At 32.7% G+C, this 72,089-nt stretch overlaps 1 protein-coding gene and 1 pseudogene across 1 annotated transcript; both read left to right on the top strand.

Moving 5' to 3' along the window:
* The first annotated feature begins 18,274 nt into the window (after positions 1-18,274).
* LOC100853232 (F-box/kelch-repeat protein At1g55270-like) lies at positions 18,275-19,968 on the top strand (annotated as a pseudogene).
* Positions 19,969-27,452: 7,484 nt separating this feature from the next.
* On the top strand, positions 27,453-54,971 carry LOC104878930 (uncharacterized). The gene is made up of 13 exons (XM_010649903.3): positions 27,453-27,845; positions 28,099-29,258; positions 29,969-30,083; positions 30,172-30,264; positions 30,355-30,495; positions 32,218-32,303; positions 33,838-33,937; positions 42,258-42,306; positions 46,934-47,006; positions 51,194-51,268; positions 52,779-52,845; positions 52,980-53,096; positions 54,697-54,971. Exons 1-13 carry the CDS (start codon positions 27,819-27,821, stop codon positions 54,886-54,888), a joined length of 2,295 nt encoding a protein of 764 aa, XP_010648205.1. The 5' UTR covers positions 27,453-27,818; the 3' UTR covers positions 54,889-54,971.
* Positions 54,972-72,089: the final 17,118 nt, after the last annotated feature.

The raw sequence follows: 72,089 nt of genomic DNA, 5'->3' as shown, positions 1-72,089 counted from the left end.
CAACGTATAGGCAACACTACCAAAAACCTTTAAATGGCTTACCCAAGGTTTCCTCCCATACCAAGCTTCATATGGAGTTCTATTCAACACTGCCTTGGTTGGAGAAATATTCAGCAAGTATACAGCTGTAGCAACTCCTTCTGCCCAAAAATGGTTTGAAAGGTTCTTGGCCTTCATCATGCTTCTAGCCATCTCAACCACCGTTCTATTCTTCCTCTCAGCCACACCGTTTTGCTCTGGTGAATAAGGAGTAGTCAGTTCTCTATGCAAGCCTTCCTCTTCACAAAACACTTTAAAATCATTTGATAAGAACTCTCCACCTCTGTCAGTCCGCAGCACCTTAATGCACTTGCCACTCTGCTTCTCTACAAATGCTTTGAACTTCTTGAAGGTCTCAAAAGTCTCTGCCTTTGATTGAAGAAAATACACCCAACTCATCCTGCTATGATCATCTGTAAACAACAAAAAATATCTACTGCCACCAAATGAAGCAGTTTGCATAGGACCACATAGATCAGCATGTATAATCTCAAGACAACTAGATGCCCTCCTTGACCTTCCCTTAGAGAATGGTTTCTTGCTTTGTTTCCCATAAATACAGCCCTCACACACATTCACCGAGTCAATTTTAGGTAGTCCAAACACCATTTCCTTTTTACTTAGTAACTTCAACCCTTTGACATTTAGATGACCATACCTTAAGTGCCACAGATTAGACTCACTAGTCTCCTTAACAACAAGAGCATGCTTTTCTATACTTGACACTTCAAGAGGAAACAACTTGTTTGCAGCCATACGAACATCAACTATTATTTGATCAGACTTTTTATCTTTGATCACACAAGTAGCACCATCAAACAAAATGGAGTATCCACTAACCATAAGTTGCCCCACACTTAACAAGTTTTGAGTCAAACTAGGAATAAAGTACACATTGTAAAGGAGCTTTACATTGCCATGACCATTGTTTACTGCCACGGTCCCCTTGCCTTCCACTTGCACTTGTTTGTCATCACCAAGTTTCACCTTCAACTTGTGTGATTCATCCAGCTCCTTAAAGAGTGACTTTATCCCTGTCATGTGGTTAGAACATCCACTATCCAAAAACCAAATATTGTTGGAAGATACTACCTCTTCATTATAGGCCATGAACAACTTGACTTGATCTTCCTCTTGCTCGACATAGTTAGCTTGTTTTTCTTGCCTTTCTTTCTTCCAACATTCAGCTTGAACATGTCCAAACCGCTTGCAGTAGTAGCACTGGATATTACTCTTGTTTCTGCTCTTCTCAGTTGACTGCCTTTGGTCACCTTGTGCATCACCTCGGCCTCTGCCACGACCACCTCTTCCATGAGCACCTCCTCTGCCACGTCCTCTACCAGTAGCTTCTCTGCCTCCATTCTTCTGATCTGATGTCTCCCCCTTCGTGTAAAATGCCTTTTCTTCATTCTTCTCCTCTGTTCTGGACAGCCTCACTTCATGAGATTGTAAGGATCCCATGAGCTCATCAAATGAATAGGTTGACAGATCCTTAGACTCCTCAATGGCTGCAACTACATGATCAAACTTAGGCGTTAAACTCCTTAACACCTTTGCTACGACAGTTTGATCAAGAATATCTTCACCATACGACCTCATTTGATTAACTATAGCAGCAACTCTTGACAAAAAATCTTGCACTGACTCTCCATTTTTCATGTGCAAGGTTTCAAAGTCACGGCGCAAGGACTGGAGCTTCACCGTGATCACTTTAGAGGAACCCTGAAATGCAGTTTTCAAGGTTGTCCACGCCTCTTTTGCTGTGGTTGCTGCTGCAATCTTTGAGAAGATTGATTCATGTACAGCCTGTTGAATAAAGAACAATGCCTTGGAGTCCTTCTTCGTATTTTCTTTCAACCTAGCTTCTTCGTCCGGATAAGGATAGCCATTTTCAACCAAGTCCCACAGATCTTGAGACTTGAATAAAGTCTTCATTTTGATGCTCCAAAACTCATAGCACTCACCTTTGAAAATGGGAATTGTTGGTTGAGACACACTCACCATACTGCCGTTGGTTGTTGCCATTATTCGCCCAGTTCAGAAGGAACCTGGTTGCTCTGATACCAAAAATTGTTGGACAAAAACAAGACAAAACAATAGCAAGGAAAAAAATAGAGCTCTTTAACTCTAAAAAACAGAGCTTCACCAGACCAAAGAAAATGCTTCTGGATATTTTATTGTCTATTTATAAAAAAAAAACAAAGAGGACACAATCTGCCCCACTACACCACTAACACTTGATTTTAGCAACAAGCTCCTTATTTGACTAACTCAACCATAAGAATAGGAATATGCCAACAGCCACTTTGAATCAGTCTTCAACATTTTATCCCACCACCTTAGAAATCTTCGAACATTTATGTTTGATGACGTCCCACACTTATTATTGAAACATCTTTATTTCAATCACTGACAATTCCAACCACTTCTCTATCATGAATACAAAGTTCCGCCTATGAATACTTTGGCTGCTGGCGTACTTTCAAATGAGCCTTTTTCCAGTGCACTGAAGGCATAAGGTAAGCTGACGAACCTTTAACTGCAGCCACGATGACAAGACTCCATGTATGAGGTCTAGACGTGCCCTGGCAAGATGCTTTACTTTGAGATTTACACCTTGTAGTTGATACAACCCAACGAGCTTGGAGCGAGAAGCTTCTCTTGAGAACATCAAATCTCAGAGATGTACAACCCAGGGTGAATTACTACCCTGCACCTGACTGAAATCTGGGAGATAGTAGCTGGGAGTTGGGTTGTTCATGTCTCTATTGTGTTATTTGAAAATTTCTTTGTCTCCTTATAATGCACAAAGACAATATGTTCCAACTGCTCGTTAAGTGTCCAATAACCTCGTCACTGGAGGATCTTTTGGAGAGAAACTGGGAAACAGATGGTGGTAGCCGCATTGAGAAACACACCATAGGATTGGCCAGAATCAGTGTTCTTGTGAATTGTGACCTAGACTTCAACTTCATTCAGCCCAGAGAGTGCTGTCCATTGGAATACCTTCCTTCCCAGCCGCTAACTACCCCTGAAGTTCTTTTCCTTTTCTTATGAATACAGCGTGTTCTCCTGACAGAAATCCAAGTTCCTATGATGCAGGATAGAAGAAACTCTACATGCCACCATTGGCCCTTCTCCATGTCATTTCTCTGGTGGTCAATGAATGGGACGGAGGAGATGAGTGAGAGGTGAGCTATATAGTGTCGGATGTGATGAGTGAGGCGCGGATGACAGGATGGTGTACGCATGGGATGAGGGGTATGGAGTGATATAAACCAATGAGAAATCAAAGTGCATGGAGAGCATGAGACGTGAATTCAAGAGGATATGGATGTGAAGAATGGAAGCATGAGCATGAGTGTGAAAGGTGTAGAGAGAGAAAGATATGGATGGGTATGTGTATGGAGTTAATGAACGGTATAGGGCATTGGATATGTTGGAGTGGTAACTGTGGGTATGATATCAGCATGAAGAGATGGTCAGTGGGTATGAAGTAATGAAGATGGGGGTGGTGAGGAAAAGGATGAGTGAGTAACGTGTTAATGCACGGGCGTATGGGTGGTATAGGATATGATAAGTTGTCTGCACATGGTGAAACAGTGGGAGAAATGTGTAGGTGGGTATGCGATACAAAAGGAATGGGTATGGCAAGCATGAGGTGTGATAGTTGGTGCATGATGACAAGAGTGATGGTGAGCTTGAGATGAGTTTGATGGCCGTGGATGTATGCATGGGAGTGATGGTATGGGATGTTGGAAGTGGGCACGGGAATGGTGGTCAATGAGAAGGGTGATCACACAAATGATGGATACGAGTATGGGGTAACATGATGAGCATGCGGGCATAGAGAATGAAGATGAAGGGCCCAAACCATACTTCACCAGCTATCTTAAGATAATCCAAATCAACAGCACTAAGGGGTTGCCTTGAAGAGAGGAGTAAACTGTGAATCTGATCTTGACCTTTTGCCATAATCAACAGATGGTCGCGCCAACAAGAGAGACCCAAAGACAGAATCAATACCACTTCCAATATCATTGAAGACCTGAATAACTTGAAGATCCACATAGTTATTAGCCAGATTTCCGACGCGATTCAAACAGAGGTTGATATCCTCTTCCCCAATGATGTAATGGCTATATGCAAAACTGTTGATGGCGTCTTCCTTGACACCGATGAGTCGCCCTGAACGGAAAGAGTTGCCTGTATGCTCCCTAGCATCAGCTTCACCACGATCTCTTGTGAGTGACCATAATGGGTATCAAAGAAACCATAGTTGCTCAACCTGGTTTGAATCCTCCTGAAGTCGTAGACAACCAAAAATTGGCTGACTCCTTTTCTCTCTGTGACTGAAATCCCTCCTCCTCGTTTGCTCTCCCTGCTGAGAACCCTCTTCTCTCAAAGCTAAAAACTCTCTTTAACTCTCTTTCTCTCACTAACAGCTCTCCCTCAAAATATCCCCTCCACCTTCTTACGCTCCTCTTCTCTGCCTGAGATAGATGCTCCTCTCCTCAATGCAGCTGCCTCCTCTCTTCCCCCCTTTTGCTTGCAGCCTCAAACCTCTCTGCTCCCTCTCTCCAAAAATCCTCACCGGCAGAAAAGCACCTCGCCTCTCAAAATATCTCCAACGGCCAGGCAAAGAGACCAAGGAGCTCGCCCTCCGCTCCTCTAACCGTCTGCAGCTTTTTGCAGATTCTTTGGACACGTGTCGACCTCTGGTTGGCCATCAAAAACACCACTTTGGTGCCCTAACAGCCAACCAGAGATTGACACGTGGCCACCCTAGATGGCAACACCTGTCAAAAATGGCTGCATAAAAGCAAGCCCAGAATGGGGGTCTACAGAATGTTATGGACTTTCTTTGCATAAATGGAAAGAGAAATTCAAATAAAGAAAAAAAATTGTTACTTCCCCGTCCTTGCCTGCAAAGAAGAAAATAATCCAACTCTTAAACAATGTACAATAAAGAAAATCTACAAATTTAATAAATAAATAAAAAAAATCTACAAATTTAATAAATAAATAAATAAAAAGATTTTATCCGACTCTTAAACAATGTCCAATAAAAAAATCTACAAAATAAAAAAAAAATAGATTTTTTTTTCCTATAAAAGGAATTTGTATAATATATTTAACAAAATCATATATCTATTTAATTTCTAAATCTTCTTTTTAACTTTTGAATTTAATTTATCTTAGTTATTGCAAGAAAGAAAACTATAAATTTTTTAATTCAATTATTAGTTGTTTATTAAAAAGGTTTAAACATGTAAACACAAATTAATGAAATTATTGAATTTTATAATTATAAACTACTTTTTAAAACTTAAAAAAAAAAAACTTAATTTTTAAAAATTAGTGAAATCGGGACTGGCATGATAATTTTTTGTTACTAACATTATTCATTTGCTAATAAATTATTATTTTTAGAATATCTTTTAATTTTTTTAAAATTATCAAAATCAATAAGACTTATTGTAGACCCCTCTTTTCAAGCCATGGCTTGTTATTACTATTCTATTATTATTTTTTTTATGACTTAGGGACCCCTTTCTGGAGAAAGACCAGCTACATGGACACGGCAGGGAGCATGGCTGGCCATGGTGGTGGTTAGAGAGGATGACATGCCTTCTGAAGGAGGCACAGTGAAGCAGGTGAGGACAAGCTGGAGTCTAAGGGTGAGGAGATTCAGTGATTCAGGAGGGTGTTCTTCGAGGGGAGGATTGCTGATCATGAGAGCAAAGGACTAAATTCCTTTGTGGTGGTCGTTTTTGGAGGGTTGCCGAGAAGAAGAAGAACCAGTGGAGCAGTTTGTGATTTTTTTTTTGGAGAACTTCTGGAGCAAGAATCCATCACACTTTGCTGAAGAGAAGCATTTTCAGGTATCTTTATTGTGAATTCCTCATTAGCTTCTACTAGTATGTTTTTCTGCTCTGTTGTTGCTGATCCTTGGATGATGTTTGTTGGTTGGGAGTGAGCATATCCTTATTTTGCTAATGGTTTTATTGTGGATCGGTTTGCTCCTGTTTTGATTTCCTCATGAGATATTTTCGTAACCATGTTCTACCTTTTATTTGGTACTCATTTGGTTTCATCCATCCTCTTACGAGCTCATTGATTGTTATATGAAATGAGGCTTGTATGAGTTCATTTTGCTCCCATTATTTGTGCTCTGTTTTTGGTTATCTTCCCTTGTTCCTGGCACCCATCCATGGCGTACACCAGATTTCCTATCTTTACATGGAAAGGTAAGGCACCGTGTGAAACGTGTTCTCAGTCTGTTGGGTATGAAGATCTGCATTCATGAGTTGGTCACGTCGTGGTATCGAGTTCTCATTTATTGAGGGTAAATAGAGTGTTATATTTATATATATATATATATATATATATATATATATATATATATATATATATATATATATATATATATATATATATATTGTTGGTTAAAAATAAAGTGTAAGAAGAGTTACACTTTTGAAAAATAACTTTTGAAAATAAAGTATAAGAAGGGTTACACTTTTAATGTGTGAATTAAACACACGATTAAGTTTTGAAATGTTACAAAACTTGAAAGGTTAAGGAAGACAATGAGTCTTCTCATCTTTGTAACTTTATAAAACTTAAGAGGTTAGTGTAAGAGAGTTACACATTTGAGATTAAATCATATTTAATATGTGAATTAAACATATGATTTAATTTTTGAATGTTACAAAGATGAAGAGATTGAGGAAGACAATGAGTTTTTTCTCATCCTTATAACCATTTTTCAACCCTAAGAGTGCTATATATGACTTTTCTTCTTTTTGAAATCTTATGCAAAAAAGTGAAAAGGCTTGATCAATCCCAAGACTATTTCCATTAGTTCCCTAAAGATTTCTAGAAGTGGGAGGAAATAGAGTCTTTGGACAAAGTTCCAAGAACTTGTTTGAGCCTTTCTTGTGTTCTTCTTCTTCTTCTTCTTATTTTGTAACCACTACAACAAAAATAATTTATGGTGTCATTATTTATGGTGTCACTTTTATTATAATGACATCATATGACTTAAAATTCATAAAGGTGACACATCATATAAAAAATTTTAATTAGGATAGATGATATTAATTTTAAGTTTAGTGTCAGTTTTAAAAAAGTGACACCATATAAAATAAAAATTTTAAAATATTATAACTAAATGGGTCCACTTTGAGAATAATGATAGTATATATAAAAAAAACTCATTGTTTCCACATTCCCACAATCCAAAAAAATCTCATTCCATAACTCATAACCATAACTTTCTTCTACCTCTCTTCTCACACCCGTAGTTCACACACAACTTCTATTCTCTACTTCGTGGACTCTCAGGTAACCTAAAATCTCTTAGATCTATTTTTTTTTCTTTTTTTTTATTAATGTCAAAATCTTTATTAGCACAATTGATTTACATTCATTGATTTGGTATATTTGTAATGTAGATTGTGTAAATAGTGTTTTTTTATTGAGTTGTAGGAAAGTAAAAAATTAGGTTTAACATTCCACCATATCTTTTGTTTCATTATTTTTACCTTCTTTTCTTATTGTTTTTATATGCGTTCACCAAAATTTAGAGTAATTTGAGATTGATGATGAAATTTCTCTTTCAAGGTTAAAAAATTTCTATAAAATCCTTTTATTACATAAATTTTCCTTCCATAAAACTTTTTTTTTTTGAAAAAGATATTTTATAATTTTCTTTTGATTTTCTATGAAATTTCCTTTAATTTGTTTATTTTCTAAGAATATTATAATATGTTGTGATGAAGATATTGGTTGGTAATATTTGGAAAATAATTTTTGAGAAAATTATTCTCAATATTGTCATCTCCCTTAAAAGGATTCTAAAAATTTGTTTTATTTTTGTCTTCTTTTCTTATTTTTTTTATATGCATTGACCAAATTTTGGAGTAATTTGAGATTGATGATGAAATTTTCCTTTCAAGGTTAGGAAATTTCTATAAAATCCTTTTATTACAAAAAATTTTCCAATCCCTTCCATAAAACTCTTCATTTTCTTCATTTTTCTTTTTTCTGAAAAAGATATTTGATAATTTATTGATCTAAAGAATATCAAAAGTAAAATTTAAAATATTGAATATCTTTTCCTTTGATGTTTTTAATCTTTTATTATTTTTATTTGAACATATTTTTCATATCTAGATTTTTTATTAATTATTTTTAGAAAAAATAAATATTAATTGGAGTTATGACTAAAAAATTAATAATTTTTATGAAAGGTTCTTTAATTATTTCTCATACTAATTTTTCTCTTAACATTTTTTAATAATGAATTAGGTTTTTTGTCTTATGTACACAATCTTCAAGCTTGTTATAATATCATGTCCTCTCATATTAGTAGTTGAAAACATTTTTATATTTTGTTACTAAAATTTTATTTTATATAATTGAGATGAAATTTAATGGACATTGTTATTTCACAAAATGAACATTAAAAAAAATATTGAAATTAAAAAAATCCTTCCAAGAAATAAAAAAAATATATAAAAAGAATTAAATGTTAAAAATGATTTTTAAAAGCACAATGAATTATAAAAAAATAAATTTAAAAAGTGCAGATTTTAAGTGGAAGATTACTATTTTCTAAAATTTTAGATTTATTTTTTGATTTTCTAGTTTTGCTTTATTTTTTTATTTTCTTGAATTGTTTTTATTTGAGTTCAAATATGACTGCTTTGTTATGAGATTCATTAAAGAGATAATTGTTGATTCTACAATTATTGTATTAAAGGTTTTACTCATTTAATAAATTGTACTTAGTTTCATACTTCCAATTATTATGATATTAATGTTATTCTCATTTGATTTCAGTTTTATGATAAATAAATAAATAAAACATATTCTCAGGTAGAATTTGATGAAATTAGAGGAGAATTAACTTCTTTTGTGTTATAACTAATCATGAATCATATTGATAAATCATGATCATGCATGGTGAGTCCCTTAGTTGTTATATGAATTTTCCATTAGTATTGTATAACATTACTTATTCTTTACAAACTATTTTTATATCAAAATGGGAAAAAGAAAAAAGAAAACATTAGTACTTAGATTTGTTTATTTTTTATAACATCAATTAATTTTTATTTTCAATAAAACTCTAAATCTCATTAAACTATGAAATGCAGGTATACACTCTTGGGAAGACATTATGAAGAATAAAAAGAAAGGAGAAAGAAACAACCAACATTTTGGGTTTTTAGATGTGACTCTTATGCCATACATTATAGGTCATCAATGTTACTTTATTTGGTATTGAGAATTTTGGGTTTTTGGATGCAACTCTTGTGTCATTTTATGATTAGCCGGTTTTATGCATATGAAATGCAGGTATACATGAATGTTGGAATGCTTAACATTTCTAAATCATATTTTAATATGTATTCACTTTTCTTTTTTAATTAGTTTTGATGGGTTTGATGTACTATCATTTTGTAAACATTTGATATACAAATATCATTGGATGATGTAATGTATTACATGTTAATCCATAAGCATTACGAAAATATAAGTTAAATGTGATATGATTATTATATTTATGGACAAAATATACACAAGTTGATCTTATTTGTTAATAAGCATTACAAAAATCAACAGACTAATTAATAAAAAACAACCATATCTTCCATAATCATTTACAATGATGTGACACCATAACTCAAAGGTGATGCATTTAACATGACACCATAACTAAAAAATGATGCATTTAATATGACACCTTATATATCTCATGCAACTCTATATCAAATTAAGTATAACTAAAAATATATGGTGTCGCTTCTGAATGTGTCACCATTTATCTCCTTTGGTGTCGCTTCCAAATACGTCACCAATTGGTACCCTCTATGGTGTCAGTGGATAAGGTGACGCTATGTTGTAGTGACACCTTATGTTTATAGTGATTCATTATAAATGTCACCATATCTCTTTTTTCTTGTAGTGAACTTTGAGAGTTTTATTGTTTCAAAGTGAGTGTTTGAGAGTGGTTCTTTTCTCCATTGTATCCATATTCTTTTCTAACACAGAGTTAGTGTCACCAGGTGGGGATGAGAAGAATATGTTGCTGACAAAGCAGCCTAAGCTTTGCTAAGAGATGTGGGAGGATGACATGAGGGTTTGAAGTATTCGCTAGATGGGTGTTGTTACTGTCGAAGAATGGTATTCCATCATCCCATGGAAGAGGTCGTTTCATCCTAGATATGACATAAGTTCTATTTGTTGTGAAAATGGGCCAAAATGAATTGAATGTAAGATCGTCTTCAGGGGATGTTTGAGCTTCATCATTCCGATGGTGTAGTGGCAACTATAACAACTTCAGAAGGGATTAATGATGTAGTCCTCTCCTTTGTCTATAATGGTTACTTAGCAAGGACATCAACTGGAGAATGCCCAGTTCCTTTTGAGGACGGGGTGATTGTTTGACTGAGAGTGGCAACGTAGGAAGGAAATCTCTTCAGCCCTTTTAGTCCCACGAGATATTGGTTACCTGGAGAATGGCTTATGTCCTTGCTACTGATTACGTGGCAGCACAATGGCTAATGGAGTTGACTTCTGTGGTTTGTTTGGAGTTGGCTGCTATGAGTATATGAGTGGGTCTATCATCTGGCGTCCTTGTTATTCTGGCTAGACCAGGCTTTAAAGTTGGAGCTCTTTTGGAAAAGGAAATCCATCGTACATGACCGAGGTCATGCTCACTCACCCATTTCTATCACTAATGTTCTTCACCAGGCCCATTCACTTATTTTCATCCAATTCCTACGCAAATGACCCATGCATGCATGGTCATCCTAGCTCCTTCAGAAGCCTTCTGCCGACGTCTTTCATTTGCCAAACCCACTTTAGCTCCCCATCCTTCTACCCTTGCACTCTAAACTCACGGACCCATTGGACCCTGAAATCGGTTCTGCCTTAGAAACAGGGCCAGAGAGACTCCGTGGCTGCTCATCAATAATTCAAGCCAAAATGATCCGCAGGGGATGGACGTATTGTCAGCTGTTCTGATGAATGCTGATAAGAAACAAAGTTTACTAGTGGTGGGGCGTCACCTCTGGGGCAGCTATTAGAGATGGAGATTCGAAAGCCCAAGAAATGTTTCTTCATCTAAGAACGAAATCGTTCGCTGGAAACTGTATCAATGATCTCCACTGCTGTTTGTTTAGACACAATATGGAACGCCTGGTGGCGTTGATATTGACAAGGTGACCAAGCACCTATATGCAAATTACGAACGTACCAGATTTGAAGAATCCAGCATGGATTCCTCTAGAGAATGCATGATGCGCCTGTAGACATTTCTGGGAATTTCTGGCAGGTCCAAAGTCGATATTAACAACCCTCTGGCACTCTTAATTGGAGAACACTAAGGTATACGCAAGGTTTATAAAGGTTTTTTTTTGAAGAAGTATGATCCCAGGGTGGTTTTAGTTACTCCAATTATGGAGGCAACTGACCACATGACTAATGCTGTCATGGAATCAAATCATATGCCCGCTGGCGGCATTCCTGTTGGTGGTGAAATGGCTACCTTTGTCGCTTTGGAACCACAACTCTCTTCATGTTGCTTGCAACCGTCTCGGGTCCAATTCGGCTCTCCATGCAACAAGTAGCCTCTCTGGTGCTTATGAAGATCATCTTCTGGGTATCGAACTTGCTGAAACATGTTTCGGAGCTAGACGATGGTCCTTGCACAGGATCACACTTGAAGAATCTAAGTTCAGAGAGTCATTCCTCAAGATCAGCAGTAGTGATAATGGCGCTGCATGGGTACCATGATCATCAACAGAAATCATTCCATTGTTTGAATGTGGGAATATTTTTAACAAGATGACCATTTGCACTTTACACGACCACCTCCCTTTCATACCTATTTTCCTCATACTCCCATCACCCAACAAGCCATACCATTCCATCATTCCCCTCCGTACCTCCTTCATGCAAATCCATTGTTCCCAAACCCATTGCCCATAGCCGATACCTATCTCGCCATATTCTTCTCATTTTTTCTTCAAACCCACTGCTCATACTTCATGCAACCATACCCATTGCTATCACACCCACGCATATACCCACCTTTCATAATGCCCATGCATGTTGCCACCTTTTCTCTCTCTAACCCCCTTTTATCATCACCCATAATTCCACTCAAAGCCCAACCCTTCATAATCATCGCCGGTAGCCGATTTTATCATCGAACCCGCTTCCTCCACTGTCTACATCTTACCACTTCTCTCACCACACCTACCACCTCACTCATGGATCACTTTCCTCCCACTCTCTTTCATACGCATGCAGTCCGCATGCAAACTTATTCCTCATCTCGGCGTCTTCAACATTTGGTGGCTCTACACTGAAGGATGGATACTGGTGGAGCTTTCTCCTTTTTTTTTATGCTGCAAACCAAGATTTTGGTCTGGTTGTTGACAAGGACGGTTCCACAGATGCGTTGCACTACCGCTTCAGGACACGAGTGAGTGTGAAGATGGAGCCATTCTAGAAAAGTTTCTGCATGCAAGGTGTCATAGCGATTTTCTTGTGATTGAGGGCACTTTATTTTCCACCCTTGCTCCACTCACAGTCTCAATTTTCTCCTTTGTATCTGAGGAAGAAGTCAGGGACGAGAGTGAGAAGGATGCTGCCACAGTGTGTGAATAAGACCATCACCGAGAGTCCGAATAAGCTAGAAAATTTGCTTGACCTTGCAAATCCACCTTCAACACTCCGGGAATTTGTAGGTCAGCCACAGATATCATGTTCTACGGATGATTTCACTCGCGAACGAAGCCAAGATCTCCAAAGGGTATTTCGAAACTTTGATCCAAGCCTACTAAAGCAAGAAAAGGTGGTGGAATATGTACGCGTTCTTAATGCGGCTAAATTGGATAAGGTTTTTGCCGGGCCGTTTATTGGAGCAATGGATGGGCATATAGATTCCATTTCTTGTATGGTAAAGAATCCCAATTACTTGAAAAGGATATTTTCTGGTTCAATGGATGGAGATATTCGTCTTTGGGGATATAGCTTCCAGGCGAACAGTTTGTCAGTTTCCTGGTCACTAAGGTGCTGTACGGGGTTTGACTGGATCCACCGATGGACGTATTCTTGTATCATGTGGAACTGATTGCACCGTCAAGCTGTGGAATGTATCTGTTGCTACCATCAGCGATTTAGATGACTCCTCTGATAATTCTATGAAGCCATTGGCGGTTCACGTTTGTAAAATCGCATTCTGGGGTGCCGATCATCAGTGGGATGGTAATCTTTTTGCCACTGCTGGTGCCCAAGTAGATATCTGGAACCACAATAGGTCTCAACCTGACAAGCAAGCAAGCAATAGAATCGCGGAATAATGGAAGAAAACAATCACACAAGAACAAACACAAGATTTACGTGGTTCGATCAAAGTGATCTACGTCCACAGGCAAAGAGCGAGCAATTCTATTTCACTATTGAAAGACGGCTCATGCACCTTCCAGTCACTTTTTACGTTTTCCCAAGCCACCTATTTATAGAGTTTACAAGAGTTCTAGTTATCATATACCAACCCTAACCCTAAAACCCATTTAACAATAAGACTCGGCCCATTTAGCCTTAGCCCATGTTTTACAAGGATAGCTTCAACATATTACAAAGAAAAAATCAATTCAACTTAACAATTCTCCACCTTGAATTGAGTTTTCTTTCTTCTTTCAATTCAGAATATAGAACTACTCATCTGCTACGCCCCGAAGGGCCTCAAGCTCAAACTTTGCAAACATTCACCAAGTCCAAGCTATGCTTGAACTTTTCAGTAGTAATTGGCTTAGTCAACATATCTGCAGGATTAACTTCCATGGCAACCTTCTCAATGGAGAATAACTTTTCTTCGATCACATCACGAATAAAGTTCAACCTAACATCAATATGTTTTGTCCTCTCATGATAAACAGGATTCTTTGCCAAACACAAAGCACTTTGACTATCACAATAGATAATCGGCTTAGACAAATTCAAACCCAAGCTGCCAAGAAAACCATTTAACCACATACCTTCTTTCACCCCTTCTGTCAAGGACATGTATTCCGCTTCAGTTGTAGACAAAGCAACTGTTGGCTGCAAAGAAGCTCTCCAGCTAATAGCACACCCAAACAGAGTGAAAATATAACAGGTCAATGATCTTCTCTTCATGAGATCTCCTCCATGATCAGAATCAGTAAACCCAACCAATCCACTAGATACATCACCATTCCCATACACCAAGCATACACTACTTGAACCCTTCAAATATCGCATAATCCACTTGACGGCTTCCTAGTGAGCTTTACCAGGGTTACTCATGAATCTGCTTACAACACTAACAGCAAAAGCAAGATCTGGTCTAGTGCACACCATAGCATACATTAAACTACCAACCATACTAGAGTAAGGCACACTCTTCATGTACTCCACCTCCTCATCAGTGCTAGGCAATGTACTATGATCAAATTTAAAATGTTGAGCTAATGGAGTACTCACCGGTTTAGAGTGATCCATATGGAAAGCCTGCATTAACTTCTCAATGTATTTTTGCTGTGAGACATACAACAAGCCTACATCTCTGTCTCTCCAAATCTCCATCCCCAAGATTTTCTTAGCTGCACCCAAATCTTTCATCTCAAACTCACTACTCAACAACTGTTTCAGTTTGTTAATTTCAGCTCGATTCTTAGCTGCAATCAACATGTCATCCACATATAGCAACAGATAAATAAATGAACCATCAGGCAATGTTTTAAAGTAAACACAGCTATCATACTGATTTCGCATAAACTCATGAGAAACCATAAATGCATCAAACCTCTTGTACCATTGCCTAGGAGATTGCTTCAACCCATACAAGGACTTCTTCAAAAAAACACACATGATCAGACTTTTCAGAATCAACAAATCCCTCAGGTTGTTTCATATAAATTTCCTCTTCTAGATTTCCATGCAGAAAAGCAGTTTTAACATCAAGTTGATCAAGCTCCAAGTTAAAAACGCTTACCATCGCTAAGAGGACCCGAATAGATTTATGCTTCACAACAGGTGAGAACACTTCATTGTAGTCAATCCCCTCCTTTTGTGAAAAACCCTTCGCCACAAGCCTTGATTTGTACTTAGGTGGTTCATCCTCTGAAATCCCATCCTTTATTTTGAAAAGCCATTTACAATCAACAGGTTTCACTCCTTCAGGCAAAGGCACAAGCTCCCAAGTTTGATTCTTTCTCAATGATGCCATCTCGTCATTCATGGAACTTAGCCACTTTTTCGAGTCTTTACTTTCCATCGCCTCCTTATACGACCTTGGTTCCTCCCTTCCTATCTCTTCAGCCACTGCTAAAGCAAAAGCAACAGGATTAGTGATGTTAGCACTAACACAATCCACATACCTCATAGGTCTTCGGATTTCCCTTCTTGGTCTATGTGCTGCTATACTCTGTGAATCATTCTGGTCGATCACGGGCTGTTCTTCAGATGTGTCATCTACACCATTTTCCATTGGAGCATCGACCTCAAACTCCACCTTCTGGTTAGCACCCAGATCAGTTTTACTAGTACCTGCAAGATCACCAAACTCCTTCCTCTGGCCAAACATAGCAGATTCATCAAAGGTCACATCTCTGCTAATAATAAATTTTGGGGTTCTATCTTCAGTACACCACAGACGATAACCTTTCACCCCAGTCGCATACCCTAGAAATATGTATTTCATTGCCCTAGGCTCCAGCTTGCCATCACTAACATGAGCATATGCAGGACAACCAAATATTTTCAAGCCAGAATAATTAGAGGGTTTACCGGACCATACCTCTTGAGGAGTCTTAAAATCAATTGCAGTCGATGGCGATCTATTTACCAGATAAGCAGCAGTGTTAACTGCTTCAGCCCAGAACTTTTTCGACAACCCAGCGTCTATCCTCATGCATCTAGCACGTTGTACAAGTGTTTGGTTCATCCGTTCTGCAACTCCATTTTGCTGTGGCGTTTGTCGTACAGTGCGGTGCCTCACTATACCTTCTTTTCTGCAGAACTCGTCGAAATCCTTGTTACAGAATTCCAACCCATTATCTGTTCTGAGTGTCTTGACTACTTTTCCAGTCCGTTTCTCCACCATAGTCTTCCACTCCTTGAACTTCCCAAACACTTCATCCTTTGCTTTCAGAAAGTACACCCTCACCTTTCTAGAGAAGTCATCAATAAAAGTAACATAGTACCTGCATCCACTATGAGACTCCACCGGAGAAGGACCCCATAAATAAGAGTGAATATACTCAAGAACTCCATTAGTAGTGTGACTACCCATACTGAACTTCACCCTACGCTGTTTACCAATAACACAAGTTTCACAGAATTTCAGCTTCCCGGTCTCAGCACCACTTATCAACCCTTGCTTACTCAAGATAGAGAGCCCTTTCTCACTCATGTGTCCCAATCTTCGATGCCACAACTTAGTACAATTATCTTTCTTCTCTACAGAATCAATAGCCATGGAGCTTGACACAGCCGCCGTTCCCAACACTGAACTTCCCATCAATGTGTAAATCCCATGCTGTAATCTGCCTTTCATCACCACAAGAGCTCCTTTTGACACCCTAAGAACTCCACCACTCCTAGAGAATGTGTACCCATTTTTATCCAGTGTACCCACAGAGATCAAATTCTTTCGCAGTCCAGGAACATACCAAGCATTCAATGTCCTAACCAATCCATCATACATTTTAATCTGCACAAAACCACTACCTTTGACACCCAGCTCCCCATCATCTCCCAACTTTACACTTCCGTTCCACTCTTTAAAAGTAGTGAACAGATCTCGTGAATAAGCCATGTGATACGAAGCACCAATATCCAAGATCCATGATTCTGCAGAGCTAGATGTACTAACAGTTAAAACATCTCCTCCTTCTCCCTTGTCAGAACTATCCTGTTTTTCAGAATCTTTCTGAGCTACTACAACCTACGCATTTCCATTCGACCCCTGACCAATTCCCTTCTGCCTTTGTGGACAGTTCTTTCTAAAGTGCCCTTTCTCTTTACAGTGAAAGCATCTCATTGCAGCCTTCGATTTAGAACGCGACTTACTACGTCCTCCACCATTTCGTTCCATGCTCTTGCCCCTACTCACAGTTAACCCAGTCTCCACACTGCCTTCCCCAGAACCAGAAACTAATTTCTGCAATTCTTTAGACTGTAGAGCATCCTTAACATCATTTATCGAGATACTATCCCTACCATACATCATAGTATCTACAAAATTTTCATAAGAGCTAGGCAAAGAACATAACAAAATCATGGCTTGATCCTCTTCCTCAACTTTAACACCAACTCCATTCAAGTCTAAAATAATTCTGTTAAAGTTGTCAAGGTGATCTCTTACCTGCATACCTTCTGACATCTTCAAAGTATGCAATCGCCTTTTCTGATAAAGCCTGTTGGTCAGTGACTTTTTCTGGTACTTGCTTTCAAGCTTCCTCCACAAGCCAACTGTAGTAGTTTCATCAGCTACTTCCCTCAGAACTTCATCTGCTAGACTCAACAGAATCGCACTATGTGCCTTAGACACAACTTCCTCCTTCTCTGCTGCTGTCAATCCTACAGGTAATGTTTCTTCCCCTTCTATTGCTTGTGCACACTTCTGCTGAACCAGAAGCGCCTTCATCTTCAGCTTCCACAAGGTGAAATCATTCGACCCATTGAACTTCTCAACTTCGAATTTCTGTGAAGACATCTTCCTTCTGCAGATCTGAACCCAGGTGTTTGTGGGCTCTGATACCACTTGACAAGCAAGCAAGCAATAGAATCGCGGAATAATGGAAGAAAACAATCACACAAGAACAAACACAAGATTTACGTGGTTCGATCAAAGTGATCTACGTCCACGGGCAGAGAGCGAGCAATTCTATTTCACTATTGAAAGACGGCTCATGCACCTTCCAGTCACTTTTTACGTTTTCCCAAGCCACCTATTTATAGAGTTTACAAGAGTTCTAGTTATCATATACCAACCCTAACCCTAAAACCCATTTAACAATAAGACTCAGCCCATTTAGCCTTAGCCCATGTTTTGCAAGGATAGCTTCAACATATTACAAAGAAAAAATCAATTCAACTCAACACAACCTGTCAGCACTTTTCACTGGGTGTGTTTATAATCTTTTTTACATTGTATGAAGCGGTTGTCTGCACCATCATTGTCGCCATGTCTCTTACTGTCAAACGCTTACTGCACTTTCTCGGCAAACATTGGAAGAAGAAGAATCAGAAGCCTCGGTTCTGGGATTCGCGGAAGGTTAAAGAAGAGTCGATGCTCTTGGGGTCCTTTTCCCTACTGCTGACTGTGTTCCAGAACTTAATCACTGAATTTTGTGTGCCAAAGCGTGTCGTGAACCTCCTGTTGCCTTGTAAGCTTTCGAAAGAAAAGCATGTCACTTCGAGTCTCTCGCAATGGGCACTTGCGAGGCATCTATTCTCCTCCGCACCATGCTCCACTCCGCGGCCTTTACCCAGGTAGCCTCATTTTTTCGGCGTAGTAGGATGTTGCCATGGAAATTACCGCCTCAAACTTCTGCATCCTTATCGCGAGCATGTCTGGCATTGGCGTCCAGAGTGTGGCAGCTTTCATTTTTTTCTCCCCAGGAGAGTTTTGGGTCCACTGATGGGCAGAAATTAGAGAGACAAAGCTTTTCTTTTATTGCTGGATCAGATTTGATTGCTCGAAGCTTATACAGTGCTGATCTGAGCCGCTCTTAAGCTTTACTCAACCTTATTTCTCAATTCCAAGTTTGACCCACGATTTCTTTTGAGCCTCACTCATGAGGACGGACTAAAGAGTTGGGCAATCTCCTAATGCATAAAGAGGATTTCGAGTTCAAGCTCCTCTGGGTAATTCTGCATTATGCCGGTGCAAAATGGGTTCAAGCTTAAAAATAGTAGCAGGGGCAAGAAAATTTGTACCTGGGACAAAACTTTGCATCCAGCCAGGTATCAATCCTCATGCACACAAAAGCAAAGAATCTCAGAGGAAAAAGCCCAGGTTCCAGCCACCTCTTCTACCTGGTCTCCTTGAAGGTCTTGTCATTGATTACCTGGTTCGAGTCCTTCGTATTGAGCATTGAAAACTCCGTCTGATTTGCAAGAGATGGCACCTGTGTTTGTCCGGGGACTTTTTTTATTCTCTTAGTAAAAGTTTTGGAATGACAGAATAGTGGGTTTGTATCTTCGAAATAGATTGTGATGGAAGGATATCATGGCATGCTTCTGATCCCACCTATCCGTTTTGACAGCCACTTCCACTAGTTCCCGTGAAATATTCTGAAGCTCTGGGTTTTGGCTCTACTGTTCTGAATGATTGTCACCTGTATCTATTTGGAGGAGAGGATCCACTGAAGGAATCTTTGAGATGGATCATTTTCTATAGGGCTCGAACAAATAAATGGTTTAAAGGCTAATGCAAAAGAATGCAGATGATTCTCCACTCAGCTGAAATCTATGATCTTATCAGGAATAGGTGGAACTTCATTGAGCACGACCATAATGCCCTTTATTGGGATAATCTATAATGGACAATGGTTCTTAAAAGGATTTGGATCCCATCGTGAGGCCAAGAATGAAGCTTATGTTCTTGAAACCTATACCTGGATCTCAATCATTGACGGAATGGTTGCTGATTGGTGCAACCCTAGCATCTCTTTTAATGGACAAATTTATGCATGGGACTACCAGGATGGGTGCGATCTCAGGGTTTATGACAGAGGCACAGGTTCATGGAACAAATTCATAGATAGCAAGCTCCATCCGGGGAGTTCCTGAACTCTGGAGACTGATGCTCCTGTCCCCCTTGGCGGACAGCTATGCAAAATACGTGACAACATGAGCATTAAGTTTTGTGAATGATTTTGTATATACGGATTCTCTTATGGGAGAGATATCTCACCTCTGCCGGCCCCACATGCTGACGGTACATTCAACAGTTTGGGTTTGAAGCAAGGTCTTCTGAATTTAATGATCCCAATCCAGAGGTTGATCGAGCAAACACAGACACGACTAGTATTTCATCCCTGCGTGGTCATTCTTCACCAATTCCCCCACTCAAGCGTTTTTTTTTTTTTTAAATTTTATTTTATTATTTATTTATTTATTTCTTTTTTTTTTTGGTGGCCACTCTTATGCCACGTGCCATCTCCCATCACATCATTTTTTTTTTATATTTTGAAAATGGTTTTCCTAAATCTCATTTCTTAAATAATTTCTTCAATTTTGATTTTTAATTAATTTCAAATCCCCAAATTTCTCTATCCTTAGTATTTCTCTTAGGATCCAAGAATCCGCTTTTCAATAAAATTGGTTACCATTTTTTCTTGGGCAAACCATTTTTACATTTTCCATGATTTTTATTTTAATGTAAAATAAGAATGAATTTATTTTCGCAATTCCAAGTGATAGAATTTACGATATTAATTCACTCAAAAATAAATTGGGTTTTGGTGGGGACCCAACATCAGTGAATGTTTTCTCTGCGAATAAATTTGATTGAATTGTGATATTAGATGATTTATTACATGGTTTAGTGGTATGTGCGTTATATCTTATATTTATTAATTGTGCGATAACCCCATTTCTTGATAGCGCATTGTGACTCGTGGTCCAGGTATGCATCCACTTCCACTTTGGTCATTTTTTATTGAGTGTTTTGATTCTCACATGTGCATGATCGTCTCGGGTATCCATCGATTTCCTTACCAATTGCCACAATTGTTTCATTTTATTAGTAGAGACCCAACTTTACGGACTTAGAGGAGTGCTACGGTTTTTACTGTACCTTCCCAATAAGTAACTTGACCCCCGACCTCGATCCAGTTTTTCACAGACCACCTTTTCCAAAATAAGGAGTCACACTTAGGGTTTTCTTTCTTATTTTATTTACCCTTTTAAAAATAAAACAAAAATAAGTGGTGACTACAAGTCATTTTTTTAATAAATAAAATCATTTTCAAATCAAAATCGAGCTCGCCATCGAGTGAAAAATGCATGAACCGAAATACGGGGTCCACACTTATATTTATAATTTATCATTTCATAAAATTTCAAATTTTGTTTGATTGAAATTTTTTAGAACCTTTATTATTTGAAAACACACGTTTTGTTTATCAGTTAAATTTTTGCCTTCAATTTTTTTTTTTTTTTTTTGTTAACTTTTTCTTATTCATTTTTAACTAACATTTATGTAATTTTTATTTTTAAGAGTTATTTGTGGGTCAAATTTAACCTTTGAGGGAAAAATTTTCATGAAGAAATTTATTTTTAATTAATACTTTATCAAAATATAATTAGAATTCTTTGCTTGAGCAAAGAGTTATATACAAAAGAATTTTCCTTTCCCTATCGTTTGTCCTTTCCCCCCTCCTTCACACAAGAAATTTCTTGGAGAAAAAAGCAATAGACAAGTTAGAAAGTTAAATGAAAAATATAAAAACTTTATTTCAACAAGTGTAGTACTCAACTAAGAGGACAAAAATAGAGTGATGTTAGTTATTTTTCCTTTTGTCAATAAATATTTTATTTTATAATTTATTTATTTTTTATGGGCCATCACATGTTCATTTTATTTTTTTTAGTGGTGCATCCACTTTCTCTCCCTTGTATTGGAAATGAATAAATTAAAATAGAATTTGTACAGTCTTTTGTCTTTTTCTTCTACATCTCATTTATATATATATATATATAAGGTTTCATTAGTGTAAATGCATTGAACTACATATGGTTTTTAATTTTGTCAATTAATACCTTTATATGCCTAAAATCTTTTTATCTCAAATTTCTTTTAAAAATTGAATTTTATATATGAAATACACCTAGAAGGGTGCTAACTCATAAAGTTAAATTAATTGTAATTAAGAGCCCATTTAACATTACTGCTAGTGGAACTGTTTTTACTAAAAATATTTTCTTCTAAATCACTTTTGTTAAAAATGCTTTTATGATAATTTGGAAAGTCATTCTAATAGTATTTTTGATAATATATAAAGTACGTATGATAGTGATTTTAGAATTTTTTTTTTTTTTTTAGCATTTTTAATACTTAAAAGGTGAAAATTTTCAGGTATTAAAGATACTAGCAATGCTTTCAAGAATCACTATCAAACATACTCTCATAATATAAGTACAAAAACACTTTTAATAATAATAAATTACTAAAAAGGATTTTTATTACAAAAAAATATTATAATAAATAAAAAACTTTTAGTACAAAAAATATATGAATATTTATATTGTTAAAAAAAAAAATTATGAAAGGGTAGTGAAAGATGAAAAGGAGAGTGAGATGGAAGCGGAGCATAAAAGGAAAAAGGGGGAAACAGGAATAGATAAAAAATTTTGAAGTATTTTTTTTAAAGAAATACCTGTCAAGTGCTTATCTAACAAACACTTCAAGTGTTTTTTTAAACTTTCAAAAGTGTTTTTTGAAATATTTTCAAAACACTTTTTTTTTTACCTTAAAAACGTTTTAAAGTGTTTTTAGAGCTAGAAACACTTTTAAAAAGCACCGTCAAACAGGCTCTAAGTGCATTTACATCAAACCATTGAGAGTTTGAGTGAAATTAATCTTTCTCAAAATCTATTTCATATTCATATAATTTTTTTTTTAAAGGTTGCAACCATTATCTTAACTTATTTATTTTTCATTAATTTAACTACTTGAAAAACCTCTTTTCAAATAATTTTCCTACTTAATTCTTAAAAAATAAGGAAATCTAAACTAATATTTATAAATTTTACTATTGGCATTATTGATTGGTTCATAAAAACACTATTGTTATTTTAAAATATTTTTTTAGAAGAATCTTTTTATTGAATTAATTTTTTTAAATTATCAAAATGAAAATGACTTATATTTATAATCTTTCAATAATTTCATAAAATTTTAAATGTTGTTTTACTAAAAATTTTTAGTACTTCTATTATTTGAAAAAACATTTTTGATATATTGGTCAAATATTTTCATTCAAAATTTTTTTTCTCCTTTAAGTGTTGTTTATGGATCAAATTTAATTTTCAGTCTTTGTTCGTGGAAATCCAACTCCAACACCAACCGATGAGTCACGATAGGATGGTTAATTTTAAAATTTTGAAAAGTAGAAGTAATCTTTGTCCTAAGTTCTTTACTTCAATACCGTAAAATGGTATCCCCAAATCATTCCCTTGTTTGTTTTGGGTCATGTTCCCTTTCTCATTTCTCAAAATGCTCATTTCTCAAAATGTGTCCCATTTGGTGGGTCACATCCATAGATACCAATTAATATAATTAGTGGCTTTAGACATTCTTTCTCATTGAATGAAAGTATTATGATTCATGACAATTATTTGCTTAATTAAAGAATATTACTTGCGACATGGAAGATGTCTTTTGTGAAACAGTAATCTCCAATAATAGTAAAAAATCTCAAGCAACGTGTAAAGTGGATAAAATTAGTACTTTAGTACTTCTGTAATCACCGATTGACATCATGAAAATATAATCTCCATGTGAGTCGATTAACTCTTCTAATTTTAGAACATATTTAAAAGTTGAGCATTAGAAACTTTTCCCTTATCCATATGAAATAACATAAATTTATCATCAAACCATTGTATAAAGAGAATTCTTTGCTTATAACAAAAGGATGCATAATCATCAATCCTCCGTAAAAGTGTAAAAGTCTAACGAGGATTCGTTACTTAAAAGAGATATATATAAAAGAATAAAGAGCTTTTCTTTGTTTGAACTTAATTTTGTTTTTCTTATTTTGATCTTTTCCCATCCTTCAAACACAAATATTCTTTCTTTGTAGAGAAAAAACACATAACATAGAAATCGAGATTTGAAACCATAAACCCCCACATTTTTACCAAAGACATCTAACATAAATAAAATAAAATATAAAATAGTTATAAAAAAAATAATAGTTCCAATTAAAATATAAATTTTACTTAAACCCACTTAAAATCTCAGTGCTAAATTAATAAATAAATATTTAAAACTTTATTTAAATGACAATCTTTATAGTTTTATTCATATCCTGTCTTTCTTTTAGTATTGAGCTAGTATCCATTTTTCCATTTGGAACCTAGGGTGAGCTAAGTTTCTTTAAAATTGATTTTTAGTTGTATTTCTAATTTTTTTTCTTTTTTACTGTTCTTTATTCTTATTCCTTCCCTTCAAACACATTAAATTTCTTCCCTTAAAAAAGGATGGCATGTAATAAATAATATATATGTCAGGCCGACAGAGGCAGTATTTAATATGTCAAAAAATTCTATGGCCTACTCCATGCATGTTTATTAGTGCAGCGCCCAAAAGCAAATGCAGTGTGGTACTAATATATTATTAAAATAATGTTCTCTCCCTTATGAGAAAATTAAAATAGAATTTGTATGGTGTCTTCTTCTCTTACATTTGTAGCTGAAAAACTACATTTGTTACTTGATCTTAAAAGCAATTTTTTTATTTTTATAATAAAATAACAATAAAATACATTTGGAAAACAGGTTTTTGAGCATTCTTTTAAAAACAAAGCATTTTTCGTAAATATATTTTAATTGCTTTTAATTATTTTACTTATTTTTAAGGACTATTTAAAAAAATAATTATATAAAATTATTAAAAATAAGGTATTATGTATAAAAATTATTTTTAAAAAATATTTGAAAATATATAAAACAAGTTAAAAACATTTTAACTTTTTAAACGGATTTTTATTTTAGAAAATATTAAATAACTCTTTTTTAAAACTATTATTAAGCACTCTATTTTGATAACTATTTTCAAAAATATTCTCAAACATACCCTTAAAAATAGGTATATATATATAACTCAAGCTTGTTACAAGCAGATCTCATGCTTTATAACATGAAATTAATTTACATTGGAAATTTTTTCATAAAGAATTAACATGGGTTTTCTTCTTATATGTTGGGTCCTCAAAATTAGGAGTCATGGAATTGTAAAATGGAAAGAGAAATTCACATAAAGAAAAAGAAAACCTGTCTCTCTAATGTAACTCTTAAATAATGTCCAATAATGAAAATCTACAAACTTAATAAAAGTAGATTTTTTTTTCCAATAAAAACAATTTGTATGATATATTTGACAAAATCATAAGCATCTCTTAAATATATAGTTTTTTTAAAAAAAAATTCTTTTTACCAAAAAGAAAACTATAAAGTTTTTTATTAAATTATTAACTATTTATTAAAAAGGTTTAAACATTTTGGTAAAACAAATTGATGAGATTATTGAAATTTATAGATGTAAACTACTTCTAAAACTTTTTTCCAAAAAAATTTCCTATTTAATTTTTAAACATTAATGAAATCAAGACTTGTATTTCTAATCTTTGTTATTCACATTATTGGTTTGTTAATAAATTGTTATTTTTAAAATATCTTTTAAAAGAATATTTTCTATTGAATTCATTTTTTTTTAAGAAAAATAAAATTCAAAATCAATAAGACTTATATTTATATTCTTTCAATCATTTCACAAATCGAGTACTTCTATTATTTGAAAAGAAATGTTCGATTTATTGGTCAAATATTTGCATTCATTTTTTTTTTTTTTTTAAAAAAATCTTTATGTTTTTGAATCAGCATTGTAATTTTCAATTCTAAGAGTTATTTGTGGATCCAATTTAATTTTTAAGGGAAAAATTTTCACAAATAAATTTATTTTTAATTAGTACTTTATCATTCTAGCTATTTCTATTAATTACGTTTAAAAAAAATATTAGAACACCAAAAAAAGATTAAAGAAAATGAGAACGATGGATTTTTATTAAAATGAACAACTAGAAGCTAGGCACATAGGTGTATATTGTATTTTTCTAACCATAGGTTGAATCATGACAATGTATCATAATTAGTGTATGAAAATATTTTAATGTTTTATTTTGGTTTTAGTTTTGAATGCAACTAATTTCTTTATAAATATGTTTTATTATTATTATTATTATTATCATTATTATTGGGCTATAGTTGAGTTCAACCTTCCCGTAACTACAAAACAAATCATACCTTTTAGTGGGGTCACATGAAGTATGCAACTATAAGAACACATTTGTTGCAAGGTACTTGAAGCTGCCACCTAGTATGTCAACTTATAGTCTTAATTTTGTTTACAATCGGAACTATAAGATGAATTTGCTTTGCTTGTGGTCAGACCTAATGGTGATTGCTTTAGTGTACAGTCATTTGTTGTAATTACACCATTTATATCTTTAGTATAGTAGAGATCACTAGCTGTAACATTATTATTTTGATTCTGATCCAAGGGCTCTACCAAGGTTTTTCCAAGAGGCTTATATTGAAATATTTAAATGAAAGTAAAGTAGTTAGATATATTCCTAAAATTTTATGCACACCCTCAAAAGTAGATTAAACATGTAAAGATGCTCCAAAACAAGAAGAAAAATAAAATAAAACAAAAAAGGGTTAGAAATGTTGGACAAGTTATAAAATGTTTGACTATGAAATAAAAAATATATTGAAATTTAGGAGTGAGCATAGTTTCTTTAAAATTGAACTTTAGCTATAAGTATATATACTACCATTTTTTTATATGGAAATTTTAAGAAGGATTCCTTATTTAAGAAAAAAGAAATCATAAGCATAAAGACTTAAAATATAAAGAGAATTCCTTCTTAAGATATAGATAAACACTTTTACTTTCTTTAGTTTATTTCTTTTACTTTTCTTTATTCTTATCCCTTTTCTTCAAACACATTAAAAGCAAGGAAGACCCATAATAAACGATATATATATATATATATATATACACGAGGACTGTCCCATATATCTTTAATATCTCATCATTTTGAATATCAAATCGCCAGCAAATTTTCTATTGTTTATGAAGAAAAAGTTGATGGATGACTTGCAAGAGCAAAGGAAGAAGGCATTGGAGAGGTTGAGATATCCACGCCCATTCAAATGCCTACGGTTATAAGGTAACAATACATTCATTTTTTATAATAAGAAAGTGACTATATATATAGGTATGTATATGCAACTGAAACCTACTTAACAAAGAGGCTGGTACTAGTACATCTCTTGTTTCAAAATTAATTCATACGTGTTTCTTTTTCTTTATGAATTGATAGGTAACTTTTAATTTTAGGAGTTGAATAAATCTAATTTAATTTTAAAGGAGGAATTTTTCACAAGGAAGTTTATTTTTAATTTATTACTTTTCCATTCTATTTCTATTATTAATAATTATGTTTAAGTGAGGAAAGCATGGTCAATCATAAAACTTTGAAAAGCAAAAAGTAGGGTCGTATTTTTTTTTTTTTTTTTTTTGGGTTTCCCAAGTTCTTTACTTGTTTGCTTTGGGTGTTCCCTTTCTCACTTCTCGAAATGTTCCTTATGTTCTCTGCCATTATTTGGGTAAATTATGCAAGAAAATGATGGGATGTTTCCATTTGGTAGGTCACATGCATTGCTCAGCATGGAAGACTATCATTGAAAGGAAGCATCATAATCTATGACCATTATTTGCTTCAAGATTACTTGCAACATGGCAGGTGTGAATTGCTCAACATGGAGGATCAATGTCTCTTGTGAAACCCAGTCATCTCCGTCGGTCAGAGGAGAATCTCAAGCACTGTGTGAGGTGGGGAAAACTAGCACTTCATCTTCAAAATATAAAGAGGATTATTCTTTGCTAATGGCTGAAGGAATGCATATTCATCAAACCCCATTGAAGGATAATGAGGATTCTTTGCTTAAGCACAAAGGTATATACAAAAGAATAAAGAGCTTTCCTTTCTTTCAACCTAATTTTCTTTTCCCTGTTGTTTGTTCTTTTCCCACCCTTCAAACACAAGCATATTCTTTCTTCACAGAGAAAAAAAAATCAAAGATATACACAACATATGTATGGAAGACTCAGATTTGAGACCATAAGCACCCACTTTTTTAGCAAATACATCTAATTGCCTCATCATCACTTTGAATATCATCAACAAAATGTCTGCTGATCATTTGCAGTTCTTGAAGAACAAGTTCATTCTGGACTTGGAAGACGCGGAGGAGGAACACTCCGGGGAAAATGAGATCCCCCTTCTCGCTCATTTTCTACATATTAGAGATGCGTTGAAAGAAAAGGACATCACGGCATCCACACCCATCAGATTGAAGAATTGTCTATACAACGCCATCAGCGCATTAGAAGAGTGCGTGGTGTTGTCGGAGAAGCGTGAACCCCGAAAGAAGAAGGATGGTCCGATGCATGGATACACTCTGGCGGAGCATTGGCTGATATGCAAAACCAGAAGGTTGTTGGTTCAAACAATGAGAAGGCTAACTGCTACAGCTGATGCGGTTATTCCTGGTATGACCGACATGGCCGCAAGTTCATCCTCCACCTCCTTACAAGTTATTCCAAGACCAAACTCTAGGAATTTTGATCCCCACGATTTTCCGGGTTTGGATGAACAAGTAAACACAATTTTACATCCACTTAGGCAGGGAGGGAAGGGATTTCAGGAAATTGGAATCGTGGGGATTGGGGGCTCGGGTAAAACCACTCTGGCTCAATTGGTTTTTACTGAATTCATTCGGTGGCGTTTTGGGTATTTTCAGTCTTATGGGCATTACGGAATTTGGATATGCTTATTCCGGAAACTGAGTGGAAATGTAAGGTTTAAGAAGATGATAAAGAACATGCTGAAGCAGTGTAAGGCAGTGGGGGATTATGAAGATTTTGACGAAGAAGAGCAGAGTGAGGAAGCAGCAGCGGTGGATGATGAAGACTACGATGGGGTAGAAGTGGAAGAGCTGTTGGATAATCTTGGGAAAGCTTTGAAGGGTAAAAGGTATTTGATGGTGTTGGACGGCATCTGGGACATCAACATCCACTGGTATTTCAAGTTAAAAGGCAAGTTGAAGTCTGTAAGTGGTGATGGGCATGTCATCATCACCAGCCGACTCCCCCGCAAAGCAAGAATGATGGTGGGCCCTCACAATTTGTATCACATGCAGCCTGCATTAAGAGCCCTGGGGTACCGGTTGCAATTCGAAGGAACATTGGATTTACTTGAAAAATATAGGTGGAAATTGAAGTACGAGGTTATAGAGCAATGTGATGGCCTCCCATTAGCAATGCACACATTGGAAGCAGTGATTGAAGACCAGATCCTGGGAAAAGAGTAATGTCCGACCATTTCTGGTATTTTTGGTTTTTATTTGTTTTAATGGTTTCATAATTTAATTCATTTAAATATGAAAATACATTTATTTTAGATGAAAATTTTAAATTACTTTATTAATTGTAAAAACAAAATCCATCTTGATAGCCACCGTTCTGTACGAATATGAAATAATATTTAAGTTCTCCGACTACGTTTTATTATTTCAGTATATTGTATCAAATAAAATATATTATGAGTCAATATTATCATATAAATTATATGTATAAGTTTTTCATCAAATTGATTAAATTGTATTTCAAAAATATAATTTCTCCTTAATATAAAAATGTAACGTGACAATGTTTGCACATATTATTATTATATTGGATTTGTTATTATATATATATATATATATATATTAATATTTTGGATTCCATAAGATGTTTCTTTTTCCTTTATTGTTTTCAACGTCAATTCTCTTAAAAAAAAAAAAAAAAAATTGAAAATGTACCTTTTAAAAAAAAATGAAAATCGAAATATGCTATCACATATGGTTTCCATTTTTTAAAATAAAAAATATATATAAACATATAGGACTTCCGGTTTCTTAATATTTTCCTTTAAAATTATTTAATTTGATGTGAAAACCATTTTAAAGAAGATTTTTTAAAATTATGTATAAAATCTTTTTAAATATTTTAATTAAATCTTTAAAATTGTTGTTACAGGGCTTTCTTTTGGGGTGGACATGATCTGATTGTGTTGACCAACCCCGAAGATGATGCTATATTGGGAAATGAGTTATTGTTATCATGGCACACCATCTCATCTAATGAAAATATGGTTTGGTTTTAAAACATAACCTTTTTATATTATGACAAAAGATTCATTTAATTGTTTTTCGATAAGATAGTTTGTTTTTCATCATCAGGTGATGGATGTATCAAAGCTTCTTCTTCATGATGTATTCAACAAAGTCAATCGACATCTATGGAGATCAAGAGGTCTGTCCACTACGATAATAGTAAGTTGAGTTGCAATCACTTTCCATATATTCTATTTATTATATCAATACATTAGATTTGATTTGAGACCATATCTATATATTCACCAGGTTTTGAGTGGGGATGCAATGGCTAATCAACTCATGCAAGTAATCATGCAAGTAGTCAGAAATCTGAAACGTGATTCAAATCCACCAATTCTCTTATTACCTTTGGGATCTAAAGCTAATATTTCGTCTTCACTTGGATGGGTAAGTTAAATACACTTTTGAAAATAAAATCTACATCATATATTTTTACTTCAATATTTCTTCTTCCAATTTTTTTTTTTTTTTTTTACCTCTAAGACTCAATCTAATTCTCAGATGCCTTTTTGAGTTTAGTTCCCTTTTATGTTTTTTTCCTCTTCCATATGAAGAGCCAATTAAATTTTTTAAAACCTGTTTTAGTTGTTGTTTAAATGAAACTCTATTGTTAACTGATTATGTTAAAATCGAATTTCTTTAGAGGTAAAATCTTTTCTATTAGTTATTTAATATAATAAAATTAGAAATCCAAATAAATGATACTTAATTTATTTATAAGAACTATTTTTGCATTAAAGAATTAATGAAAATAAAAATAAAAAACATCATTATATTTCTTTAAATAATTTTGATAAAAAATAAAATGATGATGAAATAAATTAAGTAATATATTATTATTTTTTTACTATAAGCTATTTATTGTATATAATATCTTTTTTTTAGTTTTGTTGTACTTTTTGCTTCATAATTTATTTTTATTGATTTTCATATTATATATTATTTATAAAGTAATAAAAATTTGAAACAAAAGAAAATAGTGAATAGAACTTCTTTTAGTTCATTATCAATTAAAAAAATGAGAAAATAATTTTAAATTATTAACAAATTACTTTCTCAAACTTTCTATAATTTTTTAGGAAATATTTTAAATTTTTTCATAATATTTCCATTTTTATTTGTTTATTTTATCTCGTTTTCCTTTGATGAAAAAGATTTTCCTTAACTTTTCCTTCTTATAAATTAGTACTGATTGAATTTTAAGCATATTATTCATAATGCATTCCTAAAAATTTGATAGTTGCGACTTTATTCTATAATTTTATATTTATTATTATTGATCCATCCAACAAATGATGATAATATTGTAGCCAAAGACATTAAAAAATCCAATAGATTCAATCTTTTCCAACAAAGAGAATGCTAAGTGACTAGAGATTGATTTTAGTTGTTACATTAGAAACCTCAAAATTGTTCTTTGCATGCTTTAAAAACATTGTAGTTTCTATTAAAGGTATTCTAGCAAAAAAACAATTAAGCCTTAAAATATTCCATGCTTCATCAAACATAATTTTTTTTTTCTGAAAAAAAGGCTTCCAATTCATCCACAAGATGGCTTGGTCAATATTTGATGAAATTTTTAATATGAAGGTGTTGGTGCTATTAACCTAAAGATAAAAATAATTATATGCATATATATAAGGTGTTAAAATGGTTTGATGCCACCAATATTACTTATATGCATGTATGTGAGAATAAATTTAATATACCATGGAGCATTTATTGAGGAAAAAGAAAACAAAGATGTCTCTTGACCCTTGAAATATCTCATATTTTTTGGCTTCTAGTATCTATACTTGAACTCTAAACCTTATTCCACTATTTATCCTTCACTTTTTACATTTCTACCTACTTGGTAATGATATTTATGATTAAATTCACAAACTTTTCCTTCTTATATCCTAGAATATGTGTTGAGATATTCTATCAAAAATTGTTTTTACAAATAGATACCAATAAAAAAAATGTTTGCTTCACTTGTTGAGCCATCTTCACATTGAAGAAGGCTAAATAAAACATTTATCCAAGGGGTGGAAAGGCATATTGATTACATAATGCAATGATGAAGTAGAAATCACATGTATGTGACAATTACTTGTGAACTTGCAGGAGAATCAACCACCAAGAACATTACCTAAGCATGTGTTCGAATTCTTAACAGAGGTGGTGACTAAACCAAAAAAGAATATAGACAGGTAATGAAGTTTGCATTTAAAAGGCACCTAATAGAACACTGATTGAAGATTATAGTTATGATTATTCAAAAAAATTTCTTCCCTAAGGTTTTTATTTCATTTTCTTACATTATTTCTTTGGTATAGAAAAGACTTTTTTTTTTCTCGATCAATTGCAAGAAGACTAAAATTTTATTATAGGGTAGTACATCTTCATTCTAGTATAAATTTTGTTAAAATTTTATCACAAGGTCTCATGGTTTTAAAAGGAGCTTCCATTTATTGTTTTCATGGGTCTTTTAGTTGCATTTTCCAATTTTTTTTTTCTCCTCTTTCTTCTAAGGTAATCTTCCATTTACTATAATGGTTATATTTTGAACCTTGATAGCACATATTTTGATTAGTACATGACACCTAGCATATATGAAACCAAATTGAAGGAAAAATATTGTTATTTAAATAGACAAAGAACATAGATTTATAATATTGTTAGCACATGTTAACATTGATAGATTTTAGATCTTATAAAATTAACAACTTGTCCCTCTAAACTAGTAAGCTAAAATTGTTGATTGAAGTTGACCTTGTACACTTGATGCTCCTATTGGAACCTAGGATCCAATGGCCTTGGATGAAGTGATCATACCCTCTCAACCATCCAACTGTGGTCCTCATTCTACACATTACTATGGGGTCATCTAAAAAAAATTTCCAATCAAGGAATATTGAAATGGTTGATAAGGTATGAAAATTTCCTTATCTTTGAAAGTAGATTTGAGGTTACTAGCTTTGTTGACACTATTATACCCAAATGCTAAACATTTAATAAATCTAAAAGGGTCTCATAGGCTTTTAACTAAGTATGATTTTCCTACTAAAGCATTGTTGAACAAGCCTTCATTAAAAGATTATATAGGTGGCTAAAAAATAGCATGTTCCATATCATCTTTTATGGTTATCACAAGCTCCTAATTTTACATAATCCCAATTTTAAAACTAATTTTGAAACTCAATCACACACTATCTCTCTCACTCCTTGGCTCAAAGATACACAAGTTTAGAGACAAAATAGAAATCTTCAACAAATTCAAATACTTATTGAAAGTCAAGGAATTTAGGAACCATTTTTTCTATAAAAAATTCTTTTAAAATGAATAGAAAACAAGCCCTGCATATGTAGCACTTAGGTGGCATGACCTTATTTAAAGTTTTTATATGTTTCTATTTTAGATCCTATCCATTTTGTCATTATTTAACATTGGGCAATTGTGAGTTATGAATTTGATTATAAAAGGTTTCTTATATCCTATTCACAAATTATTTATTACCACATTCCTTAATTTCAATTGTTATGATGGTAAGTAATGTTCTATTACCAAGTTGAAATGAAAATTGATTTTGGTTGTCCTTTGAGGGTTTTGACTATTTTTGCACCATTTTTTTTTCTATACCCAATGGTTTTGGCCACTCTTGCTTTGTGTGTTGAAACCTCTCAACCTTCCATAACATTAATATAACCTCATTTTAGTTATACTTTTTCTTACATGTGTTCCAGTTGGGGGGTTGTAATGAAAATGAAATCTATTCCAGAAGGTTTTCCGTTACCACGTACTTTTCGTCTTGACAATGCTCTTGAAGAAAACTCGCAAGCTATGGTAATGTTTATCGAAATGCTTTTTTATTTAATTTGCACAACTATATCTCCTATTGATTCAAAAGAAATATCAATGCACTCATTAGTCCACTAATTAAGCTCGAGGATCTTTATTCTTTGTTTTTAGTTGGCTTTGTAGTTTTTCATATGTAGACTTGTTAATTATCACATGCTTAGCATAGGAATTTAACTCTACTTAAAATTCTTTCAAATCATACCCATACCATCTATTACCTAATTCAGAAAAGGTATCAAAGTATGTTGTGAAGTAGGAGTTATTGCTCTAAATTTTGGGTGGTAGTAATCGATTGCTAGAAGCAATTTAATGATTTAAAAAAATATATTTTATAAATTATGCACATTATTGCAATATGTCTAAGTGTTAAACTAGATCAAAGAAATAAAAATTGCATTCTTATGAAGTATATTAGAAACACAAAGATAGGATAGGTTGATTAACAAATCGATAATTGAACAATACAAATTCAGTTGAAAATAGGAATATATAAAATTGATAATTTGTAGATTGATGAGCAAATGATTGAAGGAAAAGCTTATATTGGAGAATACAAAGTGACGCACACCATATGGGAAGTAGATGCTTGTTAGTGGAACCATCTATTTATGTCATCCTTGCTTAGATAAGTGACTTTGTGGTTGGTGTTGTGGATAATTTTAATGCTAAATAAAATGGGTTCCCTTGCTATGAAGATACCTAGAGATGCGATGACTATGTAGTTGATCATGTTAAAACAAATTAAAATGATCTTACTATATGTAGGTAGTTCTTGCCTGGTAAAAATGGTGTAAAACAAGAAGCTATGGTAGTATAGTGGAACCAACTGTCTTCCATTAGTATGGTTAAAATTGTAAGTAATTAAGATAGAAAACAATGTGCATTGAGTCGATAATGATCAAGCAATAAGGTAAATAAAAGTCGTATTTGAAAAATGGCAAAATTGATTGAATTTGAATGTATAAAAGTTGTCCAAATTCAAATTGTATCAATCAAATAAAAAAGCTTCATATTTGGAGTTAACTAGAGATCATTCTCTATCGTGATTTAGGTCATCATTATAGGAAATCTTGAATCTCTTCATTTCCTATCCCAAGTTCAAGTTAGGTGTATGTATTTCTTCCTAGGGCTCTAGATACTAGTAATGAAAGAAAAATATACAATTTTTAACAAAAGGGTCTAGATTAAAAGTGCTATGCTTTAAAGAAGTTTAATATTTGGATATTAACAAATCTAATCCATGTGGTGAAAATAAAGATGAATTATTTGGAAGTCTCGTACACCCAAAATCTTCCACCTGATGGCTTTAACATGATCTTGGCATTTTAACCAATAAAAAGGTATGGAATATAGAGGTTGCGACTCTTCTTTGTTTGGAGATGGAAGACAACTCTCTTGAAAACCTTTCCCTAAAGGGGTATTTATAAGGTTCCTTAATTGGGTTTAAGTGATTTAAGCCCACCAAAGGCTTGTGTTAATTGATCTAGCCCAAAATGGGTTCTAATCAATTAATTAACCTTATGGTGCCATCTAATTAATCAATTAGCCCAATCCAGATACTTTGCTTACTAACCCTTGTGAAACCTTGTGTAATTACCAAAATTCCCTTATGCATAAAAGTGAACTAAAAGTTAATCCAACCCTCATAGATTGTGCCATCAAGGTATATAACCTTAAGCAGGGACTACTAGGACTTATAAGATAGTATTGGCTTCCTTAGAATTTGATTGTGAAGCTAATTCAACATCCCACTACAAAGATTCAACTACACGACAGTACTATATGTAAATGACAATGAGACATTAAGTGCTCAAATTTGTGACTTGTTATCCATTGCGTTCAATCTCCTTATGAACAGGCGTTCGTAGTCTAACCAGGTAAAAACTATCAACCTTCCAAGGCTTCCTTTACTATCCTTGAGTTATAGATCTTCCTATTGTGTGTTTAGTTGACATATTGTAGCTCTCAAAGAGCTTATATTAAGTTCAATTTAAGGAACTACTACATATTTTACATAAACACACATCTTTAGGATCACCCAAAGGGACACTCTGTCTCAATCCCATGAAATATCATGGTGCCTTTATTGAGAATACTTATTGCTACTAACTTCCATCAATAATGACCCAATCCATAGGAAACATATGATCAATTTATGATCTCATCCCTACATTAAAGTTATTGCTAACTTTACCATAAACTCAGTATTCTCTCAAGGTTGAGAGACAACATGATGAAGCAATTTGGTGAAGTCATGACAACTTAATAGCTTTATATCATGCCTTGCCATAGGTTATGTTCAATATGTAACCATATACACTAGTGCACTCACCTTAGAAAATCCATTTCAATGGCTAAGGCCAACAATCCTTACAATTAGGAGGTAGTATACTACAACCTCTAATCGGTTACCTAAACCCATGAACTGGCTATGAACAAGTCATCTACTTGTAAGAAACCTGTGACTTGGATCTTTCATATAACTCCTAATGCACCCAAATTACGTACATTGCAAGAGATGTAGGTCATAATACTTACAAGGTATAATGCATAGAATGTGGATAAATAAAAGTGAACTAGAAATTTATTAATAAATAATAAAATTCAAAAGTTTATTACATCATGCCATGCTTTTATGGGCTTTATCCTAACAATTATGATCTACACTTTATCAATCTAGGTTAAAAACTCTAAAATCTCATTTAAATTGATATATGATTTAACTTTAAGTTTATATCAATTTAATGCTCAAATTAGGTCTCTTAGTTGCATGGATCAATAATACATAATTAGTTTAATTCATCTTTAACCACCCTTTCAATATATCCTATAATGAAACTACATAATTTCACCAAATCTAGCATTAAGTATTCAGTGAATCGAGAAAGATTTCACTATATTCTTTATTCTAGGCATATTTTCTTAAAATAATCAATCAACAAATTTAATCAAGATCACCATCCATTCATAGCTCCAATTAACTAATTCACCATGGATCTTGACTCTAATTATTTTCTTCTCTATAAAAGTGAAAATTAGCCACTCATTTTTTGGAGATCTAATGGAATAAAATATGTTTTACTCTAAAGAAAATGAATGAAAATTGCTAGGAAATTAAAATAAAAAGGTATTTCTCCAAAGGAAAAATTATAAAGCTCTCTCAATTACAAAAATGGCTAAAAAATCATAAATGACAATTCTTCACTCCTACGTATAGTGGAATTACAATGAACACATGGTACAAAAATAGGTGACTAATTTTTTAACCCTTCTAAAATCTTCCAATTATGCCAACCCAATAATGGATGAGCTTTTCAATTTTAAATATGGAGAATTAGCTTCAAGTTGAATTCTTCTCACATTGTGGATTTGATACCCATATGGGCTCTATGGAGAATTCATCATTTTGAAATTACTCAACCGTTCTCTGAATGAGTCTAGTGCAAAAATCACATGAGAATGTAGCTGGATTACACCAATTTTGTGGCTGCTCGAATAAGGATTCAAAGAGCTCACATAGGTGTTAAAAAATAGTGTGAAAATGACGCTCAAATGATGACCTTTTATGGAGCTTTGCATAAGCATTCCAACTATTGTAAAACAACCAAAAACATATAGATTATAACTTTGTTGGCACAATAATCCGAAGCTTCACATGGGTATTCAAAATTGGTTATTTCTCATTCAAATATAGCTACCATTCCCTAATCAAATCAACTATTCATACAAACTACCAACCATGAAATTTCATCCCTTAAAGCTGCTTAATGCATGAAGTTCTCAACCAAGCTTGGATTCTTCATTCCCTTCCAAAGATCAATCTCTAGCCTTTCTCCAAATCTTTTAAATTCATCACTCCTTGTTGTAATTGTTAGATGATACCAAGATAACAGGGGCGCCTGCTCTTTAGATCCTAAGGCTACTAGATCTCATAGATAGTGAAAGCAAGGAAACATATATCTAGGTGCTATAAAAATTGTACCTTTGGATTTGGATGTTCCCAAATCCTTCTCTAATTGATGCAATGATCTTAAAAACCTTGTGATCTTCCACCTGATGTCACTATCTTCTATTTTTGGCACATGTGTAGAGTGGCTACACACCTTAAAGAGAGAGATAAAGGGAGGCTAGGTTTTTAAAAGACTACTATTCTCAAAGTTAGAGTCTAACCCTAAAACCTAAGGGGTTTATATAAACTCTTCTATGGGATTAAGTAACTTTAGCCTAACTCAGGCTTGAGTCACTTAATCTAACTCATTAGGTCCTGATTAATTAATTAGCCCTAATGAGCTTTAGCTAAGTAATTAGCCCAATCCAGAAAAACCTAAAATAGTTAATCATAAATTCATGTGCAACCTTTCTCTTTTACCAAAACTCTCTTATGTATATAAATTATTAACTCTCCATAAAACATTATCAACTTTGTGCGAACAAAGACTATGAGCTTAAGTGGGGATCATTAGGATCCATAAGAAAATACTATGCCTCTCAAAATCCAATTTTAAGATTGACGCAACATTCCACTAAAGAAAGTCAATTGCACTCCAATATCGTATGACATTACATCGAGATAAAAATTGATTAATCCAATTTAATCAATTTCTCGAGTCTATGACCTACTATCCACTAGATGTAAACTCCACACGAACTGATGTTCATAAGGTGAAAGTTATTAACCTCTCAAGATTACCTCTATCATCATTAAGGCTCAAATCTTTCTATCATATGATTGACTAACATACTCTAACTCACAAAGAGCATATATTAAATTCCACTAAAGGAATTACTATGACCACATATTTCATGATCACGAGTCCTTAGGATCATCTAAGTGGACACATTGTCTTAGACTTATAAGATATCATGGTACATATCTTAAGAATACCTATTGCCACTTACCTTATCTTGGGAACCCTAATTTTTTCTATTCCTCATTCAACTTTGGTTCGTCCCAGGGAGGAGCTAGCCAAAGTTTCCAAATGATGGCACTAGTTTTTGGTTTTGTCATGAGATAAGTTGCCATTATTCTATACGTTTTAGGAACATTGATATGAACATTAAGTACAAAAGATTCCCTAGTAACAACACCAATTCTCCCATTTAGAATGTTCTTGGTTTAAACAAAATCTGGAAAGAGTTTTCAATGCACTTTACTAGTTCAAATTTTAAACCAAGGTAGTCATTAAAACTCTAAAATCCTGATAAATTAGTGTCCATGATCTAAACTGATAGTGTTATCAACCCATCAACATTACATTTCCAATCCTTAAGTTACAAATCCTCCATTATGTGATCAATTGACATACTTTAACTCCAATGAGCATATGTCAAATTCCACTAAAGGAATTACTACGACCATAGATTTCATGATCACATGTTCTTAAAATCACCTAATGGGACACACTATTTCAATCCTATGAGATATCATGGTGCCTCTATTGAAAATACTTGTTGTTACCAACCTCCATCAATAATGACCCAATCCATAGAGATATATGACCACTTTAGAGTCTTACCCATAAGTCAAAGCCTTTTGTTGATTTTAACATAAGCTCAATATCTTCTCAAGATTGAGAATCCATATAATCTAGTAGCTTGGTGAATCATTAAAACCCGATAACCTTACATCATGATTCACCCTAGGTCTTATCCAATGTGTAACCATATACACTAGTATATTTACCATGGGAAACTCATCCTGACGACCAAGACAAGCCATCCCTCCAATGAGGAGGTAGTGTACTACAGTCTCTACTAGATTGTCCAAATCCATGAATCAACTGTGAGCTTCTTATCATCTTACAAAGAACCCATGATTTTTATCTTATGTGCAACTCTTAATGCACCTAAGTCATGTACAATGCAAATGATATTGGTTTAAATGATCAAATCAATATCGATGCACGAAAAGGATAGTTAGGGGAAATTGAAGTCTAACTTATCAAGTCTTGCTTTTAAAGGCCCAATCCCAAACTAGACCAAAAAGAAGATTGAGTACCACAGAAAGAATTTGCTTCATAATCACATCACCTCTCTATACTATCTCATAAAATAGGTGGCACTTCATTTCTATGCATTTTCTCTTTTAATGGTATTTTGGTTCATTAAACTGTGTCATTGCCCCACTATTATCACATAACAGGATCTTAGATGATACAACCAAGAGAATCAACCCTAGTCCCATAATGAAAAACCTAAGCCAAATGGTTTCCTTTGTTGCTTAAGAAGTTGCAACAAATATTACTTCGAGTGTACACACATATCTAAAGGTAGACCTACAAGCATTAGACTGAAAGTCTAATTCCTGATACCCAAGGAGTACCAACTCATCACATGGACTCATAAGCATATAATCTCTCTTTCTCCTAGGATACTTGAGTATATGCTTAACATATGCCTAAAAATCTAATCATCGAATAGACTAATATCTACTTACCATTCTTACAATAAAGCAAATATTCGGTCTAGCATATAACATCACATACATATACCTACACATTGTAGAAGCATAGGGTACTAGCTTAATGCAATTTATCTCCTTATATGTCAAATGACACTGATATTGAGAAAGACAACTCTAAACTTAAGGGAAGGAACCCTTCTTAGAGTCCTATGTCATGCATTTGATCAAATGTTTATCAGTATATGTGATATAACACAACTTTCCCATTCTTATAGTATAAAAATACTTTAAACTCAACAAATATTGTGCTTTCTTCTAAATTTTCATCTAAAGATGAGTAGAGAACCAGATTTTGACTAATAACAATATCCCTATATCATACCAATGAGTAGATTGTCATCTGACTGCAAGATCTTAAAGCACCATCATGCTTCCCTGCGCCTTCTTATACCCACAAGGCTTTTTGCTATGAAAATGTTTGGTTACATCATATTAATGCTAATATCAAGATAATCATTCAAGAATGCTATCTTGATATCCAAATGCTTTATCTCATATCTCATAGTTAAGATACATTGCAATGGATGACAAACACTCTTATGAATTTTAGTATGGCTACTGGTGAAAAGGTTTTTTGTAGTGGAAAGAATGTTATCAAACTATAACTTTAACTACAACCTAGCCACATAAAACTCAGTCTTTCTATCTACTTTTATGTTTCTCTTATAGACCAACTTATACTTATGGGTTTTATCTCTTCCAATGCTTCTATAGGAACCTAACTATGTTAGAACACAAAGATTTTAATTGTCCCTTCATAGCTCATTGCCATAAGTGAGCACCAATGCAACTCATAGCTTCATCATAATATGTGGGATACAAACCTTCCACTATGATGAGACACTTATGTAATATAAATATTGAGAATGGAATGTGCTTATACCTTTAGATCCATAGCATCCTATGCAATGTAAGACTATCTTTTAGTGTTTTCCAATCTATATCCTTCTTTGTCATATTCTTGATCATATTGAAGCACATGTTTCAACTCTAATTAGACACTTTGTCTCAATCCCATGAGATATCATAGTGCCTTTATTAAGAATATATCCCTATTGTTACCAATTTCCATCAATAGAGACCCAATCCATAAGGAATATATGATTAGCTTATAATCTTACCCATAGGTCAAAGTCATTATTAACTTTACCACCAACTTAGTGTTCTCTCAAGGTTGAGAGACAAAACAATGAAGCAGCTTGGTGAAGTCATGACTACTTGATAGCCTTAAGTCATGATTCATTATTATAAGTTCTATCCAATGTGTAACCATACACACTAGTGCACTCACCATGGGAGACCCATCCTGATGGTCAGGACCAATTATCCCTCCAATTAAGAGGTAGTGCACTACAACCTCTAATGGGTTACCTAAGCCCACAAACCACTGTAAATAACTCATCTACTTACAAGGAACCCATGACTTGGATCTTCCTTGCAACTCCTAATGCACCCAAGTCACATATAATGCAAGAGATGCAAGGTAGAATGCTTACAAGGTATAATCTATGGAATGAAGATAGATAAAAGTGAATTACAAATTTATTAATAAATAATCAAATCCAAAAGTTTATAATATCATGTCATGCTTTTAAAGGCTCTATCCTAACATTTACTAACATGATAGTTAATTAATTTTGCCAAACCAAACTCTTGAAGCATTAATGAGAATTGATTTCCTAACTTAATCTCAAATTAGAAAGAATTATCCTTTAGCATATTAATCATTATATGTGTTAATACTTCATTCTTTAGCATATTAATCATTATATGCATTAATACTTCAATGGGATGATTTTTTTTTTTTTATTACTAATACTTCTTGTAATAACATTTTTTTAGGAAGCTGACAAAGAATTTCATGTAACATTTTGGAACTACTTTATTATCGGTAAGAGCTTTATCTTACTCTCTTTTTCCTTTCTTTTATAGGTAATATATTTATTATCTATTAAGATTCATTGTTATATAGATGCATTTATGAAACATTGATTTGTATTCCAAAACTTTAACTATTATCTTGTTTTCTATATATGTTTCATGAGACTAAAGACAAAAGTTTCCTACTATCTTTTTTATGCTGATTCATTCCACTTTTTGTTTTTTTAAATTGCCTATTAATTATGTAGCTATTTAGTTATATTTATATTTAATTATGTACAAGGCTTATGAAGGAGCTCTGGAAGGTAACATAATAGATTGTTGTTTTATCTTTTCAAATTTGATAAAAATGCATCATTTTAGTTAACTCAATTTTTCTTAGTGAACTAAAAATAGAAAAATAAATCATATTAGTTGGTAATAGTGAGCATAATGTTATCCCAGGGGAAATAGATTTAAAAAAAAATGTCTAAAGGAAAAATGATGAATAATGGGTAATCATATGTTAAGGTTAGAAAATAATTTTGAATGTTTAGTCAATTTCAACATTGTTTGATCTTAAAATATTTCATGATTAAATGTTTGGATTTCATTTGATATCAAATTTCACAGTGAACTTGTGCAACTTAGAAAATAAGATGATTTTATGCTTTTGCTTCATAGATTCCCATAACTCAAATATAACTGTATATGACTCAATTTTTCGAATTAGATCATTATGCATGCTTCTTAGCATAGTAAAGTGTATACATATATCTCTATTTGGTCATCTCTACTAGACCTTAAGATCATGATGATGTTGATCTAATTGTTGTCAAATGTGGTACCAAAAAATAAAAAATATCATCATTCAATTGTCATCCTTGTTTTGATGTGTAACTAGATTCATCCACTTTTCTATCAAATATATATATATATATATTCACAAGCCCCAACATTGAGAATTCATTAAACTCCTAGTTATTGCTTGTACCTTAAGTGATTATTACTTTTATTTAATTTAATCTATGCACAAAAATTAAACTTAGTCGAGTACATTCAACATATTAAAATTCTCCAACTTAATATAACATTTAAGATATCAAATTAATGCTAAAAAACATGTTTTTGTAAATATATAACATGTTAAATTTCAAAATGTATAGAATATAGATGCCCTAACACTATTTTCATATCTTGATAAGAAATAATTTCTTTTTTACCATATTAAATTTTTAATGGCAACATTATAATCACATATATTCTCATGAATTAATTTATAAATTATTTCATGTTAGGGCTATAACAAAAATGTAGATATCTAATTCAAATTTGCATCTTGGTGCATTATAATATACCATGTCAACTGCAACTTGTAAGCCATACCTAAGTATCTAAAATGCTAAATATCTAAATATTTGAATATATCAAAATGTTATGAATCAACACCTAAATATCTAAATATCACAAATGCTTATTTCATAAACATGTCATGCATATTTAAATTTCACCTTAATTTTGCAAGATATTGGACTGAAAAAAAATGCAATTTTTTTATATTGCATTTGATATCATCAAGCATCAAGGTATATTAAAATTGTTTTTATATTAATAAGACTATTGCTTGTGTTGGGTTCCTAGATAGAAAGTTTGAAAAATAAAAAAGAAATCAAAGATGATAAATAGAAAAAAAGAAAAATAAATAAAAAAGAAGGAATATTTTCTTTCATCTTTTTCATATTCTTTTCTATGATTTCCAAACATAAGAAAATGATTTTCTTTGTCATTTATTTTCCTTTCCTTAGAACTTTTCAAGAACCAAATATAGTCTTAAACACTGTAACAAATGTAAGAACTTTATTTCTTAGGATCTTAAATAAATTTAAAATAAAATTTAGAAATAAATTTAATGCTGAAGTTTCATAAGAACAAAATTTAAACTAGATTAATAGTTGAAATCCTTATTTTTTGAATAAAACATTAAAAGAACTAACAATTGTATAGCAATTAGGTTATCTCCATAGGGAACTTCAGATTAATAGTCCTAAAAGTACCAATTTTGGGGGCCTAAGTGCTGGTTGGAAAATAAAATTTTTAATTTTTAATTTGGAGAGATGGAAGGACCTTAGAAATTAGAAAGTCAAAACACACTGAACTCCAAGAACATAAATCCACTTAAATTCCCTCTCTTAAGTTCAACTTATCAATAGGGCTCTGATCTTGTGCTTATGAATTTAGAACTAGACCAAGTGTTTATACCAAAAGGTTTCCAATTGACATGAGCATTAACTATCTAATTGAAAGAACAACTTGGTCTGATTGCTCCTTTTTAGGTCCTTGCAATTAGATGATTTAAGAGGATTCTTACTCATGTTAAAAGGCCTATGTTTAGTTGATGAGACCTAGTGGAGCATAGGTATGTGGTCATGGTTACTTGACTTATACATTCACAACCACAACGACATAGGTTGTTCTTACCATGATTATTCCTTTTAGTTCTCATAACCACTAGCCTAAGTTAATAATTATTTCTTATTGTCCCCATAACCACTGGCCTAAGTTAGTTCTCTTTCTACCACTCACAACTAAACCAATAGTGAACTGAACTAAAATGGGGAGATCTCAGCTTTTTTCACCAATTGGATAGAAAAAATAACACAAATAAAAAGAAAAAATACAACTAAAAAGAAAACACTCAAACAAATGTAGAAACACATAACTAAAAAGAAAGATTTATTAAAACTAGAAACAAAAGGTTACAAAAATGAAAAGAAACACAACTAAAACAACCTAACCTATTTATTTATCGATCTCCTCTCTCCTGTTGTTTATTTATAATCCCTGTATTTATAGGTGGCAATTTTCCTTAATCCTCCCCTACTACTTAAAAGCCACCCTTATTTAGCTATGCCTTTTGTCCATGCTAGTGGACCAAGAGTGTTAGTATCGCCATCAATCATGAGATGTCTATGTGGAGTGTTTGGTTACATTTCCTTTCTTTTCAGTACAACAACATGATGATGAAGGTGGAATAATTAAAAGTCCAGGGTACTAATTGTCGTACCGCCTTGAGTGCGCAATGATCGAAAAGTGTGGCATATACACAAGGTAGAGTGATCAAGGCAATGCGTTGATGTAGAAACTATTTAAGGTGTGTTTCCTTAGTGGAGGAGAGAAGAATACATTATATGAATTGGGGAAGTGTCCTACTTTATTGCATAAAATTGTGCACCTAGGGTTGTTTCTATGTGCTAGGCATATTGATGAACAATAACACACTTATGGTTGTTAAGTTGTGCTTTATGAGTTTTATGTAGGATTGAGAACGTATGGTGCAGTACCTTCTTAGCACACTCGAATAGTGTGTAATTGTTGAAATGCCTAGAGGAGTGCGTTATTTATCCAAGCATACCTAGGAGCATACAATATGCACAATATAAAGTGTGTAGTGTAGATTAGGTCCCTAAGTGTGCAATACAAACCACTACTTAAATATGAAATCTTTAAGTATGCTTCATTAAGTATGCAATTTGGATTGGTTCTCTTAGGGTGCATAATCTACAATAGGCTCTTCCTAGTGCCTTATTAGGGTCCTACTCTTCCTAGTGGGCTCTTTAGATTGAAGTGTGCTATCAATGATAGCATCCCTCGCTTAGGTACTCTTTCTTCATGAAGTGTTGGAAGTGCACCAAACTTGCCTTAATTCTACAAAAATCTCATAAAACATATCAAAACAAATTTTTCTAAGGTATTAACATCAAATTGAAAATTTGGGCTTGTTATGAGTGCTTTAAACACACTAAAATATTTTTTTTAAAAGTCATCCAAGTGTTTAATTTGAGTTCTCATCATTGTTCTACAGAAACTCTATATTTTTCTTAGAAAGATTGTGAATATGTAGATTATAGATAGTAAAGTTTGAAAAATGTGAGTTCCTGAAGTACTTAGGTTTAGGTTCAATTTAACTAGCATATATTTATATTCTTGTGTTCAAAGGTCTCACATAGATTATCGCTTTTTGAACATCATTCCCCGTCCTTTAGGGTTTACTTGAATTAGTTAAATCTTATATTTCATTGCCACAAACTTTTATTGAATAAATCAAATTTTTGTTTCTCAATCCTATAATTGAGAAACTATAAACTTTGGGTTGATCCTAATAATTCCTCATCTAGGATTTATTTAGTAAATAATATAATAGAAGTATTCATTTTTCTCTAAATTTTTCAAGGCTACTATGCATACTTTCATATCACATTTGACAATTTTATGGCCTAGGTTGTTGATTCCTTTGGATCGTTATTTTATTCTATAATCAAATTAACTGTTCTACCTATGAGATATTTAGTGGACTTTTGTTTCCTCAAATTGATCGATGTCATGTCTCATTATATTCACCTCAATTTATCGGATAGACTTGCCTTCATATTTTTAGAAAACCAATATTTGATATTTTAGAAGTAAACATTCAATTAATCATTTATTGCACTTAACATTGTATGTAAATAAATTTGTATTTTTATACTAATTTCTATTTTTTTTCCTTTACATTATTGCATTATAAGTTTTAAGATATTCAACCAAAACTACTAGTTAATGAAAATCAAGCCAAATTAACTTGGATTATATTGTTGATTGATTTAACATGTTTATATTAGGATTGAATATTGAAGATTTGTCGCAGAAAAAGGATGGATGTTGTGGTAGTTGTTCTTTTACGCCTTGGCCAAGGTGATTGTTTGATAATGATATTTTCAACATTTACAAATAATCGTATTTGTCTTTATTTCATACTTCTTATAATACTCTACTTAGTTTAGAGTAAAAATTATGTGGCTTGATCAAAGTTTACTTGTTTTTTTTAAGATATGTTTTAGATATATGTTTGTTTTATAAATTTAAAATGCATTAAATTATGATGTGATATTATCCTTGGAGGTAAAGCGAGGCTTGAGAGAGAGAGAGAGAGAAAGAGAAAGAGAGATTTCATTATATGTATTTCTTTATTTGCTATTCATTATGATGTTCTAGTTAGTTCAAAGTAAGATTTTGAGATATATTTAAATATATGTTTATTTGATGACCAAAAAGTACATTAAATTTATGTGTAATCTTCTCCTTAGTAGGGGATAGAAGGGAAGGAAAAGGGAAATAGTGTATAGAAGGGAAGGAAAAGGGAAATAGTGTGAGAAAAAAAAAAAGAGTGGGAGAGAGAAATATAGTGATTTTTTATTGTTTATGATATTGAAATTCTAAACTAGTCAAAGACAAAGAAAAAAAAAGGATACTTTTATTTGATATTTGGTGGTTTATGGTTGCTTGTGACAAAAAAGTGAAAATAAACGCAATAAACCCTTAAAATAAGCATTAATTTTTTTTGCATGTGTTTTATCTAGGTATCTCTACTTACCTTTAGAATAATCATGTCATCAAGTATTGGACTATGTGAGACTTATGCTATGCCATCTTGAAGAACATTTCATCTAATTAGATAATAATAGCATAGGATTTGTCATAGGGTTATTTTAGGCAGTTAAGATCAAGCTAGTATCCTTGGAATCAATTCAAATAAAGAAGGCATGTTGAACATGTACTCTTTCAACTAATAGGGTGTTAGAATTCATCTTAGGATGGTAAATGAAAAAGCCAAATCTTTTTTGGTAGTTTCTTCATTACTTATTATCCAAATATGTAAGGAAGTAAGGTTTATTATTTGGAAAATAGTCTAATTTAATAGTAACAATTTGATATTGCAGGAGAGGATCTAAATGGGTCAAACCATATAAATCATTTCACCATTTATGATTTTTTTTTTCTTTTTTCTTTTTTAATGTTGCACACAGGGTATAAACTCTTTAGTGATGAGAATGTCCTTTATGAAAATTAATGAACTCATAGAGAAAGCATAAAATTATATTCTAATATACTTATAGGTTATTAATAGAGTTGGAGAGTTTATTAACCGCTCTTAAATAAGTATCCCATATGGTAGAATCCCTAAATATAGAAAGAAGTTGTAGATAAGAATCTTAGTGAGTTGAGTATTATCCACAAGGAGGTGGCCTTAGAAGTATAGGGGAAACGGAAAGCTTTGAAAAGTGAGCAAAATTTTTTAAGGTGACTCTTTCTTTCAATTGTTAACCACAAAAATGTTTATAAATTTTGTTAAAACAAAGGGGAAACCTAGGTGAAATTAAGATGAAATTAGATTTAAAAAGATTTGTGAAAGTTCTAAGGATTGGGGGATCCCTTTGACTCCTTTACTTCTATGAAAAGACCTTGAATCAAATTAAGACAACTTAGATTACCTACAAGTATTCTCAACTAGAAGGTTTTCAATAAAAGCTATTTTTAACCAATCTAGAAGTCTCACACTTGTGAGTTACACCTTTATATGTATCCTTAACGTTTTCATTACTTATTTGTTTGCCAAAACATTGCTTTAGGAGCTAAATAAGAGTTGTCTTACATTGAAAATGGAATTTTGACTATTATGCACTTGAGATACTCTTAAAAAGGCTCCTTAACTCAAATTTTTAGGCATCAAGAACCATTGTTCTAATCAAAGCAAGGATGTCTAGATTACAAACTAAGTTTATCACCAAACACCTAAGATTTGAGAAATATTTCATGGACAAAAGAATGGTCATAAAAGTCTCTTTCTCCTAAACTAGATTGACATATGCAATGGGATGTCGTCACCAACTCTAAAATGTCTTAAATAAAATACCACATTGCGAGTGTGTTTATCACCTATCATGCACTTAATATGCAATTTGAGCCTTCTTAAATGCTCAATTTTTGACTTCCATCACTTATAAATATCATTAAGCCAATGATAAATTGTTTCTATTTGAAATAAAAAACAATTCAATCTTCAAATATATAAAAGAATTATGTTGAAAACAATCTCCATCATTTCAAATTAATAACAATTATGGTTTTAAGGAGTATTGTTGTTGATGCCCATGAAATATGGCAAAAATACTTTTTCCATGGAGAAAGTTAAGCTAATTTTGAACTTCAATTAGTTGAGAAAAAATTGTCTCAAAGTAGAAGGCATAGGTGATTTTGGTTGCTAAAGGGAGTATATAAAAGAAGAATTATCATGGTGAAAGTAAGTTTGGATCCAAATTGATGTCTAGAGAAACAAGTACTTCAGTTATTATAAGAAAAAATGCATCATGAAAAACTATGTAAAGCATAATGGACAAAATCAAGTTCAATATTTAAATAGTAACACATCACTAGTCTGAAGTCCCTAAAGTTTAATACTTGCATCCACTAGTCATTTATGAAAATAAATCTAGAGCATCTCTCTTCACAAGCCTTAAGGCAAACTCATAAGTACCAAGTTTGATGTTGCTATAATGTCTAAGGATTTCATTTTTTTACTCTAAGAATGGATTCTGAGATTTTTATGTCTCTTTGAAAAGAATTCTTTCCATGTCTTCTATCTCAAATTGGAAATATAAAGAAGAATTAATAAATAGGGGAACATAAGATAATTATCTCTCAAAATTAATATCTATAGGAAGGGGTTTAATCTAAAATAGAATTCTATATTTTCAAAGATTCTAAAGTTTGCAATCATTTTAGGTTGTCATGAATTAAGTAGCTTGTGTCATCCACTATTAGATTGGTTAACCAAAGTTTCTTGCAAGATTGACATTGAAAAATTGTCATTAATCAAATGGTAAAATCTTTTATTCTATCAATCCAATCAAGAGCTTAATCAATAAAGGTTTATTTTTTATAATCTTATTTTTAACAATCCTAATTTAGTTTTGTTTGATGGAGGTTTTTTTATTAGGAGAGGTTGACCACATAGATGTAAGGTTCAAGTTTAGATCCATTTTGGTGACTAGATATGGCTTTAAGGACAACTTAACATGGTGGAAATAGAATTTGCCCATGGACAATAATGGTTCCATCCTTCTGCTTTGAACCAAAGCAAGTTTAACAATTTATATATCATTCTTTCTTAGCAAGCGTCCAAACCTAGTCATTAAACCAAGACCCTCGAACGATCCTATTTACTTAGTATAAGGAAGAGGTAATCTATCTATCAAAATGGACCAAGACCATGTTAAGGACCTTAAGCTTTATTATCAAGTGAGATGGAACTAAAACATATAGTTTATATGTTCTTAATCACCCTTGAAAAAAATGTAAAATATGAGTCTATCAATTGAGTGACTAAATTTTTCATGATCCTTGTTGTGAATGTATCCACTGGATGAGGTAACTAGGTGCTTACTCTTCATGGCCTCCTAGAAATATGTTGATTCATATAACCACCTTTTTGAGAAGTTATGAGGATGATAATTGAAAGAACCCTTGATGGAGTGAGAAGGTGCCAATAAGACCCAACTAGTGAAGGTTAATTAGGAGGATCTAACCTTGGCATGCAAAGTACACAACTAGGATTATGGGATAGTCATATATGCATGTCTATGTTTAATTATATCCTCATATATAGATATATACATACACAAGCACATGTTCATGTATGTCATCACTTTACCTTTCACTTTAAATTAATTATATTATAAATACTCAAGATTGATGTATTAAAGATCAAATTTACTCTTTTTAATGATTTACAACTCATGTTCCTGAAACAACTACCCTTTCCACGTGTATCTATTATTGGAAAGTCTTACTTTAACATTTTTAATGACAAAATTTGACTTCACTTTAATGATAGTTTATTCATAGCTTATGTCAACATGGGAGGTTGAAATCTTGACTTGTGCTTGAATTCATAGTTATCATTGTGCGAGGATATCTTAATTTGAAGGTTATCAAATAAGTTGACTTTTGGATTGTTTTATGTACTTAAAAGGAATATTTAATTTTACACTAGCATTTTGTTTTATTATTTATTTAATAATGTGAGGAGTATGAGAACGCAGGAACATTGTTCTACCTATTGGTATTAAAACTAAAGATAAACAAGGAGAGTGGACGGAAATAAGCATACCACACAGGTAAATATATAACGTTGCTATATTCTCATTTATATTTTTCAATTAAACTTACTTGAACTATAGCTTCCACACTTAGTCACATGAAAGTGTAAAGGGATCTAATGGGCTTACATTTTTAAGTGCCTTTGTAGTAGAAGATAATGATCAAATAGCTATCTAGACTCCACAACACAAGTAGAATGGTAATAAGATTGAGATGCATTACTATGTTCAGCCACTTTACCTTTAAATGATCTTCATGAACCTTTTAACAATTACCTAAATTGAGATATCAATTTTGAAAGAGGTTTGGCTTGAGGAGAGGGATGATATGGATAAGAACATGTAATGATTGTAACATTACTAATGCCACACAATTAAGCATGCCTATTTAGTGCATACAATGTAGTAAACCACCTATAGATAGTTGAAAGCATTTTGAGTATAACAACAATGTCTTTTATCTCTTAAGTTTCTACCATGACCTTGAAAAGAGAATAGTAACCTTGTTAAGTATTTTATGAAGAAGAGTACTCTCAGAATTAAAGGGAATATCAACACACAAAAATTAGTGTTGTGCTAATTTTGTACATAGTTATTCCAAGTGTTTTCAAATGATCATAAGTGAACTTAAAAACATTCCATTGAAATATAATTAAAATGGTGGTGAAATTTGTATATGTTGAGGTCGTGCTCATAAGGAAGATTATAAAAAAAAAAAAATCAATTATTGAAGTTTGGATTCATATATAATTTGGGCAAATCATATAGGAAGCAATTTTGCATGTATGAGATAAATTCATCATAGTTTGACTACTTTCTATTAATGTTTGAGGGAACCATTACAAATTTTGATGATTGCACCTGAGCAAGGTGTAAATTGGTTTTTAATAGCATGTCGAACAAGTTGTGGAGTAAGGAGATCGATAACATGTGTAAAGAGGGATTCAAAGAGTATTAATAGTGTCCATCTAATAAGATCTAATATTAAATTTTAAAGGCCATGTATAGTTTGATATTCAAGTTGTTCATATCATCTATAGATATGATATATTGAGGAAGAGAAGAAAGTGCTTTATTGATATAGCCATCAAGGTCATAACCTTTGAGTGAAGAATCTAAGACTGCCCTAGTTGATGAATTTGATTATCTAGTTTGATTGACAAAAGATATATGATTTTGGTATTTAAAAAAGGACGATGACAATAAATAATAGTAGTAAAAATAAAAAAGGACTATTTGTTGAAAGAAAACAAAGAAGTGGAAAGAATAGTTCTAAAAAAAGTATATTGTCTTAGAATGACTTTGAAATCATAATAAACTAATATTAAATCCCAAAAGCTTAAGTTGTTAGATAATAAACCTCTTAGTTGTGGAATGTAACCCAATCTTTGTACCATTATAACTTCCCAATATTAAGGTAACAAAGGCTTGTTATATGTCATTTAAAGCTAAGAATTCATTTTTAGGTATTGTCTACATGGGTTGTACTTAATTAATCATCATTGTTACTTTTTTCTCTTATATATAGCACCAGGTCAATCATTTGCGTTAACTTGCCTTGCTTTCCAGATAGACCAAATGTTAAAAAAAAATATGTAAGTTCTCTTTCTTAAATGTACTCTTTTATGTTCAAAGAGAAGACTAATTTTTTTATGAATGCAACAAGCCAACTTTATGATCACATCATTAGAACTTTCACAAAAGAGACATAGTTTGTTTTGATGTGCAGAGAAACTTTAAAGATCCTTTTGTAGATGATGGGCTTCTTGAAGTTATTTGTTTTAAAGATGCATGGCATAGAAATGATTTTCTTCCTTCCAAAGATCGAGGGGAATGTCTTGGGCAGGTTAGTTAGAATGCATGTATATTTGCCTTAAACTTGGAACTAGGTAATGTTTTAAGGTGTTTGAACTCAAGGATTCTCACAAAAGAAACTTACAAATATGTAGTATTAATCTATATATATTTAGATACTCACATTGGTACATTAAATAAGCAATCAAACAAGAAAACCACTGAAAATTTATTGTGGAACCTTATAGGCTAACCAATAATATTGCTATTTGAAGGAAATTTTGTGTTTACTCTTGATATAATGGAACTACCTAGAGGAGGGTAAATAGGTAGCTCTGAATTAATCCTCAAATTTTATTTTTTATTACTTTCTTAGTTAAAAATCTCATGCACAGATAAATAAAAGTGATTCTAATAGTACACAAGGCATAACATTGAAAACCACCTAGCAACCTACTAGATGTAAAAGCCACAGGTAGTCTTAACTGCAAATAATTCTCTAAATATGAGAAGATTGTACATAGTTTTACTTAACCCAATACACCTACTTCTTAAGGTCTTGGATCAACAATACTTACACTTAACTTCCCTAATGCAACACTCCTCTATGCTGCTTAGTGAATCCCTTGAAACCTTTACCGAGGTTGAAGTAATTTGAATTCATACCTTTGTTGAAACCAAGATGTATTTTCAAAAGGGATCTTGAAAGATTTAAGAGTTGAAGGATGAAGTTTTGAGATGGCAACTACTCTTTTATGGTTTTTCTTTTTTGTTTAGAATTTTTTTAGAGTCCCATCATTTTCAATAAAAAAATTCTTTTATATTAAAAATACCCTACACTTTCATTATGAAAAATTTCCCAATTATAAAATATTCTAAAAACCCTAGTAAGCAGTTAGGAGAGTTTCTAATTTTTTAAAATATTCCAAAAATCTTTTTAGAATCAAACTATAATTTAGAAATAAACACAATTTTAAAACTTACCAAAAACCATTTTTTTAAATTAAAAGAGTAGTATCGAATTAGAAAACACGACGTAATTTTCATCCTAATTTCTTGTATTAGTTAATCCAAAAGCTTTACGAACCATATATACATTCTTACCTCAAATTAGATGACTTTGTACCCTCCCAAACTCAATTCTATAGAAGATGAAGTCTTTTTAACCATTAAGATCCAAAGAAGTAAGTTGAATCTAATCAATAAGAAATGGAAGAAAATTGCCAACTAACCAAAATACACAAACATTGTGTGTTTATATTCTAGATTGCCAACTTCTACACCCATGTTGACAAGTTAACTCATAAGTTTCAATTGAAATACTGCTTAACAAAAATAACTTGAATCAAACTTTTTTTTTTCTATGGTACATCCATCAGTTATTTATGTGTGGAATAACCGAGAGTTTGCAAGGATGCATCATGGATTCAACGATGTTTACGACAATTTTCAATTATAGTAGTGTTTATGTTACTCGAATATTTGTTATTAATTACATGGTTTCATTATAAACAAATTCATCTCATATGGCAAATATGATCTTATTTTAGTTTAGAGAATTTTCTTCTAATTTTTATTATACCATTACAATGCTCAAGACTATAACTAAGAAAATCCATTAAGATAAGTTCTGCTTTTGCTTTCCAATTTAGGTGGGAACAATCCGCTTTGAGCTTTACTATAGTGCAGTCAACCATATCCATATGAGCATTGATGGGAATCGATGGAAACATCCCCTCTCTATTGAGGATGACAATAAGGTGATTGAGATCAATCATTCAGGAAGAACAAAGGTGTTTGTAAATTCCAACTCAAGATGCAAATTCAAATCACTTGATGAGTGATATTGAATGTCTTCTAAAGAGTTGAGTGGTATTCTCAGTCCATGCTAGAACAATCTAGTTGTATTACTTTTATAGTGAGTAAATATTTCATATAATTGCTATCTAGTTGAGTAGACCAAAAATAATTTTTTTCATTTCATAAATTATAATTAAAAAAAAAAAGAATTTTATTTTTTGATCCTTAATTATAAATATTTATACTCTAGAGTACAACTCTAAAAAGTGATGGGGATTTTATAAAATAAAAGAAAACCAAAAACAGAGAAAAATAAAAATAAAAATAGAAACAAAGCTTAGGTAATGTTTGTTTTTTTACTTAATGCTAAATAAAACTTAAAACTAAATAGTAATTAATAGTGTTAAGTATTAAGTTGTTTGTTTTTTAAATATTTTATCCTATTAAATATTAAGAAGTAAAGAAAACCAACACGTTACTTTTTACATTAAAAAAAAAAAAAACAAGCAAAATATTTTAATTTTTTCTATTAAGTAAAAATAATTCAATAAATAAATAATAAGTCAACAAAAATTAAAAAAATTAAACTATCCTAAATCTAAAAGCAAGTTGTTTTCAATAAAAAGGTGAGAAAACAAACAACGCCTTAGATAATGTTTTATTTTTCATTCCTTGTTGTATATTTGGTTTAGCTACTAACAAAGCTTCTATAAATTCCAATGTTGTACCAATAATTATAGTCTTGACAATTTTATGCAGAAATTAGGCTTAGAATCTTAACAGCTATTTATGAAACTACTAAAAAATAGCTAAAAGATATATAGTTTCATTTTCCATTAAAAATACTACCATAGAAATACTATAAAGGCGTTTGAATAAATCATAACTCAATAATGGTATTAGAGCATTAGAAATTCTTGGAAAGAGGCATAGCCGGTAAAATTGGTTGAGTCGTTAACCAGTCATGTCTCCAGTTTGGTTCACTTGTAAATCCATTTTTAGTATCTGCCATCAGATCCAAGAACTTGTGAATAGTAATACAACTATTGGTGTACTATATGTAAATTGGTTAAAATTTGTATAATTAGGAGTAGAAATTTTGTTCTTAAAACTATTAACATAAAGTTAAAGGTTTTATTTCTTATCAATCTAACATGAGGTTTTATAAAACGAAACATGTTAAAAGTACACAAAATAAAGGGGTACGATAAAAACAAAGTAAATATATGTTTGTTGTACAAAAATAATAATATTTTCTTTCCTCTTCACTAATTATACTTCATATATGGCTACCACTTCCAAAATATAAGGAACCCGATGTATCACTCAATAAGGAACTAAACAATTACATGTGGCTAGCACTTGTAAAGTAAAAAGAACCTGAGATATCACTCAATAAAGAACAGAACTGTTCTATAACAGCCCACAAAGAATGTAAGACATCACTCAACAAAGACTAGAGCTACTCTATATAAATACCACTTCCAATGCATAAAGGGTCAGAGGCATTACAAAGATATTAAAAAGTGTGTTAAACTTTCTTTTAAGTTAATATTTTAAGCCTTTGACAAAGAGAAAGTCCTTATTTAGGTGTAATTGGGACTATGAGATTTGAAAGCCTTAGGATTGCAATCTCATTGGAAAAAAAATGAACGCTTTTCTTTGTCTTTTCCCATGGATATAGGCTTTAAGTTGAACCACATAAATCATTATACATTTTATGTGTTGTCTATTTTATTCTCTTATTTTCTTCCTACTATTATTTTTCTTTTTCATGGTTTTCCATAGCAAACTAGTATCAAAACTAAGATTGTTAGACATCGAATGACAATAAAGTTTGAAGTTGAGAAGTTTGATAGAAGAAACTATTTTAGTTTATTGCATGTTAAGATGTGTGTAGAATCTAATTACCAAACTATCTTACAGTTTTTGTGATAATATTTACATTCTTCGCATGAATAGGTGTAAAGAACAAATCTTAAGGTTAGGATCTGTTTGGGAATGATTTCAAAAATAATTCTTTAATTTTTTTTTAAATATTTTCAAGAAACAATTGAAAACAATGAAAAATAATTAAAATATGTTCAAAACAACTAATTTTTAGAATAATCTTTCTATTAAAAATTTGATAACCTTGTTTTATACAACAGTTCTCAAAAAGATTTTTTATCTCAACACAATTTAATATTTAATGAATTTTAAATTTTAAGGCTATTTTAGTAATTTCATGGGAATGAAGTTATAGCAAATTCCTCTGATTTTTTATTTTTATTTTTTTGAAATTTCAGCAAATCTTTCTCAATGTTAATTACTCCATGGTTTTAAAACTTACAATAATCAAAAGAGTATTACCGTTCCAACTTGAAAAGGCTTAAGAGGTTATGGTTTCTTGTTCAAGCCCTTGAGGGATAGCTTGGCGGTATCTTCGATGGCAGAGACGATAGAATTGAGAGTGTACAACACCATGACTCAGCAGAAGGAGATCTTCAAGCCCGTTGTTGATGGAAAAGTCTCCAAGTACATCTGCGGTGTCACTACTTACAACCTCAATCATCTTGGCCACGCCCGTGCCGTCGTCTGCTTTGATGTCCTCTACTGGTTTGTTTTATTCCTTAACCATTTAAGTTGTTTGGTTTCATTTTATTCTGGCCTGAATAGATTGAGTTTTTTATTTTTTATTTCCTACGATTGATCATTTTCGCTTCGGTTTGTAGTTTGGGAAAGAATTTTTTTTTTCAGTTTTATATTAATTCCAGGTGCAGGTTTAGCATAAACCTAAGAGGTTTATTTGGTGTGATGAAAGTGTGTGACAATTCAGAATTCAGAATTTATCATCTTTAAAGAAAAAAATTTAAGGTTAGTTTGATTGCAAAATTGAGAAATGTTTGTTGTTCTCGAGAATTGGAAAAATTTGAGAATAATACCCCCAAAGAAAAAAAAAACCTATGTCTTTTAATCGAAGACATTTCTCAAAAAGCAATTTTGATTCAGCTGGCAAACAAGCCCTTACAGGCTTTTTGTTGTTAATGCTTCAATCTCATGGTGATGCAGGATGTGTTGTTCTAAGGGTATCAATAAACAGAGGACTATCCCAAAACACACAAGCAAATAATAGAATGAGGAATTGGAAACTTATTGGTGATAAGCTGAGACGTGACAATGTACTGTCCTTGAAATAGATCCACCATTCTCGAAGACAAACTCGATGTACTAAGGTACCAGTGGTCTACATCCAGGATCTAAGAGCTAGTGAATCTCGCCTTGGGTGCACTCTGTGGGCGAGATGTGTACAACTCGGGTTCTAAAATATTCCTCCAAATAAATGTATGAATGTAGCAAGCACGATGATGAACACAGTTGCAGTGGAGAGGGAAGCAGACTAGAGATGCAACAGAGCATTGGAAGGCTTAGAAGAACTCTATGAAAAATGGTATATAAAGAGTTGTGGGGTGATATGCTTTTATAGGCAGAGACCTAATGGGTCTTTCCCTTGTAATCGGAACCATTAACACACTCCTAATGGGACTTTTCCCAAAGAGTCAGATCCACTAAACCACTAACCTTAGTGTTTAAAAGAAACAGTCCACTAAAAGACTCGACCCAAAAAAAAAAAAATAAAACCAACTAAGTCAAACAGGAATAAAATTAAATTAAATAATAATTTTATTTTGAATTTTGTTAATATTAGTTGAGCTTGTATGTGTACACAGAGGGGGAGGAGGGGAGGGGGGTGGGGAAACCCCCACATAAGATGCATGTGCGAACGCAATGCGCATTAATGAATTATGACTCAACCAGCTCGAAGCCCCACTTAAATGGGCTTGGGCTCCATGGGCGAACAAGGTTCTCCTACACCTTTCCACAAACCCATTAAGCTAAGGAAAGTGGGTTAGATGATATATCCACTAAATGGGTAACTATTTTTCCGATGTGGGACAAGTTAAAACACATTTTCACATTTAAACTCTTCCTACAATCCCCACAGAGTGTAAACATGAAGGAAGGAAAAAATTTGGATGAAAATAGAATCCAATGCATCAGTACTGGTGCCCAAAGGCTATGAACCAGTCTTAGGACAAATAAGTATTGAATCACAAAATAGGGTGAAAATAAATTCTATGAACCAGTGTTTCTTGATGTAACTCAAGGGACCATTATCCACATTGGTTTTCTCAACTACACTACGAGCTATACATAACGGGTTGGCACAAATAGGTCATGCACCCTATCCAGATATTCACAAGAGTTTTAGAGAATCTGCCTAAGTTTTCATAGGAAGGGACCTTACCTTCACTCTCATATAGGTGAATCCATCAAGTATGTCCTATATTAAACATACCATCTATAAGGAATATAGTATTCATTAAAAGTAAATACTCAACCTTAGTCAATGTAGAATAAGCTTTATTTACACAATAGAGATAAACTCTCATACAATTAAAGTTGATAAAACATCTCAAGTCAACAAGTGATTTGTTATTACCCACATGAACCTACTTCATGGAATTTCCATTCTAATAGGTTGGGTTACCACCACTCTTGACTTTTGTAATAGGCATAAGCCTCATCTCCCTTGATGTTTCTTCTACTAGTTTCTTATTTAGCAGTTTGGTCAAAGGATCGGCTAAATTCAACTCTAACCTCACAAATTCTAGGGATATAATCCCTATTTCAAACAATTGCTGCACAATATTGTGCCTTGGGCGTATATGCCTGTTCTTCCCATTAAATATTTTACTCTTAGCCTTAACAATTGTAGTTTGGCTATCACAATGCACAGACACAAATGGGACTAGTCTCGTCCATAAAGGGATATCTGCTAAGAGGTTTCTAACCCACTCAATGTCAAAACTTGCCTTTTATAAGGCAATAAACTCAACCTTCATAGTAGACCGAGTAATACAAGTTTGCTTGGAAGACTTCCAAGAAACTGCACCTCTTCCAAGGATAAAAACATACCCACTAGTGGATTTCATCTCATCTGAATCAAAGATCCAATTTGCATCACTAAATCCTTCAAGGACACTTGGAAATCCATTATAGTACAAACCATAGTTCATAGTGCCTTTCAAATATTGAAGGACTCTACGAATAACAATCCAATGGTTCAGATTAGGACTTTGGGTGTATTGACTCAATCTACCTACCTCATAAGTAATATCAAGTCTAACACAATTTGTTAAGTACATTAAGTTCCCTATGATCTGAGCATACTCGATTTGGGCAACATTATGTTCTCTATTTTTCTTCAGCTATGAGTTAGGATCATAAGGAGTTGACACTGGTTTACAATCAAAGTGTTTAAACTTTCTTAGGATCTTCTCAACATAGTGCTCTTGAAAAAGTTAAGCCCATTAGGTGTTCTAGTTATTTTGATTGCTAGAATCACCTTTGTCTCTCCTAAGTCTTTCATATCAAACTTAGAACCTATGAATTTCTTGGTCTCACACACAACCTCTAGCCTAGTTCCAAAAATCAGCATGTCATCAACATAGAAGCAAATGACTACACATGTGTTATCCCCATACTTGTTGTAAATATATCAGCATCATTAATGGAATATCCATTAGTTACTAACACATGATCAAACTTGCTATGCCATTGTTTAGGTGCTTGTTTTAACCCATATAGTGATTTAACCATACTACACACCTTTTTCTCTTTCATTGGAACTACACAACCCTCAAGTTGTTCCATATAAATTTCCTCTTCTAAATCCTTATTCAAGAAGACAATCTTGACATCCATTTGGTGTATCACTAGATTATGAACGGAACTAGAGTGATCAATACTCTAATTGATGCTATTCTAGTCATAGGAGAAAATATGTCAAAGTAATCTACATTCTTCCTTTGTTTAAAGCCTTTGGCAACTAAACAAGCTTTATATTTCTCTATGGACCCATCTTGTTTTAACTTTCTTTTAAATATCCATTTACAACCAATGGTCTTTGCACCAGGAGGTAAATCTACTAACTCCCATGTATGATTATACATGATTAATTAGATTTCACTATTAATGGCCTCTTTCCAGAATGGTGCATTAGGAGAAGTTATAGCTTCTTTGTAGGTTATAGGTTCCTTATCTATTACGAAGGCAATAAAAATTGTCTCCAAGATTTGTATATTTTCTATTTCTTTTATTTCATCCTAGTTCAAGTTCAAAAGGTTCAAAAGACTCATTTCTACTTGTTTTCTGAACTTGTTGTTCACCACCACTTAATTTCATTGGAAATATGTTTTCAAAGAAATTCACATTCTTTGTTTCTATTATGGTATTTACATCTACAAGACCGTTTTCTAACTTAGTAACAAGAAACCTATATGCCGCACTATTCTCAACATAGCCAATGAACATTGCATCCAAGGTTTTAGGACCTAGTTTTTTTTTTTTTTAGGTTTAAGGAAAAGAACTTTAGCTAAACACCCCCACACTTTCAAGTATGCTATATTAGGTGCATAACCCTTCCACAACTCATAAGGTGTTTTACCAATTCTCTTGTAAGGTATTCTATTTTGAATATGACAAACGGAGAGGATAGCTTCCCCCCATAAGTTCAAGGGTGCTCCTGAATGTACCAACATTGCATTCATAATTTCTTTTAAGGTCTTAGTTTTCCTTTCTACTACTCCATTAGACTCAGGGGAATAAGGAGGAGTAGTTTCGTGAATGATCCCATGGTCTTCACAAAAAGAATTAAAGGGGTTGGACTCATACCCTCCTCCCCTATCAGTTTTAAGCCTTTTAATTTTCTTATTTAGTTGATTTTCTACTTCATTTTTATACTTGATGAAAGCTTCTCTTTCTTCATCTTTGTTTCTCAAAAGATATACCCTTGTATACCTTGAGTAGTCATTTATGAAAGTTATGTAGAATCTTTTACCACATCTAGTCATTGTATTTTTTAGGTCTCCTAAGCCATTGTGTATTAAACTTAGTATATCTTATTCTCTTTCTACTGATTTGCAAGATTTCTTTGTGGTTTTAGATTCTACACATGATTCACATTTTCCAAGGTTTTCTAAGAACAACTTAGGGATTAAACTCAATTCAACCATTTTCTTCATATATGAAAAGCTCACATGTCCTAATCTACCATGCCAAATATCACAAGAATCAACTATGTAAGCAGAAGAAGAAGATGCATTGTTATTGATAATATCATAAACATTCAACATAAATAAAACCTGATTACAATAGCCCTTCCTCACAAATTTATTATTTCTAGTTAAAACTAATTTATCAAAGTCAAATAAGATCCTCATTCCTGCTTTTCCAAGTAGAGATACAGACACCAAGTTCCAACGGATATCTAGCACATGAAGGACATCACTAAGGGCGAGCACTTTTCTAGAGGTTAGCTTAAGGAGAACTTTCCTTTTGCCAATCATTGGGAAAAATCTAGAATCGCCCATGAACACTTGTTCTTCTCCTTCCTTTACTGTGGTATATAAAGTAAATGCACTTCTGTTACCACTAGGGATTGAAAAATCGGGAAGTATCACCGATATTTTGGAGAAATATTGGATATCGGTCGTCATCGAAACGATAATCGCCACCAATTATCAATCCCCAGGAATATCACCAAAAAATCGGCAAAATCACCGAAAAATCGGAGAAAAATCGCTAGTGGAGGCACGCACAGAGAAGCTGGAGGAGGAGCTGGAAAAATCAGCGATTTTACCGATATATCATTGATTTTTTGAAAAAATCAGCGACATTTTGCCGAGAAAATCGCCTATTAATTGCCGATTTTTTCCCAACTTTAAGGAATTTGATCCGACAGCCATATTTGAATTTTTGAGGATCTGATGGCCCAGATTTAGCTCGTGTATTTGTAAAAGCCTCCAACAGTCAGATTTGTGATCCAATGGTGGAAAATCAATCTTCACTTTATCCAAGGGCTATGAAGTGTTTCCAACTGTTATATGAAGATCTAATGGTGAAATTTTAACCAAATTTTGATCCAACGGTTAAAATTAATTTATAACGGCTATTTGACCATCCAGCGGCTAGTTTGACCAAAAAAAATTCCTATAAATACCCACATTCCATTTCATTTCATACATCAAAATTCTTATATGATCTAGCAAAATTTTTTAATTTTGAAAATTTGGTGGTGAAGGGGATTAACTCCAAGTCAAGGCTAATTAAGGTATGTCTTACCTTTCATAAAATTTATTTTTATTATGCATAATTCAATTTTATTTGTTATATATAGTTTAATTGATATTATCTAATTTGAAAATTTGTCATTTTATCATTAAATTCCATATGGAATGAAAATTGATTTGACATATATGCATATTTAGTTTCATATGGAAATTTAATTCAATTTAAATTTAATTCATATGGAAATGTAATTGTAATGTTTATCTATTTCATATATGCATAATTCAATTTTAATTTTTATTAGTAATGGTTCTTATCAATTTCATGAATATGCAAATTTAATTTAATTTAATTTAAATTTAATTCATATTGAAATTTTATTGTAATGTTTATCTATTTCATATATGCATAATTTAATTTTAATTTTAATTTTTATTAGTAATGGTTCTTATCAATTTCATGAATATGCAAATTTAATTTAATTTAATTTAAATTTAATTCATATTGAAATTTTATTGTAATGTTTACCTATTTCATATATGCATAATTCAATTTTAATTTTAATTTTTATTAGTAATTATTCTTATCAATTTCATGAATATGCAAATTTAATTTAATTTAATTTAAATTTAATTCATATTGAAATTTTATTGTAATGTTTATCTATTTCATATATGCATAATTCAATTTTAATTTCAATTTTTATTAGTTCTTATCAATTTCATCAATATTAAATTTCTTACATGTTTTATCTTTAATAATTTTAAATTTGATATTAGTTTCATAATTCAATTTTAGAAAATGGCTAGTGAAAGCGATATCATGGGTCAAGATCCTTGTTGGAAATATTGTACACCTATGGAAGGGAACAAAAATGGAACAGTATGTAATTATTGTGGGTTGGCAATAAAGAGTGGTGGGATTACTCATTTTAAATTTCACCTATCACATACAGACCCTAATTCAAATACAAAAAAGTGTCCTAACATGCCTCTAGAAGTGAAACAAGAAATAAGACGACTTCTAGAGCAAAAAAATAAGGCAAAAGCGAAGAAAGCTGCAGATATAGAAGAGATTCGATTTGAACTGTGAGACACAATGGGAAGAAGACATAGGAATGTAACTGATGAGGACGATGAGGAGAACCTTGGTGGTGATGATGATGATGGAGATGATGGTGTGTATATGTATCCAGCTGACATGCACCCTAATGAGCGACATGCTTATAGAGAGGTGGTTCGAGCATCAAAAGCTACTGAATGGAATTGACAACAAGAAGAACATTTTTTAAAAGGCAAAAGAAAAACAGGTATAATATTAATTTGAATTATTACTGTTTCTTATCAACTTTATCAATAATATTAAATTAACATATATGTTTAATTTTAATAATTATAATAGGTGAGTCTTCACATCCAACCAATCCAATAAAAAGGCAAATGCGAAAATCGCAAAGTGTTCGATATTCAGATCCATCACTACCTGATGCACCCTCATTGTACAAATCTTCAGCAGCAAGACAGAGAAATATGAAAAATATTTTCAAAGGTGGTGCCATCAAGGAAACCATGGGACGTTTGATCAGTAAGTTCTTCATATATGAGAGTGTTCTGCCTAGTAAAGAGACTCTCACCACTTCAAAAACATGATTGTTGGTGCACAACAAGCAGGTAATTACTATAATTTTAAAAGTTGTATTCATTTTAACAATATCATTACTATTTATATAGTATGATTGCCACAAATGTTCTTATATGCTTTAATTATATATGGATGGTAGGTATGAGTATAGAACCACCATCTCCTTATGAAATCAAACACAAGTATTTGGATATGGAGTACAAAGACATGGAAGCTTATGTCAATATTCAAAGAGAAAAGTGGAAGACTTATGGATGCACGATTATGTCTGATGGATGGACTGGGCCCACAAAATTAAGCATAATTAATTTCATGGTATATTCAAAAGGTAGCACAATCTTCCTCAAATCTGTTGATGCATCAAATAATATAAAGGACAACAAATACATATATGGTTTGTTGAAGGATGTGATCAAGGAAGTTGGCAAACAAAATGTGGTACAAATAGTTATAGATAATGGGTCGACATTCGTGAAGGTGGGGAAGTTGTTAATGAAGAAATACAATCTTTATTGGACTCCGTGTGCAGCACATTGCATCGACTTAATGTTCGAAGACATCGGTAAAAGGACGAGTGTTGCAAATGTGATTACAAAGGCTCGAAAGATAACCAACTTCATTTATAACCATAGTTGGTTGCTTGTGTAGATGCGGAAGGTGTGTGGTGGAGACATAGTTCGTCCTGGAGCAACAAGATTTGCAACCAATTATATGGCCCTCGACAATCTTTTGAAAAAGAAAACAAACTTGAAGAAAGTGTTTATCAATGATGAATGGGCATAACACAACTTAAGTCGCACATTAATTGGCAAAGAAGTTGAATCACTTATGTTTGACCATGCGTACTGGGAGAGAGTGGGAAAGCTAGTGTCAATCTATGAGGCGCTATACACGGTTCTTCGCATTGTCTATTCAGAAGTTGTTCCTACAATGCTATTTGTGTACAAATTGATTCGAGTTATGAAAGAGAACCTTATTCAACTTAATGCTAAAGAATGGGTGTTAGAAATAATCGCAGATCATTGGGATAGAACTCTTAAACATCCTCTTCATGCAGCAAGTAAGTATTATTCATCTTCGAAAGTTATTGGTATTTAATATATGTCTTTCATAACATTCTAATTTTACATTTCTACTTTACTATTGTAGCATTCTTTCTTAATCCAAGATTTCAATATAAACGTGGAGTTGGTACTGATCCTGGTCTACTTCAAGTTGTTCATGAAGTCTTTACGAAATTAGATCCTACATCAGAAAGTCTTAGCCAATTTGGAAATAAGGTAAATTATTAGAGTTATAATATAAATTAAATAATTGAATTTCATTTACTCAACTTTGTCACTTTCAATTATTTAATATGTAGATTATACTATTCCAAGATGCAAAAAGAGGATTCGAAGATCAAGCAGCGATTGCTTCGAGGTCAAAAATGGTTCCTGGTGAGTATTATTTGTGAATTAATAATTCATTTCATTAGCATATTATTGTAGCTTTCCAATATAAGTATTGATATCATTTATTTGGTTGTAGCTTAATGGTGTTCATATATGGAAATCACACTCTTACATTAAGAAGGTTGGCCATCAAGGTTTTATCGCAAACTGCATCATCTTCAGCTCGTGAGAGAAATTGGAGCACGTTTGCCTTAATTCATACAAAACAAAGAAATAGGCTTGGTTACTCGATGCTCCAACAATTAGTTTTTTGTTATTATAACATGAAACTAAAGATACGTGACATGGAAGCAGAACATGACAAAGTTGCAGAGAAAGATTACCTCGATTTATTTGACATTGCAACTGAGGTTGGTGAAGAAGAAGATAACCAATTGTTTCAATGGGTTAGACCTCTTCATTTAGATGATGAAGATGGAAATCCCGACCCACGAATTGCTGCACATGTCCGAGAAGCAAGTGTTGATGTTGATCGGGTGTTATCCGAAGAAGTTCATACTGATAGTTTCAGCCAAGACACGAGAGATTCATTTCGACAAAGAATTTCTCAGCCGGCAGTCACTTCTTGACCTTCTTTTGACTCCACAAGTGTTGAACATAGTAGTAGACCTAGTGCTACTGGTACTTCCACTTTCGGTTATGATGGTTCAAGAGGAGAGGGGAGCAATGATGGTAGCGACCCTGGAAATGATGAAGGGGATGTTAGATAACAACAACAAAATGGACAACCATTGGCATTTACTTGTGAAGATGATTTCACACATTGTACTCAAGATGAAGACCACGGCTCTAGAAGAGCCGGTCTAGGTGTTGGAGCCATTGGAAATCCAAATAGAGGAAGACAACGAAGGATGATGCCATATAATGAGGACTCATTGTCGGCCAGTTTTGAGTCGATGAGTGTAGAGACTCAATTCAGTGATTCATCAAACGAAACCAACATTTATGCCCCTTATGCAATGAGTTATGGTCAGCCTCCTCAAAATCTTTCAAGTTCCATTGATGAAGAGTATGAAAGGTATAACTATCCTTCTTCCACACAAATGCCATACTACCTTCCACATCAGTTGCAACAACAAGGATTTCAAACGAGCACATAGGAAAACCTTGGATTTCCCATCCATGGACAGGTTGTCGGTAGGACTCAAGAAATTTATGCATGGCATGTTCGTACATACAATCAATACTATTGAACCTCCATGTCCTGGTATGAATATTGTCTTCAACAAGATGGCCTCCCTTCATCTAACAATAACAATATGATGGAACCACATCGATCTTCATTTTGGTGTTAAGGACCATTGCAATGTCATATGTATTATGTTTATGTGTAAATTGTTTTCATTTAATAAAATCAAATATTTCTTAACTCAATTCTAACTTTCTAAGTGTACAATTCCAAATTTCATATTTTTTATTCTTAAAATCCAAGTATCGTAAACTGTTTACCGATATTTTTTTCTTTGACCATATTTATGTCAATTACACTTATAAAATAACTTTGACATGTATATTCTTGCTTATTTTATCATTCTTTGGATTTTTCTAAGCATTCCCATCAATTTTGGATAATTTTTGTCTCACTGATATTTGATGAAAAATATCTACCGATATTTCTCCGATATTTCCGATATATCTGTAAAATCCAAGTACCGATATATCCGTATTTATCGATATTTCAATCCTTGGTTACCACAGATGTGCCTGTTAGCCCTAGAGTCTACCACTCAGTCCTTCATATTGGTGACCAAGCTCACCTCAAAGGAGACTATTGCTACAATCACCTCTATCTCTACCAAATTTGCCTTTAAATTAGACTTCTCAATTCTCTTCCTATGGCGGCATGGTGTCCAGACTTGCCATAAACAAAGCAGTTACCCTGTTTTTTAATAGTTAGGTTTTGAACCTTATTTGTTAGATTAGCCTTGATCCTAGAGTTTTGCTTTCTAGACCTATTGTTTTTAGGTTTGGGTTTTTCTTCTACTACATTAGCCTTAAAAGGCAGTTTCTTAGCTTTCTCAACCTTGTCCCTATTCCGATTTTGTTCCTCAATCCTAATATGGATTATGACATCTTCTAGGGACATTTGTTTCCTTTTATGTTTCATGTTACTTTTGTAGTCTTTCCAAGACTTTGGAAGAGTCTATACTAAGTAACAACCACAAAAGGTTCGAGTAATTTAATGTCTTCAATAGCTAAGTCATTAATCAACAAGTGGTAGTCATGGATTTGAGATGATACATCTTTATCCTCGGTCATTTGGAAATTTCTAAAATTCCCTATGGCATATTTCTGAGTTCCTGCATCTTCCAAAATATATTTTTTATTCATTGCATCCCAAATTTCTTTTGTAACTTTATATTGACAATAAACATCAAACAATTCATTCGTGAGAGTACTCAGAATAGCATACCTGACTTATTTATTTCCAGTTTCCCAAGCAAGCAACAAATCAAAACCATCTTCTAATTTTGGGTCAGTCAAGATGTACCCCAAGTTCACTACATCTATTACCGAGAAGACTCTCTTTTGCCACCTCTTGAAGAATGTCTCATTGAAGGGATCAATCTTAGAGGTGTCAGGACGTGTGTGAACTAGGGAAGCTTCCAATTGGATATATTTCAAGATTGTTGTTCTAAGGGTATCAATAAACAAAGGACTAGCTCAAAACACACAAGCAAAGAACAGAATAAGGAACTGGAAACTTGTTGGTGATAGGCTGAAACGTGACAATGCATTGTCCTTGAAATAGATCCACCCTCCTTGAAGATGAACTAGGTGCACTAGGGTACCAGTGGTCTACCTCCAGGATCCAACAACCAGTGAATCTAACCTTTGGTGCACTCTGTAGGCAAGACATGTACAACTCGAGTTTGAAATATTCCTCTAGATAGATGTATGATTGTAGCAAGCACAGTGATGAACACGGTTGCAGTGGAGAAGGAGTAGGATAGAGAATGCAACAAGTGTGGTCGCTGTAGTGGAAACAGAAATAGGCTAGAGAATGCAACAAAGTGCTGGAAGGCTTAGAAGAACTTTCTGAAAAATGGTATATAAAGAGTTGTGGGGTGATCTGCTTTTATAGACAGAGACCCAACGGGTCTCTCTTTTGTAATTGGAGCCACTAACATAGTCCTAATGGGACTCTTCCCAAAGAGTTGGATCCACTAAACCACTAACTTTAGTCTCCAAAAGAAACTGTCCACTAAAAGACTCAACCAAAAAAATATATATATATACAACATCAAACGGGAGCATTAAGGAATTTTGTCCCAACCAATCTGAAGCCCCACTCAAATGGGCTTGGGGCCCATGGGCACGCGAGGCTCTCCTACACCTTTTCACAAGCCCATTAAGCTAAGGAAAGTGGGATAGATAATATACCCACTAAAGGGGTTACTATCTTTCTGATGTGGGACAAGTTAAAACACTTAAAATACATTTTCACATTTACACTCTTCCTATAGGATGAACCCTTGAAGAAGTTTGATTTTGTCTTTGCAATATTAATGAAGAAGTGACTATTTTCCAAATTGCCTCTTTGACATACTCATTGGCATGCCTTATAACATGCTTTTGATCAAACCTTGAGAGTAACTTTAATGTATCTTTAAGAAAAATGACCCAAGTTCTAATGGAACTCTGATTGATTTTTTCTAGTTGAATATATCAGGTGTAAAGGATAATTTGTAGAATCTAATCATGCTCTCTTGATGAAATTGTTTAGATATCTTCAACACTTAGGCTACGAAGTTACTTATGTACGAAATTTTATGGATGTTGATGACTAGGTTAGAATTTTGATCAAATATATTATTTTATTCTATGCTTTGATGATTTAAAACCATGGTTCCAAATCCCAATTATTGCTACATTTTAGTGTTTAGGATGCCTGCCCTTCCAAAATTGTTGTCTCTTGACCTATCAACCATCAACTTAAGTAAGCCTTTCTTTTTAGCTCTTATTAATATATTGCTCTTTTGTCTATAAAAAAAAAAAAAGGTAAGCCTTGATTTTGACTACTTGGTGTTGGGTAAAGAAAAAAATGGGAAACCATTATTTTTAACTAGAGCTAATATTGATTGAAATTTCTGACTTGCCAAAAATGAAAATGAATTAATTTTTTGATTGTTGACGAGAGATTGAGTTGTTTGGAACCATTAGGACCTGGACTAAAATATTGATGTTGAACTCAAGACTTAAAATTTGATATGTACAGTGTTCCTGTGGAGTATTTGATCACTCTTTAATGGAAGAGCAAGGAAGCAATGTTTCTACTTTCTGAGGAAATTTTTGTATATTTATGTGATTTTATAAGAGTTTAGAAACAACCATAATTTAAAGTTCAAGCATTGCTTTCAATGTAATTAAAAGTCTTATCAATCCTGCTTTACGTTCATTTCTATCTAGTGTAATATTATAACTTTTATTGGATTGTATAAAGCTTCAAACTGTTTGGTTTTGGAGTTTGATAGGTTGCTGCACATGTACACACATAAACACACAAACTCACAGGAAATTCAACTCACTAAAGTTCTAACTTCTTGGGTTGGCGACTTCATTTTCACTCCCTCGTTCTATCTAATGCCATGTCCTCCTATGAATCCTTGTTACTGATTTCCTTTCTTTTTCCTTTGACATTTATATATTTGGCCATGTACTTGTTTGGCATGTATACATATGATTGACTCATTTTATCCATTTTCTTTTCTTCACATTTTTCCTCAAATTTTTTGAAAGTCAAACATATCTTAAAAGTCCTACGGTCACATAAATAAACCTCTTACAACTATATCCCCTCTAGAAGGCTGCACCAACCTTATGATGGTATAAAAAATAACATAAACATGCACGGCCATTGACTCTAATTATAGCTGTTCTTTGATTGAGTTTTTGTTGGCCCCTACTAAAATGTGCTTAATGTTACTTAATATAGATATTATCAATATATATTATTGTTTGTATGAACTTCAAATAATAGAGAAAATAAAAACAACATAAAATTTTTGCATATAAAGAACTTTCTAAGAAAAATAAAGTGTTTGACAAAATTTAAAAAATATTTTTAAAAACTTGAAAAATCACTTATAATACATTTTGAAGAAACACTTAATAATTGGTGATTCTCTCTTAAAAACACTTATTGGGGAAGCACTTCAACTAAGAATGTTTTAAAAGAAACACTCCCAAATAAACTCTAAATGTCAAAAGATAAATAAATACTGACATTTATAAATACATGAGGATAATACAAAGGTATGTAGTAAGACAAGCAAAATACATCGGAATTCACTGGAGTACACAAACATAAGAGTGAGAAAACGGTGGATATCACAACATGAACAAATGTATTCCCATGTGGACATGGGATTAAATACAAAGTAATGTATTTAAATGAAAAATAATTTGATATTTTTAAGAATAAATGGAAAACAAATAATAACTTTCAAATTAACCCACTACCATTAACTCTTACACAAATATTTAGAAGAAAACAAGAAACTTAAGGGTTGATTTTGTTTTTTGACTTTCTGTTGAAACACAACTTACTTTTAGATTTCAAATATTTGTTTTCTTTTATTTTTTATTTGGTTAGCTTACTATCTATTTCTTAAACTTTTTTACTAAATAGAAAAAGTTAAAATATTTTATTTTTTCTAAATGCTAACAATAAGTTATTGGTTTTTCTTTACTTTATAATACTTAATACAAATAAAATATTTAAAAATTAACACTATTAAACACTATTTAATTTTAAGTTCTATTTAGAATTAAATAAAAACAAACATCACCTTAGTCTTCACCCATTGTAAGAACAAAATAAAGTTTCAATTGATTTTTAATTACTAATGACTATTAGTTAGATTTCATCTAATTTTAATCATCTCTAATTATTCAAACTCCTTATTTTTCACTAGTTCAATGGTCCACCATGACTTTAGATATTATTAGCTAGGTTAATTTTATTTTCATTACTATACTCTAGATTAGTTTTAGTATAAAAACCTACATTAAAATCCCTAAACACTACAAATTCC

The sequence above is a fragment of the Vitis vinifera genome, chromosome 3, assembly GCF_030704535.1.
Source record: "Vitis vinifera cultivar Pinot Noir 40024 chromosome 3, ASM3070453v1".
Taxonomy (NCBI): Eukaryota; Viridiplantae; Streptophyta; class Magnoliopsida; order Vitales; family Vitaceae; genus Vitis; species Vitis vinifera.
This window is presented reverse-complemented; position numbering and strand designations above follow the sequence as displayed.

Coding starts and splice junctions, on each gene's coding strand:
- LOC104878930 (XM_010649903.3), top strand. CDS start 27,819: ATGAGGATTCTTTGCTTAAGCACAAAG. Junction 27,846..28,098: donor TTCTTTGCTTAAGCACAAAG/GTATATACAAAA, acceptor GATCATTTGCAG/TTCTTGAAGAACAAGTTCAT. Junction 51,269..52,778: donor GAAATAAGCATACCACACAG/GTAAATATATAA, acceptor TCTTATATATAG/CACCAGGTCAATCATTTGCG.